Source organism: Pongo pygmaeus, chromosome 2 (genome assembly GCF_028885625.2).
Source record: "Pongo pygmaeus isolate AG05252 chromosome 2, NHGRI_mPonPyg2-v2.0_pri, whole genome shotgun sequence".
Taxonomy (NCBI): Eukaryota; Metazoa; Chordata; class Mammalia; order Primates; family Hominidae; genus Pongo; species Pongo pygmaeus.
The window spans coordinates 193,427,591-193,490,820 of NC_085930.1; the positions used below are offsets into that span (position 1 = coordinate 193,427,591).

The following is a 63,230-nucleotide window of genomic DNA, read 5'->3' on the forward strand; positions in this document are numbered from 1 at the left end:
GGATTATAGGCGTGGGCAATCACGCCCGGCCAGAACCCATTCTTTTTAACAGCAGCACAAAACTGCACAATATTTTCTGGTATGGATGCACCATCATTTATTCAATGGTTCTCTCTTTGGTGAACATTCAAGTTGTTGCCCTCTTTTTTTGCCCCTTCAGACAGGTTTGTATCTGTGACTATATTCCCTTACACAATAGTGCACTCATTTCTGTAAGACAGCTTCCCCAGTGTATTATGGAAGGATACATAAGAGATACCGATAGCACTAATTACTTCTAGGAGTGGGACAGAGAAGGGAAAGGGGGGTACTTTTTGCTTTCCACTGAATACCCATTAAGACTTTATATCTGGAATGTGAACTAATTTTACAATATTAAAAATAATTAAAGCACAACAATGTGAATGTACTTAGTGCCACAGAGGTGTGTACTTAAAAATGGTGAGAACAGTAAATTTTATGTTATGTATATTTTACCATTTAAAAATGAGTAAATGCCAGGTGCAGTGGCTCATGCCTGTAGTCCCAGTACTTTGGGAGGCTGAGGTGGGTGGATCACTTGAACGCAGGAGTTCGAGACCAGCCTAGACAACATGGCAAAACCAAAAAAAAAAAAAAAAAAAGAAAGAACTACAAGAAAGCTGGGCATGGTGGCGCACACCTGTAGTCCCAGTTACTCAGGAGGCTGAAGCAGGAAGATGTCTTGAGTCCTGGAGGTTGAGGCCACAGCAAGCAGAGATCATGCCACTGCTCTCTAGCCTGGGCAACAGAGCAAGACTCTGTCTCAAAAAATAGATATATATACACACACACACACAAACACACACACATATATACACACACACAGGTGCACACCTGTAGTTCCCAGCTACTCAGGAGACTGAGGCAGGAGGATCACTTCAACCCAGGAGTTCGAGGTTGCAGTGTGCTGTGATTGCGCCAGGTTGGGTGACAGAGTGAGGGTCTGTCTAAAAAAACAAAACAAAACAAAAATAACCCTCCACTAGTTTTCAAACAAATTTGAAAATCCTTATCAAGGTTCTAAGGCCCTGAGTAACCCAGCACCTCCTGACTTCTGCAGATTGTCTGGCCTCACTCTCCGCTTGCTTTCACATCAGCTTCCCTTCATCCCCTGTTAGGCTCCAAGCTTTCTCTCAACTCATGGCTTCTGCACACACAGGTCCTTGGGCCTGAAAACTTATCCTTCATCTTATTTGCTTTACTATTTTTTTTTTCTTTTTTTTGAGACGGAGTCTCGCTCTGTCGCCCAGGCTGGAGTGCAGTGGTGCGATCTCGGCTCACTGCAAGCTCCGCCTCCTGGGTTCATGCCATTCTCCTGCCTCAGCCTCCCGAGTAGCTGGGACTACAGGCGCCCGCCACCACGCCCGGCTAATTTTTTGTATTTTTAGTAGAGACGGGGTTTCACCGTGTTAGCCAGGATGGTCTCCATCTCCTGACCTCGTGATCCGCCCACCTCAGCCTCCCAAAGTGCTGGGATTACAGACGTGAGCCCCCGTGCCCGGCCTTTTTTTTTTTTTTTTTTTTTTGAGACGGGACCTCGCTCTGTTGCCCAGGCTGGAGTGCAGTGGCGGGATCATGGCTCACTGAAGCCTCAGCTTCCCAGGCTCAAGCAATCCTCCCACTTCAGTCTGCACCACCACATCCAGCTGATTTTTGTATTTTTTGTAGAGACGGGGTTTCACCATGTTGCCCAGGCTGGCCTCAAACTCCTGGCCTCAAGTAATCTGCCCACCTCGGCCTCCCAAAATGCTGGGATTACAGGCATGAGCCACCACGCCTGGCCAGCTGACTAATTTTCCTTTTTTAATTATTGTGGGTAAATAGCAGGTGTATATATCTACAGAACACATGAGATGTTTTTATATACCATGTTGCCCAGGCTGATCTCAAACTTCTGGTCTCAAGCATTCCTCCTGCCTCGGCCTCTCAAAGTGCTGAAATTACAGGTGGGAGCCACCGTGCCTGGCCTTTTCTTTTCTTTTTTTTTTGAGACAGAATTCCGCTCTTGTTGCCCAGACTGGAGTCCAATGGCACAATCTCAGCTCACCGCAACCTCTGTCTCCTGGGTTCAAGCGATTCTCCCGCCTCAGCCTCCTGAGTAGCTGGGATTACAGGCATGCACCACCATGCCCAGCTAATTTTGTATTTTTAGTAGAGATGGGATTTCTCCATGTTGGTCAGGCTGGTCTCGAACTCCTGACCTCAGGTGATCCGCCCTCCTCGGCCTCCCAAAGTGCTGGGATTACAGGAGTGAGCCACCGTGCCCTTGTCTTTTCAACAAGTGGTGCTGGAGCTATCGGATATCCATAGACAAAATTAACAAACAAAAACTTGACCTAAACCTCATACCTTATACAAAAGTTATTTCAAATGGGTCGAAGATTTAAATGTAAAACTATAAAACTTTTATAAGCTAACTAGAAGAAAATATCTTGGATGTAGGGCTTAGTGAAAAGCTATTAGACATGATACCAAAAGTATGATCTATAAAATAACAAAACAATAAATCGAGGTTTTGGCTGGGTGCGGTGGCTCACACCTGTAATCCCAGCATTTGGAAAGACTGAGGCAGGTGGATCACCTGAGGTCTGGAGTTCCAGACCAGCCTGGCCAACATGGTGAAACCCTGTCTCTACTAAAAATACAAAAGTAGCCAGGCGTGGTGACAGGCACCTGTAATCCCAGCTCCTCGGGAGGCTGCGGTGGGAGAGAATCACTTGAACCCAGGTGGCGGAGGTTGCAGTGAGCCGAGATCATGCCATTGCACTCCAGCTTGGGCAAAAAGAACGAAACTCCATCTCAAAAAATAAATAAATAAACTGAGGTTTGGATTTGTGTTGGCGAGGCTGTGGGGAAATAGAAACCCTTACACATTGCTGAGAGAAATGTAAAATTGTCCAACTGGTGTGGAAAACTTCAACAAGTTAAACACAAAATTATTCACTGAACTAGCAATTCTATTCCTGGGTGTACACCCAAAATAACTGAAAGCAGTTGTTCAAACAAAAACTTACATACCAGTGTTCATAGCAACATTATTCACAATAGCCAAAAGGTGGAAACAACCCAAACTTCTATTTACAGATAGATGGATAAATAAAATGTGGGATATCCATACAATGGAATATTATTTAGCCATAAAAAGGAATGAACTGGCCAGGCGCGGTGACTCCCGTCTGTCATTCCAGCAATTTGGGAGGCCAAGGTGGGCAGATCACCTGAGGTCAGGAGTTTGAGACCAGCCTGACCAACATGGAGAAACCCCGTCTTTACTAAAAATACAAAAAAATTAGCTGGGCGTGGTGACGCATGCCTGTAATCCCAGCTACTCGGGAGGCTGAGGTAGGCAAATTGCTTGAACCCAGGAGGCAGAGGTTGCAGTGAGCCGAGATCATGCCACTGCATTCCAACCTGGGCAACAAGAATGAAAGCCCATCTCAAAAAAAAAAGGAATAAACTGATTCATACTACAATGTGGATGAATGTTGAAAACACTATACTAAATGAAAGAAACCAGACACAAAAAGTCACATATTATAGGATTCCATTAATATGAAATATACAGAATAGGCAAAACTACAGAGACAGCCATATTGGTGGTTTTTAGGGACTGGGAAGAGGGGAAATAGAGAGTGACTGCTTAATGGATACAAGGCTTCCTTTTGGGGTGAGGAAAATGTTCTGGAGCTAGATAGTGGTGAATGAGTGCACAATATTGTGAATGGGGCCAGGAGTGGTGGCTCATGCCTGTAATTCCAGCACTTTGGGAGGCCAAAGCAGGCAGGTCGCCTGAGTTCAGGAGTTTGAGACCAGCCTGGCTAACATGGTGAAACCCCATTTCTAATAAAAATACAAAATTAGCCAGGTGTGGTGGCAGGTGCCTGTAATCCCAGCTACTTGGGAGGCTGAGGCTGGAGAATTGCTTGAACCCGGGAGGCAGAGGTTGCAGTGAGCCCAGATGGCTCCATTGCACTCCAGCCTGGGCAACAGTGTGAGACTCCATTTCAAAAAAAAAAAAAAAAAAAAAATCAATCAATCACTATTGCGAATGTGCTAAATATCACTAATGGCAAATTTTATGTTATGTATATTTTACCACAATAAAAAATAGTGCATTTTACTACATGTAAATTATACCTCAATAAAACTATGTAAAATATTATTTAGGTAATTAATGGATGCTAAAACTGGTGGGTGAAATTTTGATGACGATTAGAATAGTTACATACAATCAAATTGTCTCCCTACAAATGTACTTATTTAATTATAAAAAGAAAAATAGTAGCATTATAGTGGAGAAATCTGGCAAGCAACACCCGTGATGGTTAATTTTATGTGTCAACTTGAAGTGTTTTTGAATGAGATTAACACTGAAATTGGTGAATTTTGAGTAAGCACATTGCCCTCCAGAATGTGGGTGGGTGTATGAGTCACAATTCTCCAGAGAGACAGAACCAATAGGAGATAGATGATGGATGAATGGATGGGTGGATGGATGGATGGATGGACAGATAAATAGATAAATGGATGAAAGGGGATTTATTAGGCGAATTAGCTCACATGACTATGGAGGCTGAGAAATCCCACAACCAGCCCTCTGCAAGCTGGAGACCCTGGGATGTGGCAGTCCGAGTCCAAGTCCAAGTCCAAGTCCGAAGGCCTACAGCCAAGGAAGCCAATGGCGTAAGTCTCAGTTTGAGGCCATTGACAACCTGAGAACCTGGGAGGCCTCTGGTGTAAGTCCCAAGGCCAGAGAGCCTAGAGTTCTGATGTCCAAGGGCAGGAAATGGAGTGTCCCAGCTCCAGGAGAAGGAGACAGAGGAAATTCTTTTCTCTCCTTTTTTGTTCTCTCTGGGCCACCAGCAGATTGGATGGTGCCCTCCCACGTTGAGGGCAGATCTTCCCTACTCAGTCCACTTACTCACATGCCAGTCTCTTCTAGAAACACCCTCACAGATGCACCCAGAAGGAATGCTTTACCACTTCTCTAGTCTTCTTTTTTTTTCCAGACTATAGTCAGGCTTCTTTTTTTTGTTTTTTTTTTTGGTTTTTTTTTTTTTTTTTTGAGATGGAGTTTCATTCTGTCACCCAGGCTGGAGTGCAGTGGCGTGATCTCAGCTCATGGCAACCTCCGCCTCCCAGACTGAAGCAATTCTCCCACCTCAGCTGGGATTACAGTTGTAATTTTTTTTTTTAATTTTTAATAGAGACACCCGGCTAATTTTTGCATTTTTAATAGAGACAGGGTTTTGCCATGTTTGCCAGGCTGGTCTCAAACTCCTGACCTCAGGTGATCTGCCCACCTCGGCCTCCCAAAGTGCTGGGATTATAGACGTGAGCCACCGTGCCCGGCCCCGGCTTCTGAATGGGTCTTCCTTAATTTAGTCAAGCTAAGACCCAGAGTTAACCTTCACAATGTTCCTCATCTAATCACTTGAGGGCCTGAACAGAACAAAAAGATGGACCTCCATGAGAAAGAGGAAATTCTCCAGCACGCTGCCTCCAAATTTCATCTGCACCATCCGGTCTCCTGGGTCTTTAGCCTGCCAGCCCGCACTGGACTTGCCTGTACAAGCACACGAGCCAATTTCTTATTTTATATATACGTGTTCTCTCTCTCTGTCTCTCTCTGTTGGTTCTGTTTTCTCTGGAGAACCCTAACACACCACCTCATTGAAAGGATCAAAGTTAAAATCGCCAGTAACAGTAACTGACATGTACATCCTCCCAATGAGATATAGTGAGAAGGATACAACGTCACTTATGTGGTGTTCCTACAGAAAGTGCATATCCTGAATCTAATTATGAGGAAACAACAGACAAACTCAAACTGAGGGACATTCTACAAAACAACTGGCCAGTATTCTTCAAATGTGTCAGTATCACAAAAGACAAAAAGGAGAAACTACTCCCAGTAAAAGACTCTTAAAGGCTGAGAGCGGTGGCTCACGCCTATAATCCCAACACTTTGGGAGGCTGAGGCAGGCAGATCACTTGAGGTCAGGAGTTTGAGACCAGCCTGACCAACTTGGTGAAACCCTGTCTCTACTAAAAATACAAAAATTAGCTGGGCATGTTGGTGGGTGCCTGTATTCTCAGCTACTCGGGAGGCTGAGGCAGGAGAATCGCTTGAACTGGGAGGTGGAGGTTGCAGTGAGCTGAGATTGCGCACGCGCCACTGCACTCCAGCCTGGACGACGCAGTGAGATTCCATCTCAAAAAATAAAAATAAAAACAAAAACACAAAAATTAGCCAGGCATTCTGGCGTGCACATGTAGTCCCAGCTACTCTGGAGGTTGAGGCATGAGAATCACTTGAACCCAGGAGGTGGAGGTTGCAGTGAGCTGAGATTGAGCCATTGCACTCCAGCCTGGGCAAAACAGTGAGACTGTGTTTCAAAACAAACAAACAAACAAATTTTAAAAACTACCCACACACACACAAACTGGCTGGGCATGGTGGCTCACACCTGTAACCCCAGTACTTTGGGAAGCCAAGGAGAAAGGATCTTTTGAGCTCAAGAGTTCAAGACTGCAGTGAGCTATGATTGTGCCACTCCACTCCAGCCTGGGTGACAGTGAGACCCTGTCTCTGAAAAAAAAAAAAAGAAAGAAAAGAAAAGACAAACCGAAGTGTTTAGGGGTAAAGAGGTAGGATGTGTAAAACTTAATTTGAAATGGTTCAGAAAAAAATGCTTTATTTGCAACGTTTGTAGAAGTTTTGAAGTTATTTTGAAATACACAGTTTAAAAATTAATTGTTTAATTGTTTGACGTCTTTCTTGAGGTGAGGGGCCTACCACTGTCTTGTTTTCTGCTGCAGTTCCAGCTCTAGCACATCACAGGCTTCAACAAGAAATATTTCTTGAGTGAACAAATGAATGAACTAAACCATCTTCCAATTTGGGTTTCAGGCAGGGATTTTGGAAGTCAAGCTTTAGACAGCAAGAGGCAAAATTCCTCTTTTTCTCTAGGAATGTCTCTTCTGGAGCTCCAATCTGAGAGGGTAGATCATCTATAGTTTGGGGAAACAAGACCTCTGCCCTCCAAGGGCCGACAGGCAGCCCACAAGCAGGAGATAATTGAGTTGTGCTTTGCAACAAGAAGATCTGGCTGAGTGCCATTTTCTAAGTCGGTTCCCTCAGGTTCACCCTATTCCCCACATCACCACCACCCTTGGTTAAGACTTTTTTTTTATTATTTTTAATTGTTATGGAGACAGGGTCTCCCTATGTTGTCCAGGCTGGTCTCGAACTCCTGGGCTCAAGGGATCCTCCTGCCTTGGCCTCCCAAAGTGCTAGGATTACAGGCATGAGCCATCTTGCCAGGCCAGTTAAGATTTATTGATATGTTCTATCCCCAGTCTGGGCAGTGGCATCCTGGGAGCCGAGTTTGAATCTTCCCTCTTGGGCCAGATCAGAGGAAAAGCAGCACTCTGCAGGCCAGCATGGTGGTGGCTAAGGTGAGCAGATGTCTGGACAGGGACCTTGGTGGCCACAATACATTATAAATATATACAATATTTGTCAATTTAAAAATTAAAATGCCGGGCATGGTGGCTCACGCCTGTAATCCCAACACTTTGGGTGGCCGAGGTAGGCAGATCACCTGAGGTCAGGAGTTTGAGACTAACCTGACCAACATGGTGAAACCCCATATCTACTAAAAATACAAAATTAGCTGGGCGTGGTGGCAGGCGCCTGTAATCCCAGCTATTTGGGAGGCTGAGGCAGGAGAATCGCTTAAACCTGGGAGGCGGAGGTTGCAGTGAGCCGAGATTGCACCATTGCACTCCAGCCTGGGCAACAAGAGAGAGACTCTGTCTCAAAAAAATAATAATAATAAATTAAAAAAATTTTTAACACTTTTTTTGTTTTTGAGACAGGGTCTTGCTCTGTCACTCAGGCTGGAGTACAGTGGCTCAGTCACAGCTCACTGCAGCCTCAACCTCCTGGGCTCAATCAATCCTCCCACCTCAGCCTCCCAAGTAGCTGGGGCTACAGGCATGTGCCACCACACCCGGCTAAGTTTTAAATTTTTTGTAGAGATGGGATTTTGCCACGTTTCCCAGGCTGGTCTTGAACTCCTGGGCTCAAGTGATCCTCCTGCCCCAGCCTCCCAAGTTGTTGGGATTATAGGCATGAGCCACTATGCCAAGCCTTAATTAATTTTTTTTAGCAACAGAGTCTGGCTTTGTTGCCCAGGCTGGAGTGCAATGAAGTACAATCATAGGTCATTGTAACCTTGAACTCCTAAACTCAAGGGATCCTCTTGTCCCAGCCTCCCAAGTAGCTAGGACTACAGGCACACACCACCACATCTGGCTAATTTTTTATTTTCTTTTTATTTATTTATTTATTATTTTTTTTTTTTAGAGATGGGGGGTGGTCTCACTATGTTGCCTGGGCTGGTCTTGAACTCCTGGCCTCAAGGGATTCTCCTCCCTTAGGCTCCCGAAGTGCTGGCATTACAGGTGTGAGCCACCGCCAGCCAGTTAAAAGCTTTTATAACATCCATTACTCTTGTAATGCAGCACTTATCTCAAGCTACTGTAACTTCCTATTTGTCTGCCCCTTTCACTAAAGCGTGAGACTCTCCTAGGCAGAGGCTAAGTCTTTTCAGCTCAATATCCTCCTATGGGCCAGACGCGGTGGCTCACGCCTGTAATCCTAGCACTTTGGGAGGCTGAGGCAGGCAGATTGCCTGAGCTCAGGAGTTCAAGACCAGCCTGGACAACATGGTGAAACCCTTTCTCTACTAAAAATCCAAAAAATTACCCGGGGTGTGGTGGTGCTCGCCTGTAATCCCAGCTTCTCAGGAGGCTGAGGCAGGAGAATCACTTGAACCTGGGAGGCAGAGGTTGCATGCAGTGAGCCGAGATCGCTCCACTACAATCCAGCCTGGACGACAGGGCGAAACTCTGTTACAAAAAATATATCTATATATCTATATCTATATGTATATCATCTATATCATCTATTCTCCTATGACTTCCACGTAGCCCACCCCATGCTATCCCTCAGCCCGGCCTCGGATCTCCTCCTGGAACCTTGTTCCTGTGCTGTCCCCTTCTGCCCTTGGCTGTCATGCTGCTGCCTCACCACCAGAGGGCCTTCCAGCTGGACCTCAGAGACCCTTCTTACTACCCCAACCCAAGGTGCCAGGCAGCCAGCAGTGGCTCCCCACCCCCTGCTCCTCATCCTGCAGGGTGCCCTGTGCTTTTTGTGGAGCCATTCACCTGTCTCTCCCTCCATTTGCCTCAGCTAAGGCAGCCTTCCAAGCAAGATCTCAGGGCTGGTCCAGCTTTGCAGCAAAGTTTGGCTTCTGTCAATATGTGTGTCTGGTCTCTGATAGGGATGCTGTCTTCCTGGGAGGCTGTCTTACATCCAAGCTCTCCTCAGGACCAATCAGAAGGACCTCTTTTTCCATTTCCATGTGTCGGAGACCTCCCTAATGACTGCTATTTGCAAGCTCGTGTTTGTCCAAGGGCTACATGCAGCTCTTGGTTCATTTGTAGAAGAGGCAGAGCACAAGGTGCTTGTGGAAAGGTGGCCACTGCCTGGACCTTTGTGAGGCCCTCAGGGCCAGGGCTGTTCCTACCTGAGGCCCTGGATCACCTGGAGGGACCATCAGCCCATCCACTGTTTCTCCCTAGGCCTGAAAGAGGGACCCTCGTTCAGGATGAAGCTGAGAACAGACTCAGTAGAGAAAGGGGGAGAGAGGTGAATGGAACCATGGCCCAGGCAGTATGGAAAGAGGGCTAGGACCCAGCTGGAGCTCCCTGTGTGTTGGGTACGTGTGACTGTGTCTGTGCTCCCTGTATCATTCCTGTGCATTTCCACCCATGAAATTCCCTGGGAAAAGGTCAAGCTCCCTCCACCATGCTAAGTGGGGTGAGCAAAGGAGATGGTTGGGGTTGAGGACTCAGATGCTCAAGGAGGCAGGGATCCCCCCGGGGGATGATCACTGGTGATAGTGATTGAAATCAGAAGGAGAGAGTTAATGCGGAGGAGTGAGAACCATGGGCCCCACTCGAAAGCTCACTTCCTACTGGCTGTCCTCCACCCCCAGCTCTCCTCAAGCTCTCTCTGCAGAATCTCAGTATGGCATCTGCCAAAAAGCTTACATGGATGATCCCCAAACATGGTCATCTCCTCTCACTTCCCCAGGGCTCTCAGACTCTTCCTTGGGGGTCCTGGGAGAGGTTTTCCGGACCTTCCTACTTTTTGACAGCATAACACTGTCAAGCACATGCAAAGTCTGCCAATAACAAGGGGCCCTCCTGACAAGCAGAGATGTTTTCTCTTCAGGGCTGCGGTGATGGGTGGGGGTCACTGCTATGAGGGGACGGTCTGCAGCCATAAGAAGGCTCTTCAGGCTGGAAGTCTTCACTCCCAAGGCCCGCACAGCTGAAGAGACCAAGGGGTTATAGGCTGAGGGCGCCATCGTGCATACCCTCCCACCCCAGCAGAAGTGGGGGGTTGGCACTGCAGCGATGCCAAGGCCGGCTGCTTGGGGGTGGGAGGAGGTCGCTGCAGCGAAGAGGAATCCCTGCTTGGAGTGAGTGGTCACTGAAATGGCTGCATGAACTAAAAGTACCTGCAGGGATGGGGGAGGTTTTCTGCAGTGATGAAGAGCACTTTGCAAAGGAAAGGGGCCAGCTTCTTGGGGGAAGAGTCCTGTGGTGACGGTGATGGGGGGCTGGGGGGTTCGCTGCAGTCAGGAGGGAGGGTCTCTGCAGCGATGGGAAACCACCCAGGGCAGGGGGTGGGGTGGGCTGGGGAATGGGATGCCGTCGTGGTAATGGATAGCTGGGGTCGCGGCAGTGTCGGTGGCACTTGCAGGACGCCTGATTCCTGAAGAATGGAAAGGGTGGGGTCTCTGAGGCCTCGGTCCTGCAGTGACGGGGATCCGTGCGGCGGCAGGGACGCGGTCCCTGCACTGCGGTGCCCAGTCTGGCTCGGGCTGCCGCCGCTGGCGCGGAGGCGGTACCGCGCCCGAAGGAGGGGGGAGCGCCAGCCCCACCGCAGCAGCAGCAGGCGGGGCCACGGCAGGCTGGAGGGGCGGCCTCTCGGAACGGGGGCGGGACCACCGCCGGCAGGGCCCGCGCCCCTGCGGGGACTCAGAGCTGCTGCAGCCACAGTCGCGAGCTGGCGGCCGGCAGGTGCCGGGACCGAGGACCACCCGGGGCGCAGAGGCGGCACCACCCACACGGATCCCGTGGGCACCTAGAACTCCGCGGAGGACACGACGGTGAGGCTGAGACTGCCACAGGGAGGGGGGCGATCCCCAGAGCCAGCCCGCGGCATCCCCTGCGCGGGCCGCGGCGACTGCAGGTGCCCCCTCCTCCCACATCAGCTCTGCCGGGGTGGGGAGCGGTGCCCTGGCGGCGCCCACGGACTCTCCCTGGCCCGACACCTCTCCCGGGCTTGCCTCCCAAAGACCCCCTCTTTTCGCTTTCCCAGCTCGTTCTTCCCACCCTTAACCCCTCCACTCCGGCCAGCACCCCCGTCGGATGAGGCACCAGGGAAAGAAAGACCGAGGCCCTTTCGGCGCCCCATCCACCCTGCCCCCGCGATCCCTCGCCGGGCCGGGGGCCTCCGGGGGAATTCGGGCCCTTTAAACCTCCGCCTTCCCGGAGCATCTTCCATCTCCACCCGCGCCGCTTCCGACAGCTGGCGGCCGCGGGGAGCCCCGGGGGGCCGGCAGGTACGGGGGTGGCTGGGAGGTTGGGAGTGGGCGGTGGAACAGCTGTGACCGCCCCCACCCCCGGGGGAGCCGCGGCGGGACGGCTGGGCGCCCAAGCGCGCGTTAATCATTAACCCCCCGCGGCCCGGCTGCCAGGTAACGCGTGAGGATGCCCTCCTCGCCACCACGCCTGTCGCCCCCTTATCTCCCCCGCCACCTGTCGCCCTCAGGAGCTCCCGCTCGGCCTCGCGCCCCGGCAGGCCCCGTCCGGGTGCTGGAGTGAGACTCTCGCGCTGGCCTCTGGAGCGCGGGGTGGGCGTCCCGTCACCCTGCGCCCAGCTTCCCCGGCCGGTTCCCGCAGGGCCCGCCTCCCGGCGCCATGCCCGGCCTGTACTGCCCCTCCAGCTGGACGCCGCTGCCGCTCACGGACTCCTGGGTCCGGGCCTGCGCCAACGGCCCCTGCCTCAGCGTGCGGGCCCGGCTCACCTACCGCAACCCGCAGCCGCAGCCGGTGGACGGTGAGGCCCGGGTGGGGCGCGGGCGGGGCGGGGGGTGCGCCGGGCAGGGTCCGACGCCGCCTCCCGCCGTCCTCCCCAGGCGTGTTCGTGTACCCGCTGGCCGAGGCCGAGGTGGTGTCCGGCTTCGAGGCCGAGGCCGCCGGACGGCGCGTCTCCTTCCAGCTGCAGAGCCGGCGCCGCTCGCAGGCCGCCTGCTGCCGCGCTCTGGGCCCCGGGTTGGGGACCCCGACGCCCCGCCGCTGCGCGCAGGGTGAGTCCCGCGCGCCCGCACCCGCGCTCCTGAAGGCCGGGCGCAGCTCAGGCTCCCGCACCCGCTCGGCCTCCGCCCGTCCCCCGCCTTCCTCCGGGCACTGCCTTGCGCATTCATTGGCTCATCCTGGTATTCAACAGTCGTGGGCTGGGCACCTGACCTGCGCCAGGTGCTGGGAGAACATGGCCCGGAGGTTCACAGCCTGGGAGACAGACACGGCAGGCAGCACAGGGCTTGCGGGGGCGCCAGCAGCCCTTACAGCCCAGGAGACCGGTCTCTCTAGGGGGCTGCAAAGGGAGCCTTCTCCCCAGGTGGTCCCTCCGGCCCCTTACTTTTTTAGGCTGCACACCTCAGCCCGGCCTCGCGTGGGCCAGTGGATCAAGTGTAGACTCCTGTGCCTAGCAGCCAAGGCCCTCACTCTCACCCCATTCCATCCCTCTCCCCGCGACCCCATACACCAGGTACTACTGCTACTGGCCACACTGACTGTCAGGTCCCTTCCCACCTCTCTGCTCTGTCTTCCCATCTTCTATTGAGCAAATTCCTACTTGTCCTTTAAGATCCACTAAACGTCACTCCTAGGGAAACCCTCCCTGACTCCCCCACAAATAGCTGCACTGTTTCCTGGTTCCCCAGCCTTTTGTGCCCCCTCGTTATGGCACTTACAGGGGGAGTCATTGTCACAGATCTGCCTGTCTGTCTCCCCGCTGGAGCATCTCCGAATCCCAGCACCTCACACAGAACCTGGCATTATGAGGCCCGGCGAGTGCCCGGGGAAGGGACAGAAGCCCAGCCCTGTGCTGTGTGCTGTGCTTGCACCTGGTTCTTTCATTGATTCATTCATACATGCCTTTGATTCCTGCCCAGGGGATTTACAATCCAGGTAAGAAGAAGAGGAACAGAATCCAGTGGTGTTGAGAGCTGGCATAAGCCCAGCAGGTTAGAGACTTATGGTTAGAGGCTAGAGTGAGCTCTGGGCTGAGGCCCCAGGAATGTTCCAGAAGGAGGTAGAGCCAGCATTTGACTGCAAGAAAGTGTAGGACCCAGTTAAGTGGAAGGTAGGGGCAACAGTATAAGCAAATGCTTATAAGTAGGTTACAATGGGTAATGACAATAAAATATCTCATGTTTATAGTGATTTACAGTTTACAATTGCTAGTATCACCTCATTTGAATCCCAAGTAGTGGGTAATGCAGGCTTCTTCCTGTTATGGGAGACGGAAGGGGGATAATCCCCCTTCCTCCTGTTATGGGGGATGAAAGTCATAGCAGGTGCTTTGCATACATTGCCTCATTTGTTCCTCACCACAATCACAGAGTTATTATGATCCCTACTTTATGGATGAGGAAACAGGCTCCTCAGAACAACAGAGCTGCCAAAGGACTCAATTAGAGGTCTCCGAGCTGATATTTAAAACTTGATGCTGTGCTGTCTCCACTGTGTCAGCTGGCTGGGATGGAAGCCCCTTTCTTTCTTTCCTTCCATCTTTTTCTTCCCTTCAGTTATTCAGCAAGTATTTATTGAAAGGATGAACAATTGGTCGTTGTGAGGAAGTGAGGTACAGTAGGGCTGTGAAGGTGGGCTGGGGCCAGACCATGTCGGTGGTGTACACAGCTGCCACTGTACATGGCTGGTCATTATTCCTTTAGCAGCCCCACCAGTCCCCAAACAAACCTAGGAGCTAAAAAAAACAGTGTGTGCGGTGTGCAAATGGAGCTTTATGTCCTCCAGCCTGCTTCCTGCTTCTCTATTCCTCCTGCCCGGGAGGAGTAGAGAATTCTGGAGCCACCTTAGTGGGCAATGGGGGAGCTCCTGATGGTTCAGGAGCAGGAAATTTATGAGCAGAGTGGGGTCCCAGGCCACAGGGAGATGTCTGTCCACAAGGGATGGTGGCCAAGGGTTGAATGGAAAGAGGCAGGCAGGGGGAGAGGGGCGGAGGGTGTGGGTATTCCCAGGGCCTTGAGAGTGGAAATGGCCCCTTCTCCTCAGCCTTCCATTAGCAAGGATGTCACTGCGCACTTGCCTGATGACAGCCAGATCAGTTCACAGTTAGTCTGCCTCTCCTGCCATCATTCATCTCATGCCTCCATCCTGCGTCACCAATGCATTAGCCTAGTGCCAACACGCAAAGTCCCCCTTGCCCAGGCTCCCTGACCCAATGCCTGTTCCCACCTCTAGCTTCCTCCCTCTCCTCTGCTTCCAGAGTGCTCTGACCCCATTTCTCACCCATCATAGGTCATCTTGTCTTGGATCTGGCCCAGGCCCGGTCCACGTTGGTGCTGCCCACAGGCCTTATCGCCGCGGCTGGCACCATGACGGTGACCCTGCACAGCAGCCGGGAGCTGCCCTCAAGGCCTGACGGGGTGCTGCATGTGGCCCTGCCCACTGTGCTCACCCCGCTGGCCCCGCCAGGCCCGCCGGGGCCCCCCAGGCCTCCGGGGCTCTGTGACGACAGGTTGGGCCTATGGTGATTCTCTTCGTCCCTCCCTCGGCTTCTCTGGGTCTAGTGCGGGTGAGGGGGCACTGACAGGGTACCCAGGGATGGGAAGGGTGAGGAAGGGCTGGGGCCAGTCAGCCGGAGGGGTTAGGGGCCTTCACAGTGGCCCAGTGACCCTCCTCATGCTCCCTTCCAGCCCCACCAGCTGCTTCGGGGTGGGCAGCCCTCAGGAGGAAGGGCTGGCCTGGGAGGAGCCGGCTGCCCCTCAGGACGTGTTCTCAGGCCCTGCCCGCTGCCCTGCCCCATATACCTTCTCCTTCGAGATGCTGGTGACTGGGCCATGCCTGCTTGCAGGTGGGTGCATCTGGCTGGCCTGCCCTCTTTTCAGATGCCCACTCCGCCCAGTGTAGTGACTGGAAGGGAAATAAGGCTCAGGGATAGGAGGGACACAGGACAAAAAGACAGGGACCCAAGCCTCTGCAACATCCGGGTTAGCAGTGGGAGCACCCCCTGGTCACCTCTACCCAACACACACACCCCTAATTTTATCAAGGTAATTTATTTATATCTCATCCCACCCACCAGTGGGAAGAGAAATACTTACAATGGGACCAGTACCCGTGATGAAGTAGGTTTTCCTTACGCAAAAGTTGGGGGGCGGATGCTAAATCAGCACCTGGCTGATGCTTGACTCTTCGACCTGCCAGAAACCCCGCTGGAATCAACTTCCCAGTCCATGAAAGCAGGCACATCCTTCCTCGTCCATCTGACCCCCTAGAGATCAGACTCTGAGAGCTGACTGAATCAGCCATGACCCCTGCCAACAGTTGCTGTCCCTGGGAAGGTGTGATGGCTGCATCTCCCCTTCCTGCCTCTGTGTCCCTCAGGCCTGGAGAGCCCCTCTCATGCTCTGCGGGCAGATGCCCCCCCTCATGCCAGCTCTGCAGCCACCATCTGTGTCACACTGGCAGAGGGCCACCACTGTGACCGGGCCTTGGAGATCCTGCTGCACCCCAGTGGTGAGAGACTGGGACACACCGTGGGCCGGCTCTGACCTGCTTCTGTATGAATGGGGGATGCATTTCTTAAGTGCAGGTTTCTGGGCCCCAGCCAGATGGACGGAGTCATCTGTGAGGGCGGAGCCTGTGGTGCAGGAAGGCTGGACCTGCAGGCTCCTTCTAGACAGTGAAACTGGGCACTTGGGGTCCAGAGGCAGGGACTTCCTTGACAGAATTGTGTCCTCTCCTCTCAGAGCCCCATCAGCCACACCTGATGCTGGAGGGCGGCAGCCTGAGCTCAGCAGAATATGAGGCCCGGGTAAGGGCCCGCCGAGATTTCCAGAGGCTACAGCGAAGGGACAGTGATGGGGACCGGCAGGTACCGCCATAGGAGCCTGGCCTGGCCCCCAGCCTTGGCTGCGTTTGTGCACGAGGAGCAGGCAAGCAGGCTTACATTGGGATGGGTGCGGGGAGGCCTCTTTTCTCAGCAAGATCTCTCCGCAGCTGCCACCAACCATCGCAGAGGACAGATGAGTATTGTCATTGGAGGGAGGATGTGAATCTCTCTGGGGTGTGTCTCAGAGGATGGAGGCTAGGTCTGATATAAACAGAAGACAGCCACCTGCCTTTGCCCCTGCCTTTATTCGAATTACTACAAAAAGATGTCCCCTCTGGGTGGATCAGACAGAAAAAGGCCCCAGAGCCAATCCCACTGCCCACCCTCAACAAAGTAGCACTAAGCCTTGCGCAGGCTGACTTGGGACTCCCCTGCTCAGGTGTGGTTCCTGCAGCGACGCTTCCACAAGGACATCCTGCTGAACCCCGTGCTGGTGCTGAGCTTCTGCCCAGACCTGAGCTCCAAGCCCGGACACCTGGGGACAGCTACTCGGGAGCTACTCTTCCTTTTGGATGGCAGCAGCGCAGCACACAAGGCCTGTAGGGGTGTGGTGTAGGCAGGCCTGGGGGTTGGGTGGGGCAGTGGGTCTGAGGTGGGCTGAGGGCAGCCTCTCGAAGCCAGGAGTTACCTTGTTGCTTCAAACACCATCTTCCAAAGAGGAAGCAGATGGCAACTCCTCAGGGGATTCCCTTAGACAGCAGCCCTGCTCCAACCGCCAAACAGACACTGTCACGCTCTCTTGCTCGTATTCACACACACATGTCTCTCCAGGATTCCAAGAGCCTTTCACACATAGACTCGCACTCAGTCACAGGGAGTCACTCCAATCATAGGGAGACTCAAGTTTCATGTATACCCCCAGAGTCCCACACACAGTCATGTTTACCTCCAGAGTCCCACACACAGTCATGTGTACCTCCAGAGTCCCACACAGTCATGTGTACCTCCACAGTCCCCCACACAGTCATGTGTACCTCCACAGTCCCCCACACAGTCATGTGTACCTCCACAGTCCCACACACAGTCATGTGTACCTCCAGAGTCCCACACACAGTCATGTGTACCTCCAGAGTCCCACACACAGTCATGTGTACCTCCAGAGTCCCACACACAGTCATGTGTACCTCCAGAGTCCCACACACAGTCATGTGTACCTCCAGAGTCCCACACAGTCATGTGTACCTCCAGAGTCCCACACACAGTCATGTTTACCTCCAGAGTCCCCCACACAGTCATGTGTACCTCCAGAGTCCCACACGCAGTCATGTGTACCTCCAGAGTCCCACACAGTCATGTGTACCTCCACAGTCCCCCACACAGTCATGTTTACCTCCAGAGTCCCCCACACAGTCATGTGTACCTCCAGAGTCCCACACACAGTCATGTGTACCTCCAGAGTCCCACACACAGTCATGTGTACCTCCAGAGTCCCACACACAGTCATGTGTACCTCCAGAGTCCCACACAGTCTCTCACGCACACTTGAGGGCTCACTGGCACAGTCTTTCCCTCACACCCAGGGCCTCTCCCAGGTTACCACAGCCTCTCACTTGAATAACAGCCTGGATAAGGCAGTGATCTGGCTTCCCTTGCTCTGTATCAGGGCCCATGGGGCCGGCCTCACACCGCCCTCCCTGGCCCTCCACAGGATGCCATTGTTTTGGCTGTGAAGTCCCTCCCGCCCCAGACGCTTATCAACCTGGCCGTGTTTGGGACGTTGGTGCAGCCACTCTTCCCAGAGAGCCGGCCTTGCAGTGATGTGAGTGTGATCCAGGGATCTGGGGGCCTTACAGAGAGGTTTCAGCCCAGTGCGTCCCAGCCTGTGCCTTCTCTCTCCAGGATGCTGTGCAGCTGATCTGCGAGAGCATTGAGACCCTGCAGGCTCCGAGTGGGCCCCCAGACGTGCTGGCTGCTCTGGACTGGGCCATGGGGCAGCCCCAGCACAGGGCCTACCCTCGGCAGCTGTTCCTGCTCACTGCTGCCTCACCCATGCCTGCCACTACCCACCAAACCCTGGAGCTCATGAGGTGGCACAGGGGGACAGCCAGGTATGGGATGGGCAGAGCCAGATGCCTAAGATTGAGCCCCCACAAAGGGCTCCTGAAGATCACAGCTGTTTCCTTTCCTTCATCAGATGCTTCTCCTTTGGGCTGGGGCCCACCTGCCACCAGCTGCTCCAGGGTTTATCTGCCCTCAGCAGAGGTCAGGCCTACTTCCTGAGGCCTGGGCAGAGGCTGCAGCCCATGGTGAGCTTGAGCCTGGGCCCTGTTCCCTACACCTGGAAGTTTTTCTCCCAAGTTACACATCAAGTCTGAAACAGAACTCAGGCAGGCCATGGGGGCTCCTGGCACCCTCACCAGGCCTTCTCCCCACTCCAATCAGGGGAAGAGCTGTTGGTGCTGTGATGGCCAGAGGTGTCAGGACACTGTCTCTGACCACGCTCCGAATCTCATTGAGTCCTGGAACGGAGCCTCGTCCTCACAGTCTTGCCCCATCCATGTGGCAAAGCTCAGGCCAGGAGACAGACCAAATCCTGAGGGCTGAGCACTCAGCCCCCTGCTTGCTCCTACCCTCATTCCTTCTCCTGACCCCAGCCTGGCCCTGTGCCTCACCAGCTCAGGGGCTGGGCAGATGGCATCAGGGGAAGGGCAGCCTTCCCGCTCTGTCTGGCCGTATGACACCTCTTTCCCTCCCGTGTCTTCCCTGTGGCCGCTCCCCACAGCTGGTGCAGGCTCTGCGGAAGGCACTGGAACCTGCTTTGAGTGACGTCTCTGTGGACTGGTTTGTGCCGGACACTGTGGAGGCACTGCTCACCCCCCGGGAGATCCCAGCACTCTACCCTGGGGACCAGCTGCTCGGTTACTGCTCACTCTTCAGGGTGGATGGCTTCCGGTCCCGCCCACCAGGGGTAGGCCTGGGCTGGGGTGTGGTAGGGGGGCTAGGGTGAGGTTGGGGGGCCTGGGATGGCTGAAGTCCCCGCATCTCTTCCAAACCCTTTTTCCATTCTCTGTGCCTCTGTCTACCAAGCTCCTGTACTATCCCCCAGAGCTCCACAGAGATCACACTGGGCCCCTCAAGATGACCACACCCTGCCCCCTTCATGGAGTCTTCCACTGAGTTGTCCTGCAAAGTGTTACCCCTGAGTTTTTACCCAAGATCACTAAAGCACACAGCCATGGAAAACAGCACCCGCATTTGCTATGAGGTTTCCGTCAAGGCTTGCTCATGGCTTCACATAGTTCCCTACAGAAAGCACCAGCCAACGTATTTTCTGGGACACTCAGTGATGGATGAGCATAACCTAGGCGCAATCTCTAATCCCAGCTCTGTCACTTACCAGCCATTTGATTTGAGCAAGTCACTTCACCTCACTGACCCGTTTCCTCATATGGAAATGATGTTTTTCACAGGTGGTTGTCATCAGGGGTCATAAAGTGAATACTCTTGGCAGAACACTTGACACAGTAGGAGCTGGGGACATGGTAGTTATTTTTGAATGAAAAGCCTTATCTCTTTGGAAGAACTACGCATGCTTCCTCCTTTTTGATCATGAGAGCTGTATAACAGACTTTTTTTTGCCTGGCTGCCAGGGAGCTCAGGGCCAAACTTAAAGCTCAGCTTCCCAGCAGCTCTATTAACCCTTACGGTGAACGTGTTTGCTTCCTCCTTCTTTAGTACTTGTCTTTTGTTTTTGGTTTATTAGCTTTGTTGCCTCTTGCTGTGAGCCATCTAAAAATGTTTGGAAAGAGGTAGCACATAACTGCAGTTAATTTTTTCCCCAATAATATTCTCTCTAGGGCCAAGAGCCTGGCTGGCAGAGCTTGGGTGGGTCCGTGTTTCCATCCCCAGAAGAGGCCCCATCTGTTGCCAGCCCTGGCACTGAGCCCACTGGCACCTCAGAGCCACTGGGAACAGGCACTGTATCAGCAGAACTGTCCAGCCCATGGGCTGCCAGGGACTCGGAGCGGAGTGAGTGCCCAGGTGTATGTGTGTGGCTGTATTGGAGTGGGCACTGGGAGGGGTCAGGGCTAGGGTCCATTCTACTGCCTCCCAGCAGGTACTGATGCTCTGACAGACCCAGTCACGGATCCTGGACCCAACCCCTCTGACACAGCCATATGGCGCCGCATCTTTCAGTCCTCGTACATTCGGGAGCAGTATGTGCTCACCCACTGCTCTGCCAGCCCCGAGCCAGGCCCAGGCTCCACAGGCAGCAGTGAGTCCCCAGGCTCACAGGGCCCTGGCTCCCTCGAAGGTAGTGCTCCCTTGGAGCCCCCTTCTCAGCAGGGCTGCCGCAGTCTGGCCTGGGGAGAACCTGCAGGCTCCCGCTCCTGTCCCCTGCCTGCACCCACACCAGCTCCATTCAAGGTGAGATCCAACCCACATTCATTCGCCTTGTATCCAGCAAATATTTATTTACCACCTGCTGTGTGCCAGACATTATGTAGAGTTTACTATTAAGTCTAGCTAGAGAGAAAGGTGGGTAAATCCCCAACAATAATACCATGTAACAACCAGTGATGAGCACAAGGACATGTATTATGGGGGCTTAAAGTCAGGGTGACTAATTCTGCCTGAGAGAGTCAGGAAAGTCAGAGCCATATCTGGAAGAATAAGCACGAGTTAGCCATGCAGAGAGGGAGAAGACATAAACGAAAATACAGAGACAAGCAACAACCACAAGTGGGAAATAGGGAGTGGAGTGGGATGATGCTGGGAAGGGGCCAAGGCCAGAGGTTACTGTAGGCCATAAGGAACTTGGCCTTCCTCCTCAAGCTGGTGAGCAGCCACCCAGGGTTTCAGACAAGGGGCATGGGCCAGCTGTGCACCCATGTATGATGGTCAGGGGTTCTGCATTCCTTGACCAGTGGCCCCCATATCTCACATGCAGGTGGGGGCCTTGAGTACTGAGGTGCTGGGCCGTCAGCACAGAGCGGCTCTGGCTGGCCGAAGCCTCTCATCCCCTCCAGGCCGGGCAAACCAAGTCCCCGGCCGACCCCGGAAACCCTCTTTGGGTGCAATACTAGATGGCCCAAGTCCTGAGCCAGGCCAACAATTGGGACAAGGCCTGGATGACTCAGGTAAGTGTTGGATGGGGAGCTGGTTTCCCAGACACCAAGGAGGCCTTGGGGAGGTAAAGCCCAGAGGACCACTCTGCCCATGCCCCTGCTGTCTTGCCTCCCCAGGAAACCTGCTCTCCCCAGCCCCCATGGACTGGGACATGCTGATGGAACCACCCTTCTTATTCACGGCTGTGCCTCCTAGTGGGGAGGCCCCTCCAGCAGTGCCTCCCCAGGCTCCACGCTGCCATGTGGTGATCCGGGGCCTGTGTGGGGAGCAGCCTATGTGCTGGGAGGTGGGTGTTGGGCTGGAGACACTGTGGGGACCTGGAGATGGCTCACAGCCTCCCTCACCTCCTGTAAGAGAAGATGCTTGGGACCAAGCACTCCATCGGCTGACGGCAGCCTCTGTGGTCCGGGACAATGAGCAGCTGGCCCTCAGAGGAGGGGCAGAGACCACAGCTGACCGGGGTGAGTTGCTCATGGGTCCAGTCAGGGCCCAAAGGCATGGGCTAAAAACAGCAAAGGTAGAGGTCTGTGTGTTTGATCACTCTCTATACCTCGCTTTGATCACAAAGGATTTGAGGCTCATCACAGACAAGATAAAAAATTAAGCGGGACAATGGGAAAAAGTAAAAATAAAAGGAAACTGAGAATGAGGTTATATTAAAGGTGCATGCTGTGAGGTTATATACTCTTACAAGGATCAGATCCAGAACTGACAAGCTTCCTAGCAGCCAGCACAGAGGGCAATGTGATCCTGTCATGATTCACAGCACCCACAGCGTAAAAACAAATCTTTGTCATTTAGGAAAATACTTGAAGTTCATTTCCTCAGTTGCACTAGCCACAGCTGAAGTACTCAATAGTCACATGTGACTAGTGGCTACCACATTGGATCATGAAGAGCGAGAACATTTCCAAGTTTTATTAGTGCAGAAGCAGGTGGAGGAAAATGTGCCAGTTAATGCTTCCTCTGGGTGGTGTCCAGAGTGCTGAATTTCTGGGCAGCCAGGAGGCCTTTGCTCTGCTATGGGTTGAAGATTCAGCCTGATCACTTCTTGTCAAAGTTGGGGAGTCTGAGCTGGTTCTGGGCCTAGCAAGGCAATCTACTCTGTTAAAGTCGATAGAGGGAGAAGCTGGGGAGAACACTGCAATTTTTTTCTATGAGCCCTCTGTAGAGGATGGGTGGCGGGGCCTCCACAGACCGTTCCTTGGTTCCACAGGCCATGCCCGGAGGTGCTGGCTTCGAGCCCTTCAGACAAGTAAGGTCAGCTCTGCCCCCTCCTGCTTCACTTGCCCTGTAGCTGTGGATGCTACTACTAGGGAGGTCCTGCCTGGGGCCCTGCAGGTGCGCAGCTCAGGTAGGGGCCTCTTCTGGTGAACCCTCAGGTGCAGCTCTCACCTCACTGGCCACTGTCCTGGACAAACCTGACTCCTGTCCCCTGTGCCCCTGCAGAGCCCGCTGAGCCCCCAGGTACCCCTCCTGCCTCTCACAGCCATCTAGATGCAGCTCCTCTGCCCACTGTTGTCTACTCTAAAGGTAACACCCAAAGGTAGGGAAAGGGTAGGGGCACCTGGGCTTAGAGACCGCCCCCTGGCACTGATGATCCCCACTGCAGGACTTCAGAGAGGCTCTCCAGCAGGCGCCTGGGACTTGGACCAAAATGGCAGCTCCAAGTGTGCTTTGGGGGACCCTGCCACTCCCACGGAAGGTCCTCACCGCCCACCTCTCCGTCCTCCCTGTCGGCTCAACATGGGCCGCCGTCACAAACTCTGTAGCCCTGACCCTGGCCAGGCCAACAACAGTGAAGGCAGCGACCATGACTACCTGCCCTTGGTGAGGACTCGGGAGGTGGAGGGTGGCGCCGCCGGGGCCGGGCGCTGTCTCAGCTCGCTTCTCCCCCCACCTCCTCTCTCCTCAGGTGCGGCTGCAGGAGGCACCAGGCTCCTTCCGCCTGGACGCGCCCTTCTGTGCCGCTGTGCGCATCTCGCAGGAGCGCCTCTGCCGCGCCTCGCCCTTTGCCGTGCACCGCGCCAGCCTCAGCCCCACCTCGGCCTCATTGCCCTGGGCACTTCTGGGCCCTGGTGTTGGCCAGGGTGACAGTGCCACGGCCTCCTGCAGCCCGTCCCCCAGCTCGGGCTCCGAGGGGCCAGGCCAGGTGGACAGTGGGCGGGGCTCAGACACCGAGGCCTCCGAGGGGGCGGAAGGGCTGGGCGGCACCGACCTGCGGGGCCGGACCTGGGCCACTGCCGTGGCACTCGCCTGGCTGGAGCACCGATGCGCCGCTGCCTTCGGCGAGTGGGAACTGACAGCGGCCAAGGCTGATTGCTGGCTGCGGGCCCAGCACTTGCCTGACGGCCTTGACCTGGCCGCCCTCAAGGCCGCAGCCCGGGGGCTCTTCCTGCTCCTGCGCCACTGGGACCAAAACCTGCAGCTACACCTGCTGTGCTACAGCCCAGCGAACGTGTGAAGGCCGCCCGCTGCTGCTTGGGCTGGCGCCCCACCCAACACACTCAAGTCACTGCCGCCCAGGGCTGGCCTCTTGGTGCTGGGAAAGTGTAGGCTGGTGCCAGCCTGTCCCCCACTGCTTCTTACTCCCTCCCTAGAGCCCTCTTGCCCCCACAAAAAGTGCCTGCCTGTGCTCTCTCCCGCTCCTCCCACCCCACTCACACTCCCCTCCATCCTCTGAGCTCCCTGCAGCCCAGTGGAAGGGTAGAGAGCCACAGTCCCCAAATCCTATGCAATAAAGTGCCTCTTAAGACTGCTTGAGTGAATTCTTTATCTGCTCCATACGTGTCCCTCACAGCCTGGACCAGGCATCAGCTGCCCCCACCCCCATGTAGGTTGCACAGAGTTGGACTTAGCAAGGTTTATTTGGAAGGGCACAGAGTCCATCCCACCTCAGGTCCTGAGGGTGGACTGGAGCGAAAGGGGTGGACTTCAGTGGGCTTTCTTGCTGTGTTGGGTGCTCTTGGGGAAAGGCTGCGGGCCCAGCCAGAGCTGCAGCAGGATGACGGCATGGCATACGTGCAGGGCAGCAGAGCTGCAGGATGTGGAAGGGTATGTGTTCCAGGAGAGCTCGATGAGCCCCAGCACCAACAACCTGGAGATGAGAAACAGGTTCCACGTTTCATCCAGTTTCAAGGCCTGCAGACCTGCAGCTCCTCATGCCCTAGTCATAAACCCCCAACAGGAACTCCCTATCCCTTCCCACTCCCCCAGGTTGTCCCAGCTGGTACCTGAGCAGGTGTGTGAGCCAGCGTGCAGGCGTGGCCCACAGGAGGTAGGGCAGTGTGTGGAAATACCAGACGTAGAACTGGTAGTGGAGGGAGCGGCTGAAGCAGATGCCAATGAAGTTGGAGGTGAAGAGGGTAGAAACGATCTGTATGCGGTGGTCAAGGCCAAGGGCAGGAGTGTGTGTGGGGGGCTATCCCAAAATAGAAAGGCAATAGTTTTTAGGTCACATAGCCCCCTGGCTCTGCCATTCCTTGATGCATGCCTTTGGGCAAGTTTATTAACCTCTCTGGACCTGCTCCTCAACCGAATATGGAATATGGAGAGAGTAATACCTAGGGCCATAAGGTCTTGTGGGGTTGAACCCCTAACTTACTGGCTGTGTGACCTTGGTAAGTTACTTAACCTCATGAAGTCTTAATTTTTCCATCTGTAAAATGAGAACAGTAAATGTAAGTGTACCTCCCTGTCTTGGGGTCTCTTGTGAGCTTTCAATATTAGAACATATGTAAATCTCTTATGATAGTAGCAGGGAGAGGTACTCATAAGAGTAGCTCGTATTTAGAATTAAGAATCAAATATACTTCAATATGTGAAGTGCTCACCACAGTGGTGCGGAATACGACTTCTATGATTGGGGTCCCCTTTCCTCACCCAGGTCACCAGCTGTCAGGGGATACCTGACCAGGACTCTGTCAGCACCTAGAGAGGGCAAGACTTACCTTCCCACAATTTAAAGGATATGGTTGGGTGTAAGGGGCTGGGGTGGAACCTTCCTTTTGGAGGGATCCCTCAGCAGCGACAAGATACTTTCCCCTGTCCTGGGGAAAAGCCATTCAGACAGTTATCAAGCCCCTTTTGTGAGTCAGACTCTGGACTCACCCCATGAGCTTAACCGACACTTGCCCCAAGCAGCCCCTAAGGCTTAGGCCCTTCACTCCTTCCCCCAACTCTGCCCACAGCACTACGGCCTTTTCTCACCTGTGCCACCTGCAGAGGGCAAACAGCAGGAGCAGGGTGAGGTGGGCAGTCAACAGGGCCAGGTGGAAGGCTCGATGCAGGAAGAGAGCCTCTGGGAGGAAGCGCCAGTTCACTGTCCAGCGGAACAGAAACTGGCGGCCAAGGTCAAAGGAGCGGGACAGGTAGCCGATGGGGTTCTCCAGCAGGAAGGGCAGCCCCAGCACCACCTGAGGATCGGTGTGATGTCAGCAGAGCTGCCAAGGCTCGTTCCCAATGACTAGCCTTCATGCTACTCATTGAGGGGTGTGGGACTGGGATGTAGGCCGCAGAGGCTCCCCAATTCCCACTAGAAATAGCAGGAAAACCATGCCCCCCACCCCCACCCCAGGCCAGTGCCTGGGGCCAAAGAAGCTCAGGAGGCAGGTCATAACAATGCTTTAAGGCGTGGATTCACCAAGTCATAAATGGGCAGAGCAAGGAAGGCTCTCAGAAGCCAGGCAGGGTGGCTCATGCCCGAAATCCTAGCACTTTGGGAGGCCAAGGCAGGAGGATTGCTTGAGCACAGGAGTTTGAGACCAGCCTGGGCAACGAAGCAAGAGCCCATCTCAAAACTTAAAATTAAAAAAAGTAAAAAGGCTCTCAGAGACCATCAAATTTAATACCCTATTTTACAGCTGTGGAAACTACAGCCTAGAGATAGTGGCTTCCTAGCTCAGAATCAACTCCAAAACCCTCTCTCTTGGCTTTGAGGGAGTCTCAGGGATAGAGCCCCTCAATCAAGACAAGTGGCTTCTCCTTGATTAGAAAGAGGAAGGGTGAGGTGGGGGTACCTGAAGGCCAGCACAGATGCCCAGCTTGGGGAGGGCCCCACGGAAGCCAAACTGTGTGAGGAGAAGAAACAGTAACCCAGGGGCGAAGAGCAGCACATTCATCTTCACAGAGACTGCCAGGCTGGGGTGAGCAGGGGAGAGGAAGGGTGGAGATCAGCTTCAGGGCCGTGCACACAACACCCAAAGACATACCTCCCACCATCACCACAGCAACCTCCCCCTGCCGCCACGCCAGCAAACTCCAGGATGGGACCTACACTCACAACTGTTGGAGGGAAGAGCCTGGAGTAGGCAGGAGGCAGATGCATAGTCTCTATGCCTACTATATGCGAATGAGCATATACTGAGTATTTAGAATGTGAAGGACTAATTCCAACAAGGAATGCTGTCTGGGAGGAAGACAGGATGGAAAGAGGGCATGTGTGTATGTTGGGGGATGGCAGGGCAGAAACTTTCTATAGATCCTGGACTCGCTTTGTGGAGCCCTGAGTGACCCACGCTGTCTTGGCTACTCCTTTACTCCATCTGCTGCAGGAAATTGGGAAGAGATGGAAATGCAGAAAACGAGAGGGGGCCAGAAGGAAGAGGTGTTGACCTGAAAAAGCAGCAGCCCCAGCCCCAGCGCTGGGCCAGCAGGAGGTTGATACTGAGGAAGAGCAGCACCATAGCCACTGGGTCATTGAAGAGCCGCAGCACAAAGATGGAGTGGACACGGTAAGAGGCGCAGCACATGAAGAAAAAGACGAAGGGAGGTACCTAAAGGGAGAACACAGTAAGGTACAAGGTCAGCTCAGCAAGCCTGAGCCATCCCCACCACCCAGCCCTCCCAGGCTGGGGCCCTCTAGCCCTGGTAGCATGGACTCACCTTGCAGGTCTGGTGATAGATCAAGAAGACAAGCAGCAAGGTAGCCAGGTAGAGCACAGCAAAGATGTTCTGGGCCATGCGGATGTCAGTGCCTCGGCTGGTGGCATAGTACAACCCCATAAAGATGTACACGAAACCAGCTGGGTACCTGGAAGACGAGATAAAATGTGAGCCTGGGTCAGGTCACACAGACTAGTACCTAACCAGCCCCTCACATCCTCCCTGAACTTCCTGTCCCCACTCACACAAGTGGTCCGGTGTCACCCCGCAGTTGGGTATAGTCATAGGTACCATTGATGACGCCTTCTACCTCGGCCATGTAGGCCTTCCAGTCAATCTCTGTGTCTGGAAGAAGACAAGATCATCTGGTTACTTCTGAGTCTAGAACTTGTCTGCCACCCTCCCCAAGACTCCAGACCATCAAAACACAGACTTTCAGCCAATTCCCAGGGCTTCACTACCTCTTAATCTAACTCTTTATCTGACATTCTCGGGGTGAGCCCAGGCATCTCAAACTCAACATTTCTATAAGTGAATTTGTGATCCTTCTTCCCATTCCAATCTACTCCCTTTCCTGGGTTCTGCAAATGGCACCACCGACCTCTTAGCTACCAGGTCACGAACCTGAGTAACATCTTTGATACTCCCTCCTCTCTCATTTGCAACCCTTCGTCAACAAGTTCTGCCTGTTCCTCACCGTAAATATCTCTATCTCATCCTTCTCTGCTACTACATACTCAAATTTGAGCCTAAAGTAATCTCTAGCCCCAATGATTATACACTAGCCTGCTAATTAGGCTCCTGACTTCTACTTTCACCCTACTACAATATATTTTCCACCTCGTACACCAAAGAGCTCTTCCTAAATACAAATCGTTAACAGGCCTCTGCTTAAAACCTCTCAATGATTCCCCAAGACCCTTAAGATAAACAAAACTCTGTATTATTCCCATTTTTAGAAGGGGAGCCTAAGAATTAATTAGGTTAAGTGACTGGCTTAAGATAATTGAGCTAGGATGGTGGAGTTGGGATTGAAGCTTGCAGGGTCCCAAGTTCTTAATTATCATGCTATCTTCTTAACAAAGCTTTCAAATTCCTTCATGATCTGGCCTCAATTTCTGCATTCCCATCTCTTACTACTCCCCTCACTTGATTTCTACACTCTAGCTCTAAAAAAATTATTTCAGTTCCTCAAAGGAACCAGGCTGTCTTTTTTTTTTTTTGAGACAGAGTCTTACTCTGTCACCCAGACTGGAGTGCAGTGGCACGATCTCAGCTCACTGCAACCTCCGCCTCCCGGGTTCAAGTGATTCTCCTGCCTCAGTCTCCCAAGTAGCTGGGACTACAGGTGTGTGCCACCATGCTTGGCTAATTTTTTAAGTTTTGTATTTTTAGTAGAGATGGGGTTTCACCGTGTTGGCCAGGCTGGTTTGTTTGTTTGTTTTTCTTTTGAGACAGGGTCTCGCTCAGCCACCCAGGCTGGAGTGCAGTGGTGCGATCTCAGCTCACTGCAACCACCGTCTCCCCGGTTCAAGCCATTTTCCTGTCTCAGCCTCCCAAGTAGCTGGGATTACAGGCACTTGCCATCATGCCCAGCTAATTTTTCTATTTTAGTAGAGACAGGGTGTCAACATGTTGGCCAGGCTGGTCTTGAACTCCTGACCTCAAGTGATCTGCCCGCCTCGGGCTCCCAAAGTGCTAGGATTACAGGCATAAGCCACTGTGCCCACCCAGGCTGGTCTTTAACTCCTGCCCCCAAGTGATCCGTCCACCTCAGCCTCCCAAAGTGCTGGGATTACAGGCATGAGCCACCGTGCCCAGTCTAACTGAAGTTTTTTTTTTTTTTTTTTGACACGGAGCTTGCTCTGTCACCCAGGCTGGAGTACAGTGGTGCAATCTCGGCTCACTGCAACCTCCACCTCCCGGGTTCAAGCAATTCTCCTGTCTCAGCCTCCCAAGTAGCTGGGATTACAGGCATGTGCCACCACGCCCGGCTAATTTTTGTATTTTTAGTAGAGATGGAGTTTCACCATGTTGGCCAGGCTGGTCTCAAACTCCTGACCTCAGGAGATCCACCCACCTAGGCCTACCAAAGTGCTGCGATTACAGGCGTGTGCCGCAGCACCCGGCCTAGCTGGAGATTTTTAATAGAGGATCCTCTGTCCAGAGCACGCCTTTCCCTCACCTTTTTCTTCTTTCCTTCAATAGCTAATTCCTACCTTCCAAGGGTGGCTCTATGAAGCCTTTGCTGACTCCTCCATCCTGGTTTAAGTGACTTTCTATGCCCTTTATGGCATCCTGTGTTACTACTACCATGATTATGATGCATTATAATTGCCTGCTAACTTACTGTCCAGGCCCGAGTTAGAAATGCATCTTTTTTTTTTTGAGACGGATTCTTGCTCTGTCGCCCAGGCTGGAGTGCAGTGGCGTGATCTCAGCTCACTGAAAGCTCTGCCTCCCGGGTTCACGCAATTCTCCTGCCTCAGCCTCCCGAGTAGCTGGGACTACAGGTGCCCGCCACCACGCCCGGCTAAATTCTTTTGTATTTTTTTTAGTAGAGACGGGGTTTCACCGTGTTAGGCAGGATGGCCTCGATCTCCTGACCTCGTGATCCGCCCGCCTCGGCCTCCCAAAGTGCTGGGATTACAGGCGTGCGCCACCGCACCCGGCAGAAATGCATCTCTTATTCACCACTGTACCTCTCTCTGGTAACCAGCATAATGCTAGGCATATAATAAGCACTAAATAAAAATTTGTTGAATTAAGAGTCTTTAGCAAGAAAGCCAAGTGCCTTATGCCTAGAGTATAGTTTCAGCCTGGAAAGGAGTAGCCAATAATGCCTAATGGACTCAAGTGGTCACAAGATGCCATCATTGAGAAGGACGTTCAAAGATCACAGAACTGAACACATGGAAAAAGCTGAGATCCAGGAGGAGACCTGAGGTGTCCAAAGCCACAGAGAAATGCAGCAGCCGCAGCAGTACAACAATTTTGGCTCAAATCTGACTTCTAAGCTGGTTTGCAGGCTGTAAGTTCAGTGCAGAAGGCCAATCTCTAGGGTATCCTCCTCTGCCATGCGGGCAGATTAAGATCCGGTTTTCTGTAGAGCAGGCTTGGCGCTCAGGTAAGGGATATGGATGGGTTCGCAATTGATGAGTGAGTGGATACAGAGTCTGGTTTGGAGTTCCAGGTCTGAGATCCAGTTTGGGTCGCGGGTTCAGGTGTCCCTCCCTCCCCTCCCCTCCCCCTCGGCGCACTCACATGCCACCCTGTGAATGACCCAGAAGGTGATGCCCACCTCCGCCAGGCAGAGGCAGGCGGCCACCAGCAGCGTGTAGCGCGGCTCCCGCAGCAGCAGGCGCCGATCTTGCCAGGCGCGCTGCAGCCATTGATTGCAGAGTCCCGCTGCCTGGGCCGCGGAACCGGACCGGCCGCGTTTCCGCAGCCCAGCCGCCATCTTAACGGTGCGCCGCTTGTGTGCACCCACCACCCCCGGAAACCCGAACCTTCGACACTTAGGTTCCGCTTCCCGCGCCTGGCGTCCCACCAGGCTAAGCGCCGATCCGAGTAGCCAGTCTTCATTTATTCCACTAAAATGTAATTTTTCTGCATTTGTCTCCTCTGATGCACTCCACGCTCCATAGGAGCAGGGACAATGTCTTACTCCTTAGTTTATACCCAGCCCTGGGTACACAGGCGCTAATTTAGAACGAATGTCCAGAAAGGCAACATTCCTGCCTACCTCCCCCATAACGCCTGAAGCCAGCATTCTACTTCGCCTGCGCTGGGAACATCTGTGTTCATGCTGTCTCTCAAGGAGGGCAAAGCCCCTGTTCGCGCCCCTCCTGGCTGCCCTTAGAGCCTTCCGGATGCTGAGAAAAATGAACCTTTCACTAATTTTCAGATTTCCTAATAAAAGTCATTCACATTGAAAATATGAGAGGACGCAGTGATGAGCCCACGTGAGTCTGACACCATGAGTGCGGCCCTAGGAAATGAGTTAGCAGTACAGCTGGAGGATTCAGGGTCTGGACGATGGTTTTCCCAGCCGGAGGATTTTTCGAAGAGCGCTTAGTAAAGGACGGAAGTTCCACGTGTTTGTGTTGAGCAACTGCAGATGGTGGGCGGAGACACCAGGGCCCCGCCTTCTGCATCCTGCCTTCCGTATTGGCTGAAGGGCCGGCGGCTCTGGCTGCCCGGCGGTTGAGAGCATGGCCTCTCCTGGGGCCGGTAGGGCGCCTCCGGAGTTACCTGAGCGGAACTGCGGGTACCGCGAAGTCGAGTACTGGGATCAGCGCTACCAAGGCGCAGCCGATTCTGCCCCCTACGATTGGTTCGGGGACTTCTCCTCCTTCCGTGCCCTCCTAGAGCCGGAGCTGCGGCCCGAGGACCGTATCCTTGTGCTAGGTGGGTAATCCCGGCGCGGCCCCGCCAGGTAGAGCTGGCAGGACCGGCGCCGCGTGGGCTTGGCCCGGTCCGCTTTCCTCCCGCCTGTCTACCCCTCTTGGAGGACGCCTGAGTTGGGACGCGAGATCCAGCTCCTTCAGAGTCCCGGCTGTATTTAGTCAAGGCAAACAGGAGTAAGAGATTGTTGGTCCCGGGGCCCTCTGGAGAAAGGCAGTCCCTCAGAGTTTGAGCATGGGGGGTACCCAAGACCCTGTCCGGACCCTCGGGAGTCAGGCAGCCTTGGGGACCGGATTGCTCAGAGGACCTAGTTCAAGTCCTAGCGCTAATAGACTTGTATAACTTAGGACAAGTCATGAACCCGTTCTGAGCTTTAGATTCAGTTCTAGAAATGGGACTGCGAGTTCACATCGGAGGCGGCACGCGCAGGCACCTCGAGAATAACGCCCAGCGCTTTTCTTTTTGCCCCTGGGCACTGGGAGCCAGAGCCACCTAGAGAGAGTCCTATCTGAAACTTGGTCCTATGCCTTAGAGCGTGAGAACAGCACCCTCTAGGGGTGGAGGGGAGATTGCCGCCCAGGGTGATACGATTCCCCAAAGGGAAGACGTGCCGGAGGAAAGGTAGGGCTCTGGGGTGTTCGGCTGACCTCTTGAGGTTCTCTCCTACTGTCAACCTTGGAGGCGCTAGTAAAGTTTGAATGAGCAACAGGTTTTCTTCCAATTGTCGTTTTTACTTTGCTCTTTGTAAAAGCCTTTGTATGTTTAAGTGAAGTCTTTAATAAATAAAAAAGGCATATGTAATAGATATGTAAGGTATAAATAACAAATCTAATGTGTGTGTCTATTCCACTCAGTTTGAGAAATAGAACATTACTAGGGATAGAAAAAAAAGTATAATTTAGTGGTTAATAACTTGGCTGGGGGCGGTGGCTCACGCCATTAATCCCAGCACTTTGGGAGGCCAAGGCGGGCGGATCACCTGAGGTCGGGAGTTCAAGATCAGCCTGACCAACACGGAGAAACCCCATCTCTACTAAAAATACAAAAAATTAGTCGGGTGTGGTGGCGCATGCCTATAATCCCAACTACTTGGGAGGCTGAGGCAGGAAAATCGCCTGAACCAGGGAGGTGGAGGTTGCGGTGAGCCAAGATCATGCCATTGCACTCCAGCCTGTGCAAGAAGAGCAAAACTCTGTCTCAAAAAAAAAAAAAAAAAAAGAAAGAACTTGGACTCTGGGCTGGGCTCATGATTCACGCTCATAATCCCAGCACTTTGGGAGGCCAAGGTGGAAGGATCACTTGATCGCAGGAGCTCAAGACCAGCCTGGGCAACATAGTGAGATCCCATCTCTACAAAAAATGTAGGCCAGAGCAGTGGCTTATGCTTGTAATCACAACACTTTGGGAGACCAAGGCGGATGGATCATTTGAGGTCAGGAGTTCAAGACAAGCCTGGCCAACATGGTGAAACCCCGTCTCTACTAAAAATACAAAAATCATCCAGGTGTGGTGGCACGTGCCTGTAATCCCAGGTACTTGGGAGGCTGAGGCAGGAGAATCACTTGAGCCCAGGAGGTGGAGGTTGCAGTGAGCTGAGATTGCACCACTCCACTCCAGCCTGGGCGACAGAGTAAGACCCTGTCTCAAAAAAAAAAAAAAAAAAAACTTAGCTGGGAATGGTGGCCTGTGCCCATAGTCTGAGCTACTCAAGAGGCTGAGGCAGGAGGATCATTTGAGCCAGGAGATCCAGGCTGCAGTGAGCTGTGATGGCTCCCCTGGGCTCCAGCCTAGGCGACAGAATGAGACCCTGTCTCAAAACAAAGCAAAACAAAAAACAAACAAACAAAAAACCACCTTGGACTCTAGAGGCAGTGAATTATGTTGGAATCTTGGCTCGGCTTATACTGGCTGTGTAATCCTGGACAAAATACTTGAATTTCAGTGCTTCCATTTTCTCAACCTTAAAAACATAAGCATATTTATTAATTGGGCTTTAAGATGATTAAGTGAGCATGAAGGATACCTAGAACAATGCCTGGCAAAATGAAAAGTATATTCAAGGTTCTCTGTGTGGTCCTCCTAAAACCCCTTCTCCCCACAAGTAAACACTTTCTTGAATCTGTGATTTTAAACCATTGCACTTATTTATAGATTTATCTTAGATCTATGTTTTCACAAGCTTTAGTGTGTATCAAAATTACCTGGAGAGCTAGACTGCATTGTGAGATTCTAATTCCAGGGATGGTCTAATGTGGGTCTCAGGAATCTGTATGTTCAACAAGCTTCACAGCAGATTCTTATGCTGGTGATTGGCAGAGTGACACTGCCTTAAAATCTGCTTGACTGGTTTTTCACCAAACTGATGCTTTAAAAAAAATCTGCTTGACTGGGAACTATCCTTTTCTGGATAGGAGGGGCAAGAAGTCTAAAAACCAAAAGGGGAATTTCTAGAATCCCCAAGATGTAAGAACAGGACCCACAACTTGGGGAATACTCTACGTTACATTCCACATCAACAGACTTAAGTTGAGTGCCTGATAAGAGCCAGAGAATGTGCTGGGCCCTTTCTAACTTACTTAATCCTTATGACAACCCCTAAAGGCAAGTCAAAAGTATTAAGAGACTTACTCCAGGTTAGGGGTCTGTAAACTTTGTTTGAAAACGGCCAAACAAGTAAATTTTTTAGGCTTTGCAGGCTACACCGTCTCTTTTACAATGACTCGGTTCCGCTATTGTAGTGGAAAAGCAGCTACAGACAATACAAAAGTGAATGAAGGCTGGGCGGGGTGGCTTACGCCTGTAATCCCACCAATTTGGGAGGCCGAGGCAGGCGGGTCACCTGAGGTCAGGAGTTCGAGAGCAGCCTGGCCAGCATGGTGAAACCCCATCTCTACTAAAAATATAAAAATCAGCCGGGTGTGGTGGCAGGCACCTGTAATCCCAGCTACTCCAGAGGCTGAGGCAAGAGAATTAATTGCATGAACCAGGGAGGCGGAGGTTGCAGTGAGCCGAGATTGCACCACTGCACTCCACCCTGGGTGACAGGGTGAAACTCCATCTCAAAAAAAAAAAAAAAAAAAAAAAGTGAATGAGAATAGCCATGTTTCAATATAACTTTATCTAGCAAAACAGGTGGCAAGCTGCATTTGGCAATCCCTGCACTCATTGTCTTAGATTGAGTTCCCCAGAAGCAAATCCTGAGATGAGGATTCATGTCCAAGTTATTTGTCAGGAATGTGCTCCCAGGAGGATTGGTAAGAGCTAGAGGGAACAGAGAAAGGGAAGAAGCAAAGTTTCCCTGAAGGTAGTTTCAGCCTGAAGAGTCACAGATGTACACCATTAGAAGCAAACACACACCAAAACCTAGGCATATAAAAATAAAAATCGGTAAAAAGACTCCCAGGACATCTGGTCAGAACACTGACAGTGTCCACTACTGTCATGCAGCAGGGAAGTGGTGAAGTAAGGGTGCTTTGTGACACCACACAGATGGGAGTAGGGAGGCATCTGGAACTCTTAAAACTGGTGAAATGACTACATTGTGAATTATAGCCTAATGGTCATATTGATATAGCTAACAATGGACTGTCACGACTGAAGGTGAGTGGGCCTCTTGAAAACTGGGAGGCAGTTGAACACACTGGTTTAAGAGCTCTGGCTCTGGAGCGACAGAGGCCTGGGTCCAAATTCTGGTTCTTCCACTGACTATGTGACCTCGAGAAAGTTTCTTACCACTTTCCTCAATTTTTCCATGTAGAAAATGGGAATGGTAATAATAGTATCTTTTTTTTTTTTTTTTTTTAAGACAGAGTCTCTTTCTGTTGCCCAGGCTGGACTGCAGTGGTGCAATCTCGGCTCACTGCAACCTCCACCTCCTGGGTTCAAGCGATTCTCCTGCCTCAGCCTCCCGAGTAGCTGGGATTACAGGCGCCCACAACCACACCCAGCTAATTTTTGTATTTTTAGTAGAGACAGGGTTTCACCAGTTGGCCAAGCTGGTCTCCAACTCCTGACCTCAAGTGATCTGCCTGCCTCAGCCTCCAGAAGTGCTGGGATTACAGGCATGAGCCACCATGCCCAGCCAATAGTATCCTTTATATGGCTCTACTGTGAAAGTAAACTGAAATAATTCTTATAAATGCTTAACATAGTACCTGGTGTTCAATGACTGTTAGCTATTATTATTTTTATTGAAAATGGGAATCAGAGAGGCAGTTTATCCAGGACTGTTCAGAGAACAGAGTACCTTGTTGGAAGACTCGTGTATCTGGTCCCTATGGCTGAAACATCCTCATAGCAGATGAATGTACATGGATGGCTGGCCCCACTTTGCTGTTATTGAGCTTCTCTGATTTGCTATGCTTGCTTGACTTCACACTCTGTAGGAATCTTCTTGTTTTTTTAGAGACAGGGTATTGCTCTGTCCCCAGTCTGGAGTGCAGTGGTGTGATCTTGGCCCACTGCAGCCTCTTGAACTCGTATGCTTAAGTAATTCTTTGGAATCTTTTGATCATAATCAAAAATTAATTTGGAAGCGGCCGGGCGCGGTGGCTCACGCCTGTAATTCCAGCACTTCGAGAGGCTGAGGCGGGCGGATCACAAGGTCAGGAGATCGAGACCATCCTGGCTAACACGGTGAAACCCCGTCTCTACTAAAAAAAATACAAAAGAAATTAGCCGGGCGTGGTGGCGGGCGCCTGTAGTCCCAGCTACTCGGGAGGCTGAGGCAGGAGAATGCTGTGAACCTGGGAGGTGGAGCTTGCAGTGAGCCGAGATCGAGACTCCTTCTCAAAAAAAAAAAAAAAAAAAAAAAAAAAATTAATCTGGAATCAATTTGACTTCCAATTTAGATTTCCTATAAAGAGAAAAGGGACTGGCCAGAGGATTCAACTCCAGTCCCCATGATGGCTATTTTTCTTGTTATAAATTAGTAAATTGGCATTCTGGCTTATATTTCAATCTCTTGGTGTTGAGTTAGGATCCACTCAGCTCTAGGCCTCATGTGATGTATTCCTGGATATGGATCAATTCTCCAAGGCTCTACTTCCCTCAGGCTCCACTTTGGAAGGCAGTGGCTTTCCCAAGCCCCTTCTTAGTTGCTGGCCCCAAATCTCTGAGTCAATAGAATCAAAAGTCACTGCTTGTAAGCATGACTGCCCCAGTGGCCAGCTTTTGTTTCCCCTTCACCTTTGGTAAAGTTCTCTTGGAAGATGCCATCCTGTACTAAGGAGAACAAAGGAAGGAAATCTGGATTTGTCCACGGTTTGGCAGAGCTCTACAGGTATATGAGGTCAGGTGTGGGGGTAATGAAGGGATTGTGGGTCAGCAAACCCAGTGGGATTTCAACCTGGAACTAAGTCAGGTTCTGCCACCCTTACCCCCATCCCATGTGCTGTATCTATAGTGGCTTTTTGTGGCTTCAACTTTGGGAAGCACGTGTTGGGTTTTCCTAGGCAAGATAGTTTTCCTTGAGCCCCAGGGCTTGAAGAAGAACATGGGAAAGGGCAGCTGGGGAGCAAGCAGCCAGCTGCCTCTGGGTACATTGTCCAGGTGCCAAACTCTGATAGATTAGGGCTATCCCAACTGCTGATCCCGTGATCCTCTTAGGGAGGCAAGTGGGGATTAAAGGAAATCTAATCCCAAGAGCTGAAGATCCCCAGTGGGGCTGTCAAGAGCTGTCACCCAGCCCCATTGTCAAGCTGGGACTGGCCATAGGAGGGCCTGGAAGAGGCCACTGGATCTTCTAAGGAAGTCATGCCCATTGGACCTATAGATCCACATCCACTCCTCTCACCTCTATCCCTTCTCCATCCTGACCCTATCCCCTTTGGGACTGCTTTCCAGGCACTTCCTACCAGAGTGTTGGGAAGTTGTCAAGACTCTGTTTTTCAAGACTTTGCTTGGTTGTCAGCTCCCCGGAAACTCTTGGCTGACTCACCTGAGGTGAGGTCCAGACCTTCCTGTGTGCTCTCACAGCCTGTCTCTATTGAAACACTCATCATGTTTTGCAGCAACTGTCTGATGACACATTTGTTCCTCCTACTGGAGCATGAGCTCCTTGAGGGCAGGGACTTTTATTCATGGGCAGAGCCTAATATGTAGTGCTCAATACATACGTTAAGAATTGCGGTCAGGTGTGGTGGCTCATGCCTATAATTCCAGCACTTTGGGAGGCCAAGGCAGGTGGATCACCTGAGGTCAGGACCAGCCTGACCAACATGGTGAAACCCCGTCTCTATTAAAATACAAAATTAGCTGGGCATGGTGGTGTGTGCCTGTAGTCCCAGCTACTCGAGGTTGAGGCAGGAGAATTGCTTGAACCCAGGAGGCGGAGGTTGCAGTGAGCCGAGATCACTCCTCTGCACTCCAGCCTGGACAACAAGAGTGAAACTCCATCTCAAAAAAAAAAAAAAAGAAAAGAAAAAAAGAATTGCAAGGAATTAGCTCCACTGTGTGTCCCCACCTAGTTTCCCCTTCACTTGTTAATTCTGTTTTGGAAAACAAAGTAGAATAACCCCTAACATGAGGCCTTCCCAGGGTTGATATCTTCTAAGGTTTTCGAAGAGGTTGGGGATTAGGATAATACTAATTTATATCATTATTATGCTACTAATAATATTATGGTCCTAATGATACCAGTATTATCCCCATTTTGAATTTGAGGAAACTGAGGCTCAAAGAGTTGAATGATTTGCCGTGGCTGTGTGACTAGGAATATCAGAACCCAAATCTCTGAACTCCTAACTTTAGAGCTCCTTTAGCTACTCTACAGTTCTTAGTTCTTTTTTTTTTTTCTTTTTTTGAGACGGAGTTTCACTCTTGTCACCCAGGCTAGAGTGCAATGGCACGATCTCGGCTCACTGCAACCTCCGCCTCCTGGGTTCAAGCAATTCTCCTGCCTCAGCCTCCCAAGTAGCTGGGATTACAGGCATGTGCTACACGCCTGGCTAATTTTGTATTTTTAGTAGAGATGGGGTTTCTCCATGTTGGTCAGGCTGGTCTTGAACTCCTGACCTCAGGTGACCTGCCCTCCTCGGCCTCCCAAAGTGCTGGGATTACAGGCGTGAACCACCACGCCCGGCGCCTAGCTTAGTTCTTAAGTTTAATGCATCACATCCTGTATATGGCCTACTTATTATTATCTTCATTTTTCTGAATAGGAAATCCAAGTTTTAGCCAGGCATGGGGTGGCACGCGCCTGTAATCCCAGCTCCTCAGAAGGCTGAGGCAGGAGAATCGCTTGAACCCGGGAGGCGGAGGTTGCAGTGAGCCGAGATTGCACCACTGTACTCCAGCCTGGGCGACCGAGTGAGAATTCATCTCAAAAAAAAAAAAAAAAAATCCATGTTTCTAGTATTTAAACAACTTGTCCCAGCCCACACAGCTAGGAGTGATAGAGCCAGGGTTTGCACCCAGGCCTGTGCGATTCCAAGGCTTGTGCTTTTTCTGCACTCTGCCACCTCCTCTCAGTACTGGAGGGTTTGGATTGAGAGAAAACGGGGCCAAGAGTGGATGGATATTCAGGGGGAGGTGAGAACCAAAGCTAACGTAGCTCTTTTGCCATCCATCCCCTCCCACCCCAGGTTGCGGGAACAGTGCCCTGAGCTACGAGCTGTTCCTCGGAGGCTTCCCTGATGTGACTAGTGTGGACTACTCGTCTGTCGTGGTGGCTGCCATGCAGGCTCGCTATGCCCATGTGCCGCAGCTGCGCTGGGAGACCATGGATGTGCGGAAGCTGGAGTTCCCCAGTGCTTCTTTCGATGTGGTGCTCGAGAAGGGCACGCTAGATGCCCTGCTGGCTGGGGAACGAGATCCCTGGACCGTGTCCTCTGAAGGTGTCCACACTGTGGACCAGGTGTTGAGTGAGGTGAGGGAGCAACAAGAGACGAAGGCAGATCAATAGGTAGGGCTGCGGGGTTGAGGTTTCAGGGGACTGGAAGAAATCAGAAGCCAGAAGAAGCATGTTTTGGAGTAAGTAGTGGGTCGCCCTCAGGAGTGTGGCTCTCTGAAGGAAGGGAAGGGTTAAGCAGGGTCGAGATTTATAGAGGCAGCTGGAATAGTCAGGCTCACAAAGGCTGATGTGTGGTTACTGGGTTGCCACAGGGATGAGGTAGCAGCCAGGTTCCTGACAGGTGACAGAGACTGCCAAGGTGAGCAGTTACAGGAAAGTGGTGCCCCTATACCTGATATCACTCCTATACCCCTCCCTGAATAGAATATAGCCCTAATTCCAAGGAATGGCCAGGGGCAGAGAAAGTGGCTCACTCTTTGCCATGGAAAGCCTGAGCTACAGATGTGGGATGGTTCCTGAGGTTTGACTGGGAGGGCATCTGGAGCAGTACTGACCTTTGAGAACCTGAAGATCCACTTCTCACCAATGGCTTCTCTGTCTGCCTTGCAGGTGAGCCGCGTGCTGGTCCCTGGAGGCCGGTTCATCTCAATGACTTCTGCTGCCCCCCACTTTCGGACCAGACACTATGCCCAAGCCTGTTATGGCTGGTCCCTGAGGCATGCTACCTATGGCAGCGGTTTCCACTTCCATCTCTACCTCATGCACAAGGGCGGGGAGCTCAGTGTGGCCCAGCTGGCTCTGGGGGCCCAAATCCTTTCTCCCCCTAGACCTCCCACCTCACCTTGCTTCCTTCAGGACTCAGATCATGAGGACTTCCTTAGTGCCATTCAGCTCTGAGGCCAGAGCATGGTCCTCCACCCTTCCTGCCATTCTGCCCTGGGCTCCTCAGGTAGTTGGAATTCCTGACTCAGGACTTGGGGTTGGGTCCAAGGTGCTTACATCCCAGGGGCCTCATGCCTAAGATAGAGGGTGGGAGCGAACCCACATGAACCAATACAGCCCAGCTCCAACTATCCAGATTCCAGGTTTCTTGCTTCTTTCTTGGGTTCCTCAGTTCTCTCCTGGGTTCCCCAACCTCCTCTGCCACCACACCAAACCACCAGTGATGCATCCCCTGGGGCAAAGCTCAGCATAACCCCTCTGCACACTAGCCAGCCTGGAGACCGTTGTCCCTGGGGCCTGTTACTGATCCTCATCTAGCCTTGATTTATCCACAGGAGACTGCAGGCTTTGAACCCAGATTGCTTTATGTTTCTCACCCTAGCTCCATCCCCAACACTGGTGACCAGTCACGCCTGAGTTGTATCTCTACCCAAGGAGGCCACATCATAATGATGTTCCCAGGCCAGGCTGGCCTGTCTGTCTTACTTGGCAACCGTCCCTCACCAGCAACATGCACCTGAGATTCCCAAGTACCTGCCGCCCCTCCCATTTTGGCCTGGCTCCTGAGACCTAAGCAGCGGCCACACACACACAGGGAGGTCTGTGTTTATTCACACACTCCTGGTACAGTGAGGATGGAGGAACATTTACAAAGGGCACCCCTGGGTTGAGAACATCTCCGGGGCCACAGATGTCATCCAAAGGTGCAGAGCAGTCCCCATTTGGGTTCCCAGGGGCAAGACGCAGGGGTCCAAGGTAAAATCGGATCTGGGCCCTTGGAAGGTGATGATACCTTGGGGAGAAGGGGTCTGCCAGAAAGCCTCCTGGGGTCAGGCCTGGGCAGACTGGCCATGTGGTTGGTAACCGTGTCGGGGGCTTGTCTCACCCCAGCCTCAACACCCATCCTATCTGCCAGGCGCAGAAGAGCGTGGCCGAGACTGAGGGGAGGGCAGGAACCATGAGCAGAGCCAGTAAACAAAGAGTCGGATATAAAAATACAAATGTGCTGAGGAAGTCCCTTAGAAAGAGGCTGAGGCTGGGGTCACGCCAGACAGGGGTGGGGGTGAGGAACGGCCCGGAGGACTGGGCTCAGGTGGGTGGAAAGCTCATGCAAGTACGCAGCCAAACATCCCTGGCCGCGCGCGGTCCGACACCGGCGGCCGCCTGGTCTGCAGACCAGACTGGCCGGAGGGGGGCGGGGCAGGGGAGCCGTGCGGGAGGGGGCGGGCCGGGGGCTGGGGGCCGCGGGTCTCCGTGTCCGTTCCGGTGTGCGGGGTGGGGCTGCGGCCCGAGGTTTTAAAGTGCATGAGCGCGGCGGCGGGTTCCGGGCGGGTCCGCGCCGCCGCTACCGCGGCCGCCGTGGTGCTGAAGCGGACAGCTCCGGAGTGCCTGGCGGCGGCGGCTGCACGGCCCTGCAGCCCCCGCCCGCGGGCGCCTGGGCCGGGGAGGGGGGGCGCCGGCAGCCGCATCGCCGGCCCGCGCTCCTGGCCGCTGCGAGGCTGGGCCCGGAGCCCGCCGCCCAAGCCGGCGCGTCTACACTCCGGACGGCGGCTTCTCCCCCATCCCCTTCAGCACGTCGTCTATCCGGTCATCCTCGATCACCACTGCGCAGGGAGAAAGCGCGTCAGCCGCGCGGCCTCGGGGGGCGGCGGCGATGAGAATGAGCCCCGCGTCCCAGCGTCCCGCGCAGCTACTGCCCGTGGCCCAGCGACGCCCCTCGGAACCCTGTGCCGCCGTGTCCTCCCCGTCCGAACTCTTCTGGAGACCCAACCCGCCGCCAAGCCTAGACCCCCTCCCCTCCCGATGGCGGAACGCCCCTCTTCCAAAGGCTCCAGCTATTCTCCCTCCCAGTGCGAGCCCTCCTGCCACCGGAGCCTTCCTCCCTCTGAGTTGATCAGAAACCTCTTGCTCATGGAATCCCCCTCTTCAACCCGCACTTCAACAGATCCCCCTCCTCAAATGGGGCTCAAACCGAGTATCCAGCTGGTCCAGCCCTCTCCTCAACCTGAGCCCTCTCGCCGCTGGAACCCCTCTTCCGATCCTGGCACCAACAGAGCTCCCCTCCCCATGCAAACAACCAAGACAAGCGGACCCCCGGCCTCCTGCCCTGTCTTGTTAGACGCCCCTCTCGACCCGAAGGTTCTTCGTATTGTCCACCGACTCAGTATTTGATCCCAAAGAATCAGCCCGTTACCCCGTGTTCCCACTTCCGTGCAGCCCCAAATGCCCCGACCGGCCCCTCCCCCTCGCCCGGGTGCCAGGGCTCTGCTTCCAGAGGTGGCGAGCATCGAATCCGGGGCACCGTGTTCCCGGGAGAAAGGAAGAGGGGGACACGCACTGCAGCGGGGACCCCCCCCTCCAGCCCGGGCCGGAGAGCGGCTGGTGCGCTGGTCTGCGGCAAGAGCTGCGGGCACTCGGCGGGGAACGGCAGCCGGGGGGCGCCCGGCGGAGGGTTTCTGGGTCAGGCGGCGACTCCGGGCCCGGGCCGCGTACCTCGCTTGGCTCGGCCGATCTGGCCCAGCTTGGGGGGTCGCTTGGCCTGGTTGCCCGCGAAGAAGGAGTTGGTGTCCTGCAGGCGGCAGCTGAAGGAGAGGTCGGAGCCCTCGGGGTCTGCGCCGAAGCGGCCCATCTTGTCTTCGCTGTAGGGCAGGATCTCGGACATGGCGGGCGCGGGGTGGGCGCGGGGCGGGAGCGGGACTGCGGCGGGGCGCGGGCGGCGGGCTTGCTGCCGGACCGGCCCTACCTCAGCAGGGGAGCCGGCGGAAGGATGAAGTCATGCAGCATCCGGGGCTGAGGAGCCAAGCGGGGCCTCCTCCCCCGCGCCTCCGCCTCCCGGGCCGCTGGGCAGGCGGCGGCGGCGGCGGTGGCGGGGACCGGGCGGGGGCGGGGGTGGGGGGCGGGGGTGGCGGCGGCGGCGGCAAGAGCGGAATGACGATGAGCGCCCGACTGCGGCAGAGCACGGCGGGCGGGGCGCGGTGGAGGCGGGGCGGGCACTGGCCAGGGGAAAGAGGCGGGGCCGGGGGCAGCAGCGCGCCCAGCTACCCCGGGAACAGAGGCAGCTGGAGTGGGAGGTTCCCGCACTGTGGCGGGGAATGGCCAGCACGTGGGTCTTGGGGAATAGTACCAGCCAACCCGGCCGGGACCTCGCGGGGAGGGGCGGGACCGAAGGGAGGTGGGATCGAGCCTGGTACTGGAGGAGCTTGGGGGAGGGTCTGACCCCTAGGCTGGGAGAGGCGTGCAAGGGGGACTGGGAGCAGGGGGGCAAAAGCTGGCCGGGCGCGTTGGGGCGGGAAGGCGGCCGCAGGGCTGGCAATGGAAAGCGGGGAGCGGGAAATGCGCGGGGAGGAGACTCAGGTACAGGGTGACTGGGGAAGGCACGAACCCACAGCGCGGGAAGAGCTCGGGCCAGTGGGATGGTGCCCTTGCCGCTGACGCGCTCTTGTACTAGTTGCTCTGCTGGTCTTAAGTAGATCATCAGGTCCGTGCGTCTCTGACTGCCCGTCTGTGTCTCTGTCTCCGCCTTTGTGTGTGTCAGTCCATCTCTAAGTGTCTGTATCTCTCTGTCTCTGTGCCCCGTATCTCTTTCGCTGTGTTATGGCCTTTGTCTATGCCTGTCCCTTAAGTGTCTTTGCCTTTCTCTCTCTATCTCCATTCTTGACTCCTGTGTCTACGTGCCACAATGTCTCCGTCTCCTGAATCTGGGTATTTCAGTCTCTCCTGGAAGGGGTCTATAGTAACTGGGCCGACGCGCGCGCACCAGGGCAGACACCCCCAGCCCTAGTCCGGTGGCTGGAGCCGAAATGCGGACTCGAAGAGCCCGTCGCGCCCTGCGGCTCCCCCGGCTCTGGAGTGGTGCGTTCGCAGTGTAGGAGGAATGAATGGCGGCGTCGCGGGGGGCGCCCTGGCTGCGGGTGACGCGGGGAAGCTCGGAGCACCTGAGGACGCGGAGCGCGCAAGTGTGTGCCCCGAGGGAGTGCGGGAGAGATGGAGGGTGCCCCCCGCCCTCGTTGCTTTGGACCACGGGTGAGTTCTCGCCTCACCGACGGGAACATGCCCTCTTCTCCTCTTGCCTCCCGCCCCCACAACCCCCGCCCTGGCTGGCCGTCACCCGCGGCGTCACCTGCTTGCCAGCGCGCAGGAGCTCTGGCGCAATCACTGGCCTTGGGGAGGAGGGGGTGTCTCACATGCGGCGACAGTGACGGCAGCGCTGATAAGGGTAATGATCACCCTATACGTTCATTCCACACTCCAGGCGGACGCGCTTTCCTTCCTTAATCTGGCCAAATCACCAAATCACACAGCTGGTGAGGCTGCCTTGTAGTGGGTCTCCTTCCAACACTTCCTCGCCAGGTGTTAATACCGGAGACACAGGGACAAACGCAATGGTGGCTGCCCAGGGAACTGGATGGGGTGGGGGGCGGTATGCCACAGGATGCCTTGATGCCAGCCTCACTCAAGGGCCCAGGCCTGGGGGCCCATCATCACTATGAAGCCCTCCTCTGCTCTGTCCTAGTCTCTGGGATGAGGGCCACAGCTGGAGGTGGAGGCCCAGCCTGGAGTGAGAGGAGCCCTGAAACTGGAAGGACAATAAAGGCGGAAGACTGGGGTCACTGGAAGAGAGTCCAGAAAATTCCACATCCACTGGAAGTTGTCCAGTAATGGGTTCCAATCCTGACTCCCACTTTCTCAGTGTCCTTGAACTGAAGGACCCATAATCATGGTTTTAAAAAATTAATTCGTTTGTACTTAAAACATTTTAGGAGGCCGGGAGCAGTGGCTCACGCCTGCAATCCCAGCACTTTGGGAGGCCGAGGTGGGTGGATCACCTGAGGTCAGAAGTTCGAGACCAGCCTGATCAACATGGCGAAACCCCATCTCTACTAAAAATACAAAAAAAAAATTAGCCAGGTGTGGCACACACCTGCAGTCCCAGCTACTTGGGAGGCTGAGGCACAAGAACCGCTTGACCTAGGGTGGCAAAGCTGGCAGTTGGTGGACATTGGGCCATTGCACTCCAGCCTGGGTGACAGAGCAAGGTGAGAGTCCGTCTCAACAAAAGAAAGAAAGAGAGAGAGAGAGAGAGAAAGGAAGGAAGGAAAAAAATTTTAGGAAAATTAAGAAAATCACATAACATCTTTTTTTTTTTTTTTTTTTTTTGACACGGAGTCTCGCTCCATTGCCCAGGCTGGAGTGCAATGGCGCCATCTCGGCTCACCATAACCTCTACCTCCCAGGTTCAAGCGATTCTCCTGCCTCAGCCTCCCGAGTAGCTGGGACTACAGGCACACGCCACCATGCCCAGCTTTTTTTTTTTTTTTTTTTGAGACGAAGTCTCACTCTGTCACCAGGCTGGAGTGCAGTCGCACCATCTCAACTCACTGCAACCTCCTCCTCCTGGGTTCAAGCGATTCTCCTGCCTCAGCCTCCTGGGTAGCTGGGACTACAGCTACCACCACTACAGCATGCCACCACTCCCAGCTAATTTTTGTATTTTTAGCAGAGACAGCGTTTCACCATGTTGGCCAGGATGGTCTCGATCTCTTGACCTCGTGATCTGCCCACTGGCCTCCCAAAGTGTTGGGATTACAGGTGTGAGCCACTGCGCCCTGCCAATCTTTGTATTTTTAGTAGAGATGGGTTTTCACTCTGTTGGCCAGGCTGGTCTTAAACTCCTGACCTTGTGATCCGCCTGCCTCGGCCTCCCAAAGTGCTGGGATTATAGGCATGAGCCACCACACCCGGCCTTATAACTATATATATATATATCCTTCTAGTCTTTTCACCATGTGTCTGCATGATATGATACCTCTCTAAGCCCCATGTTCTAGTCTGAAGCTTGGGGATGATAAAACCTACTTATTAAGGAAAGTTTTGCTGGGCAATATTCATGGCTCACACCTGTGAATTCCGCCACTCAGAAGGCTAAAGCAGAAGGATCACTTGAAGCCAGGAGTTGGAGACCAGGCTGGACAACATAACTAGGCCCCATCTCTAAATGAATAAGTAAATAAATAAGCAAGCCGGGTATGGTGGTACACACCTGTGGTCCCAGCTACTTGCAAGGCTGTGGTAGAAGGATCACTTGAGCACAGGAGTTTGAGGCTGCAGTGAGCCATAATGGTGCCACTGCACTCTGGCCTGGGTGACAGAGCAAGACCCTGACTCAAAAAAGAAAGAAAAGGACAGTTTTGTAGATGAAACTGTCCTGGGGTAAAGTGGGTTGTCTCAGGAGGTAGTGAGCTGCCCCTCACCTAAAGTGCCAAAGCAGAGGCATGAAGGTTCTTGCCAAGGATGAGATAAGAGCATTGTGTGAGGAATTGAAACAATTCTCCTTTCTCTCTGCACAATGAGGGAGATTGGAAAAATGACAGTTTAATCCAGAATTCATTTGGTTACCTCCTTCTTAAATAATTATATTCCCGTCCCTGCTGTGCCTGCTGGATCATGGTTAAAGCAAAAGTCCTAAGTACAAACCTGTGGACTATTACGATATATAAGCTTCAGCTATGTTGTAAAAATGTGGGGATTTCTTTAAATTCTGCTCCTCTCTTTAAAATTCTGATATTCTGCTTCCTTCCCATGAGAGGAAAATACATTTTCACACTAAAATGAAATAAAGCTTGTATAGAGTTGCGTGATAGTGCATTGAGTCTCTCAATTGGAAGTCCCTCAAACCTAGTATACTTGCTCCACGTGCTCTACACAGATAACATGCCTTTTGACAATTGAGTATTAGTGACACTTTTAGTCAAGTGGAAACTGTAGACCCCTGTAGTGGATTGAATAGGGACTCCCACAACAATTCAGTGTTCACCTGTAAGCTCAAAGTGTGACCCAGGGCCAGGTGCAGTGGTTCATGCCTGTAATCCCAGCACTTTGGGAGGCCAAGGTGGGAGGATGACTTGAGCCTAGGAGTTCAAAACCAGCCTGGGCAATATAGTGAGACGCCATCTCTACTAAAAAAGAAAAAATTAGTTAGGCATGGTGGTGCATGCCTGTAGTCCCAGCTACTTGGGAGGCTGAGGTAGGAGGATAACTTGAGCCAGGAGCTAGTTGACAGTGAGCTATGATTGTACCACACTGCACTCTAGCCTGGGTGACAGAGCAAGACCCTGTCTAAAAAAAAAAAAAAAAAGTGTGACCTTATTTGGAAATAGGGCTTTTGCAGATACAATTAGTTAAGATAAGATACAGTCAGTCGAGGTGGCTCATGCCTGTAATCCCAGCACTTTGGGAGGCCCAGGCGGGTGGATCACCTGAGGTCAGGAGTTCAAGACCAGCCTGGCCAAGATGGAGAAACCCCATCTCTACTAAAAATAGCCCAGATTGTGCCACTGCTCTCCAGCCTCTGTGACAGAGTGAGGTCCTGTCTCAAAAAATAAAATAAAATATAGGCCAGGTGTGGTGGCTCATGCCTGTAATCCTAGCACTTTGGGAGGCCAAGGCAGGAAGATCCCATGAGCCCAGGAGTTGAAGACCAGCCTGGGCAACATAGGGAGACCCTGTCTTATATAGAAAGAAAAAAATAAAAATAAAAAATAAATTAAGATGGGGTTATACTGGATTATGGTGGGCCCTAAATCCCATCACTGATGTGTTTATAAGAAGAGGACAGACACACAGGGAAAAAGGCCACATGAAAGATGCAGAGATAGAAGTGAGGGAACTACAAGGTAAGGAAAACCAAGAATTGTTGGGAACCACCAGCAGCTGAAAGAGGCAAGGAAGAATTCTTTCCTAGAGTCTTCCAAAGGAGCTTGACCCTGCCAACACCTTGATTTTGGACTTCTGGCCTCCAGAACTGTGAGAGAATAAGTTTCTGTTGTTTTAAGCCCCCAGTTTGTGGTACTTTGTTACAGCGGCCCTAAGAAACAAATACAAGCTGTTAGAAATATTTTGGGGTAAGCCAGGTATGGTGGCTCCCACCTGTAATCCCAGCACTCTGAGAGGCTGAGGTGGGTGGATCACCTGAGGTCAGGAGTTCAAGACCAGCCTGGCCATTATGGCGAAACCCCATCTCTACTAAAAGTACAAAAATTAGCTGGGCATGGTGGTAGGCACCTGTAATCCCAGCTACTGGGGAGGCTGAGGCAGGAGGATTGCTTGAACCCAGGAGGCAGAGGTAGCAGTGAGCCAAGATCAGCCACTGCACTCCAGCCTGGGTGGCAGAACAAGACTCCATCTCAAAAAATATAGGCTGGGTGTGGCGGCTTACACCTGTAATCCCAGAACTTTGGGAGGCCGAGGCGGGTGGATCATGAGATCAGGAGATTGAGACCATCCTGGCTAACACGGTGAAATCTCGTCTCTACTAAAAATACAAAAAATTAGCTGGGCGTGGTGGCAGGCTCCTGTAGTCCCAGCTACTCAGGAGGCTGAGGCAGGAGAATGGCGTGAACTCGGGAGGCAGAGCTTGCAGTGAGCTGAGATTGCGCCACTGCACTCCAGCCTGGGTGACAGAGTGAGACTCCATCTCAAAAAAAAAAAAAAAAAATACGTATGTATATATTTTTTTGGGGGGGTAGTATTTTTACTATCATTTCTCATGATAATGTTTCTCCTTCCCTAGACTCTCTCTGGGCCCTTTGATCCTACCCTATCCACCTGATGGAAGCCCACACCATGAGGGTATTTCTAGGGCCCATTCTATTTAAAAGAAACTGATAAATTACTGTATCAGTCTGTTTTCACACTACTGATAAATACATACCTGAGACTGGGTAATCTATACAGGAAAAAGAGTTTAATGGACTTACAGTTCCACATGAGTGGGGAGGCCTCACAATCATGGCAGAGGGCAAGGAGGAGCAAGTCATGTCTTACACGGATGGCAGCAGGCAAAGCGAGAGAGCTTGTGCAGGGAAACTTGCTCTTATAGAATCATCAGATCTCATGAGACCCGCCCACTATCACAAGAACAGCACAGGAAAGACCTGCCCCCATGATTCAATCACCTCCCATCAGGTCCCTCCCACAACACATGGGAAGTCAAGATGAGATTTGGGTGGGGACACAGCCAAACTATATCAATTACCAAAAAAAGAATGAGAAAGATCTACGTGAACAGACATGGTAAAATCCTCAAGAACTGCCAAAATGTCACCAAATAACAAGTTTAGAGTAGAATTTTACATATGTGGGAAAAGTACACATACACACATATGTATACACACCTACATTCACATATATACATACAGTATATGTAGGAACCTAAATGCACATAAAAGAAAGATCTGGGCAGGCTCAGTAGCTCACACCTTTAATCCCAGCACTTTGGGAGGCTGAGGCAGGTAGATTGCTTGGGCTCAGGAGTTTGAGACCAGCCTGGGCAACATGGCAAAACCCCATCTTTATTAAAAACACAAAAATTAGCCAAGCATGGTGGTGAGCACATATATTTTCAGATACTCAGGAGGCGGGAGGATTGCTTAAGCCCAGGATGTAGACGTTGCAGTGAGCTGAGATTGCGCCACTGCACTCTAGCCTGGGTGACAGAGTGAGAACATGTCTCAAAAAAAAAAAAGAAAGAAAGAAAGAAAGATTTGGAAAGATACATATCAAACTGCAAATGATAGTTATCTCTGAGGATGGTACCAGGATCCCAACAGAATGAATTTCATCTTTTATTCAGTATAATTCTAGAGTATATTACATTTGCAATAAAAAGGTTTAAATATATTTTACATTTTATTATTTAATTTTCTTTATTATTATTATTATTTTTGAGACAAGGTCTCAGTTCCATCACCCAAATTGGAGTGCAGTAGCATGATCTTGGTTCACTGCAGCCTCAACTTCCATGGCTTAGGTGATCCTCCACCACACCTGGCTAATCTCTGTGTATTTTTAGTAGAGACGGGGTTTCACCATGTTGCCCAGGCTGGTCCTAAACTCCTAGGCTCAAGCAAACCTCCAGTCTTGGCCTCCCAAAATGCTAGGATTATAGGCATGAGCCACTGAGCCCAGCCTTAAGCCTTAATATATTTTTTTAAAGGCTTAAAACCAGTGATATAGCACATTTATCAAACATTATACTCTAGCCCCAGACAAATTAGTTGCCTTTGAAAGGAAAATAGTGGGCCGGGTGCAGTGGCTCACACCTGTAATCCCAGCACTTTGGGAGGCTGAGGCTGGTGGATCACCTGAGGTCAGGAGTTCAAGACCAGCCTGGCCAACATGGTGAATCCCCATCTCTACTAAAAATACAAAAATTAGCCGGGTGTGGTGGTGGGCACTTGTAATCCCAGCTACTCTGGAGGCTGAGGCAGAAGAATCGCTTGAGCCCAGGAGGTGGAGGTTGTAGTGAGCCAAGATGGTGCCATTGCATTCCAGCCTGGGTGACAAGAGTGAAACTCCATCTCAAAAAAAAAAAAAGGAAAATAGTGTAGCAGTTAAGAACATGAAGCTTAGATTCAAATCCAGGCTCTGCTCTCTACCTGCTTGTAACTTTGGACAAGTTATTAAGCTTCTCTGTGTCTTAGGTTCCTCATCTCTAAAATATTAAAATATGGACAATGATATTGGTAGAACCCATCTTATAGGCTATCACAAGGATTAAATAAGTTAACATATATATAAACTGCTCAGGTAAATGTTGGACTATAGAAATGTTATTATTATACAGAAAAACATAAAGAAAAAATAATGCCATCACTAGATATATTTATTATTAATATTTTGTTGTATGTACTCCTAATCTTTTCTGCTTTTTTTGTTTGGTTGGTTTGTTTTTCTTGTTTTCTTTTCTTTTTTTTTTTTTGAGACGGAATCTCGCTGTGTTGCCCAGGCTGGAGTACAGTGGCATGATCTCGGCTCACTGCAACCTCTGCCTCCCGGGTTCACGCCATTCTCCTGCCTCAGCCTCCCGAGTAGCTAGGATTACAGGTGCCTGCCACCACGCCCGGCTAATTTTTTGTATTTTTAGTAGAGACGGGGTTTCACTATGTGGGCCAGGCTGGTCTCGAGCTCCTGACCTCGTGATCTGCCCGCCTTGGCTTCCCAAAGTGCTGAGACTACAGGCATGAGCCACCACGCCCGGCCTTGTTTGATTTTTGAGATAGGGTCTCACTCTGTCATCCCTTCTGGAGTGCGGCAGCACAATCATAGCTCACTGCACCCTCAATTTTCCAGGCTAAAGGGATCCTCCCTCCTTAGCCCCCTGAGTAGCTGGGACTACAGGCGCATGCCACCATGCCCGGCTAATTTTTTTTTATTTTTAATAGAGATGAGGTCTCACTATGTTGCCCAGGTCTCGAGCTCCTGAGCTCAAGCAATCCTCCCGCTTTGGCCTCCCAAAGTGCTGGTATTACAGACACGAGCCACTGTGCCTGGCAATTCCAATTTTTTTTTAACCTATGCTTTTATACCTTCTGCTTAACAAAAATGAGATTTTGTAACCCTTTTTCTCCTCCACTTAACTGTATGTGGGGAACATTTTCCCACAGCATAAACTCTTCTTGTCTATCATTTGTAAATGTTGCATAGCATCTCATTGTATGGATGTTTAATTCAACAAGCCCTCTACTCCTGAACATTGAATTCCCTCCTAATTTTTGGTTTGTTATTATAAATAGTGCTGTGATGAACAAATGTGGTAGGAAAAAAATGGCCACATTATTTTGTACCTCCTCCAATCAAGAAGTAGCATCTATTTCTCCAACCCTGAATGGGCTTCATCATGGGACTTGCTTTGCCCAATGTGGACGTTGGTAAATGTGTTGCAAGCAGAGTCTTGAAAAAAGTGTTTATGGCCAGGCACGTTGGCTCACCCCTGTAATCCCAGCACTTTAGGAGGCCAAGGCGGGTGGATCACCTGAGGTCAGGAGTTCGAGACCAGCCTGGCCAACATGGACAAACCCTGTCTCTACTAAAAATACAAAATTAGGCATGGTAGCACATGCCTGTAATCCCAGCTACTCGAGAGGCTGACATAGGACAATCACTTGAACCCAGGAGGCAGAGGTTGCGGTGAGCCAAGATCACACCATTGCACTCCAGCCTGGGCAAGAAGAGCGAAACTCTGTGTCAAAAAAAAAAAATGTTTATGGCTGGGCGCAGTGGCTCACGCCTGTAATCCCAGCACTTTGGGAGGCCGAGGCGGGCAGATCACGAGGTCAGGGGATCAAGACCATCCTAGCTAACACGGTGAAACCCCATCTCTACTAAAAATACAAAAAATTAGCAGGGTGTGGTGGCAGGCGCCTGTAGTCCTAGCTACTCGGGAGGCGGAGGCAGAAGAATGGCATGAACCCAGGAGGCGGAGCTTGCAGTGAGCCGAGATCGCGCCAATGCACTCCAGCCTGGGTGACAGAGCGAGACTCCATCTCAAAAAAAAAAAAAAAGTGTTTATGTACTGGGGCTTGCCCCTTCTTTGTTGCTGAGAATCCTAAGGCCACCATATGAAGAAGCCTGGGCAAGCCTACTGGAAGAGGAGATAATACACAGAGACACTGTTCAGGCATCCCAGCTGAAGCCCAGAAATGTAAATGAAGCCATTCTAGACCATGCTAAACCATACAGCTCCTGCTGAGCTGGACAATCCCAAAGAATCACAGAACATGAGAAATAATCAATGTTTGTTATTTTAATCCAGTTTGAGATGATTTGTTACACAACAAAAGCTAATTGATAAAAATATCCCATGGATAATGATTATTTCCTGGAACAATTTCCTAGAAGTAAATTTTCTGGGTCAAAGAGTGTGCACACTTTTATATCTTTTGATTCATATTGCCAAAAAGGTTGTATCAACTTCTAAGCTAACAGCAATGTATGAGTGTTGATATCTTCCATCTTTATCTATACTGGACTTTGATGTTTCTTTTGTTTTTGAGACAGAGTCTTGCTCTATCGCCCATGCTGCAGTGCAGTGGCGCCATCTTAGCTCACTGCAACCTCCATCTCCCAGATTCAAGCAATTCTTCTGTCTCAGCCTCTGGCGTAGCTGGGATTACAGGCACCTGTCACCACGCCCAGCTAATTTTTGTATTTTTAGTAGAGACTGGGTTTCACCATGTTGGCCAGGCTAGTCTCGAACTCCTGACCTCAGGTGATCCACTCAACTTAGCCTCCCAAAGTGCTGGGATTACAGGCATGAGCCACCACACTGGGCCTCACCGATGTTTCTTGTTATCTTCAGGACTACATTGTGTTTGTAAATTTAACACACAAGCCATTGTCCATTCCCTCTCAATTCACAATCAACTTAGACCAAAAAAAAAAAAAAAAAAAAAAAAAAGATTATCCGTGTAGGAAAAATGACCAAAAAAAGATTATCTATGTAGGAAAAAAGATCAAAAAAAGATTATCCATGTAGGAAAGGAACAATGAAAAGAGAGAGAGAAAATAGGAGAATAAGAGAGAAACAGAGTCAAAGATGAAAAATACAGAGAAAGAAAATAGAAATATAAAATAGAGCAACGTCCAAGACTCTTATACATAGGGTATTTAACATGTAGTCAGAAATAATTATGGGGGGCTGGGCGTGGTGGCTCAGGCCTACAGCACTTTGGGAGGCCAACGCAGGAGGATTACTTGAGCTCAGGAGTTTGATACCAACCTGGGCAACATAGTGAGACCTCATCTGTATGAAAAAAAAAAAAGAAAAAAAAAAGGCCAGGTGTGATGGGATGCACCTGTAGTCCCAGCTACTTGGGAGGCTGAGGTGGGAGGATCGCTTGAGCATAGGAGGTTGAGGCTGCAGGGAGCTCTGATAATGCCAGCCTGGGTGATAGAGCAGACCCTGTCTCTAAAAATTTGAAGGAAGGAAGGAAGGAAAGGGGAAGGGAGGGAAGGGGAGGGGAGGGGAGGGGAGGGGGGGATAGTTATGGGTCTAAAAATAATTTGGGTCATGAAAGAGACTTGAAAAGAAAATGTCCATTTAGGCCAAGCCTAGTGCATCTGAGAGCACTGTAAAAATAGGTAACAGGCTCTATCATATGTGGTTGCATTTAATTCTCACAGCAACTCTGAGACAGGGGTGATTATTCCCATTTTATAGATGAGAAAAATTAGCAGTCAGAGCTTTCAAGTAACTTGATAAAGATGATACAGCTGATAAAAAATTGAGCCCAGATTTGAGCCCAAGTCCGCCTGTCTTGGAAATTTATGTATTTCCACTTATTCTTCCTAGAAGGGCTGTAGCAAAACACTAGCAACTAATGCAGGGAGGAAGTGTAGCCACCTTTTGATTCATATTGCTAAACTGCTCTCCAGAAAGGAACCATACTCCCTGGGTTTGAATCCCAGCTCTGCCACTTACAAGCTGTATAACTCTTAGTGTTTCTATGTCTCGGTTTCCTCATCTGTAGAATGGCTTCATAAGTGTCATGAGTGCATAAGATGTAAACCACTTAGAGCAGTGGCTGCCACATATTAAAGTGCTGTCTAAACTTGCTATTTGTAGTATGCTGTTGCAGTGACCCTGGGAATATTTCTAATGATCCTGTTGCCAGGTGGCCCATACATAGTAGCTTTCACTATGCAATCATGCACCACATAACAACCTTTATGTCAATGATGGACTGCATGTATAATAACAGTGGTTTCATAAGATTATAATGCTGTAAGCCAGGCACAGTGGCTCACATCTGTAATCCCAGCACTTTGGGAAGCCAAGGTGAGTGGATCACTTGAGGTCAGGCATTCAAGACCAGCCTGGCCAACATGGTGAAATCCCGTCTCTACTAAAAATACAAAAATTAGCTGGGTGTAGTGGTGCGTGCCTGTAGTCCCAGCTACTTGGGAGGCTGAGGCAGGAGAATCACTTGAAACCAGGAGGTGGAGGTTGCAGTGAGCCAAAATCACGCCACTGCACTCCAGCTTGGCGACAAAGCGAGACTCCGTCTCAAAAAAAAAAAAAAAAAAAAATTGCCCATTGTGTGTCATGCACTGTCCCATATACTTTACAAGTACTATTTCATTTAATTCTCACAACTAGCCTTTGAAGTAGGTATTAGTTTTTTTTTGAGACAGAGTTTTGCTCTTGTTGCCCAGGCTGGAGTGCAGTGGCACGATATTGGCTCACTGCAACCTCCACCTCCTGGGTTCAAGCGATTCTCCTGTCTCAGCCTCCCAAGTAGCTGGGATTACAGGCATGTGCCACCACACCCAGCTAATTTTTTGTATTTTTAGTGGAGACAGGGTTTCATCATGTTGGCCCAGCTGGTCTTGACCTCCTGACTTCAGGTGATCCACCCGCCTCGGCCTCCCAAAGTGCTGGGATTACAGGCGTGAGCCACTGTGTGTGTCCTGAAGTAGGTATTCTCATTTCCATTTTACAAATGAGGAAACTGAGTCTGGATCCAGAATCTTTTATCCTTACTCTACTGTACTGTCTCCTGTTTGGGAATCATGCAATTTTGGGGTGAAAAATGCCAACAAAAGCAATGCAACACTTCTCAGCCTGCTTCATTCATTATCTACTCTTTCTCAGCCGCAAGAACATTCTGCATTAGATCCACTGCAGCAAGTTGTCTGAGAACTGAGGTGAGCGTCAATAAATGGATTATGGGCCAGGCATGGTGACTCAGGCCTGTAATCCCAGCACACTGGGATGCCGAGGTGGGAGAATTGCTTAAGGCCTGGAGTTCAAGACCAGCCTGGGCAAGACGGTGAGACCCCGTTTCTATAAAAAATTTTTAAAAATTAGGCAGGCACAGTGGCATGTGTCTGTAGACCCAGCTGCTAGGGAGGCTCAGGTGGGAGGATTGCTTGAGCCTAGGAATTTGAGGCTGCAGTGAGTTATGACCATGCCACTGCACTCCAGCCCGAGCAACGAAGTGAGACACCCTTCTCTTATTTTATTTATTTATTTTTTGAGACCAAGTTTTGCTCTTTGTTGCCCAGGCTGGAGTGCAGTGGCATGATCTCAGCTCATTGCAACCTCCACCCCCCTGGGTTCAAGCGATTCTTGCCTCAGCCTCCCAAGTAGCTGGGATTACAGGCGCCTGCCACCATGCCTGGCTAATTTTTGTATTTTTAGTAGAGACGGGGTTTCACCATTTTGGCCAGGCTGGTCTCAAACCCCTGACCTCATGATCCACCTGCCTCGGCCTCCCAAAATGCTGGAATTACAGGCGTGAGCCACTGCGCCCGGCTGACACCCTTCCTGAGAGAAAGATGAAAGAAAGAAAGAAAAAGAAAGAAAGAAAGAAAGAAAGAAAGAAAGAAAGAAAGAAAGAAAGAAAGAAAGAAAGAAAGGAAGGAAGGAAGGAAGGAAGGAAGAGAGGAAGAGAGAAAGAGAGAGAGAAAGAAAGAAAGGAAGAGAGAGAGAAAGAAAGAAAGGAAGAGAGAGAGAAAGAAAGAAAGAGAGAAAGAGAAAGAAATGGATTATGTGTTTGCTACCCATTCAAGCCTTCTCAGGTCAAATTCTTGTACTCTCTCAGTGGGGGTGGAGGATGGGGAGAGGAAGATGAAGCACACTCTCTTTTCCTTTTTTTTTTTTTTGAATTGTAAAACACTAGGCACTTTTCAGTGCAGCAGACTGCAATAACACCAGGCCTGATTAAGGAATGACAATATGGAAGGCAGATGGCAGATGCATGGGTGCCACACTATTGCTTTTCAGTTAAATATTGCTTGGTGTTAGTTTTTTTCTCCTTGTAAATCTCCCAAATAAAACGGTTTGCTTTTCCCCAAGTTAGAAGTGTTAGCACGTCTTTTCTTTAAATATCTGTGCATGGCTGTTTTTTTCCCTGCCAATTTGTCACCATCTGTAACCCTCCCTTTATGAGACGATCTGATGACAGCAGTTATCTTGGAGAGTAGAAGTGTGGTCTTGAAGCGCCGTGGAAGAGTAGAGTCAGTGTAGGCTGTGTGTGTGTGGAGTGTATGCTCCCCCTGCACTTGGTGTGTGTACATACAGAAACACAGTGTGCGTGTGTGTTGGCTCTGGGTGTGTTGTGCGTGTGTACACTGTGTGTGAGTATGCAGTGTGTGTACATTCCGTGGGCATCTCATGTGCGTGTGCGGACTGTGTGCTGGGCGTCGTGCCTGCCCGTGTCCTTGGCGTCTATGTGCTCTCTGCACATAGGTAGGTACCACAGGTAGGTACCACGTGCACACCCTGAATGTGAGTGAACTGCCTGTGTGCTCTGTATTTGCCGGCTGAAGAGGGGCTGTGTGGACTACTGCGGGAAGACATAATTTCTCTAAAGTGCTTAAAGGGGATGGAGAGAGCCTGTAATTTGGGGGAAGCAGGCCAAGGAGTATTAGCAACGTCTGGGCCTGGTTGAATTTCATTACTTTTCTTAGGAAAGTAAATTATGGGTGGCTTGAAGGAGGGTGCTGCTGAGATGGGGGGCGGACCATGAAGCGTGGAGGGGTCTCCGGTGTTGCTGGAGGGCAGCTGGAGCCCGCGGAGAGCCTCGGCGCGCTCCTCCCTCTCCCCCACCCTCCCCCCACCCCGGGCGGGGCGCCGCGTGGGGCGGGGGACTCGGGCGGGCGGGGGCCTCCGCGGCCGAGCGGGGGTGCTAAGCGGCGGCCGTGATGGCTGGTGGCGGCGGGGCCGGGCAGGGGACCGGGGCCGCGGCCCGGGAGAGGGCCAGCTGCCGGGAGCCCTGAATCACCGCCTGGCCCGACTCCACCATGAACGTCGCGCTGCAGGAGCTGGGAGCTGGCAGCAACGTGAGTGGGGGCCCTGGGCTCCACGGGAGGGGAGCGGGTGGAGGGGGACGAGGCAGAGGGGTCGGCCGCGGAGGGGCAGGCGGTGCCCGGCTCGCGGAGGTAGGGCTGCGTCCCGGGCCTGGTGGAGCGGTGATAGACAGACCCCAGGCCCGAGAGCAGGGCAGGTGGGAAGGGAAGGGCCCTCTTCGCAGTGGGGAGGGGTCCGCGAGGCAGGGAGCACTGGGGCAGGGTCGTGGGCAAATAGCCCTCTCTGCCTGACCTCAGTTGGCAACCCCGACTGTCTGGCAGATGGTGGAGTACAAACGGGCCACGCTTCGGGATGAAGACGCACCCGAGACCCCCGTAGAGGGCGGGGCCTCCCCGGACGCCATGGAGGTGGGCAAGGGGGCTTCCCCTTTCTCACCAGGCCCCAGCCCTGGCATGACGCCTGGCACACCCAGGAGCTCTGGGCTGTTCTGGAGGGTCACCTGCCCCCATCTCCGCTCCATCTCTGGCCTCTGCTCTCGGACTATGGTGAGGCGATGCTAAGCCATGACGTTGCACAAAACAGACTCAGGGCTCAACTCACCGGCCGGCCTCATTGCCCCCGGGCCCAAAGTTAACCCTGTGGCTCTGAAAACTGCCCGTGGCTTCACCCTCTGGTGATCTTGGACCCCTGCCCTGCAGCTCAGTCACTCTCTGTCCCCGTGTTCCCCAGGTGGGATTCCAGAAGGGGACAAGACAGCTGTTAGGCTCACGCACGCAGCTGGAGCTGGTCTTAGCAGGTGTCTCTCTACTGCTGGCTGCACTGCTTCTGGGCTGCCTTGTGGCCCTAGGGGTCCAGTACCACAGAGGTAGGTGGGCCCACACTCTTCATCGGTGTTCATAACTAGGGGTTCTGGAGGCCTAAGGGCCTCTAAGATTTTCATTTGTGAGGACCAAGCCTTCCCTGCAGAAAGCCCCCGGCTTTGCTTTCTCTTCCCAACCTTCCTGCTGTCATGGCCCTTGCAAAGAGTTTGCCTCTTCCAGACAGACAGACTGACAGTCTCCCACCCTCTGGCTGTGTTCCCTACCACAGACCCATCCCACAGCACCTGCCTTACAGAGGCCTGCATTCGAGTGGCTGGAAAAATCCTGGAGTCCCTGGACCGAGGGGTGAGCCCCTGTGAGGACTTTTACCAGTTCTCCTGTGGGGGCTGGATTCAGAGGAACCCCCTGCCTGATGGGCGTTCTCGCTGGAACACCTTCAACAGCCTCTGGGACCAAAACCAGGCCATACTGAAGCACCTGCTTGGTGAGTGGGGCTGTTAGGGAGGCCTTGGGCCACCTATGTGCCTTGTGCCCAGCACAGGGCCTGGCACTTAGCAGATAGTTAATGTCCATGAATGAGGAAGTGGATGGCTCTGTGAACACTCCAGAGGGTGGGGAGGCAGAGAGCAGGGGACTCTTGAGAAGTGTGGATGGGTTTGATGGGGGCAGAAGTCTTGGTATGATGGAGGGCCGCTTCTCTGTACTCTGTTTGGAGCACTGTCGTGGTGTGGTAGACACCAGGGAGCCTGTACTGCTTAGATATCCTTGGGTCTCCATGGACAGGGAGAGGAAGCCACGGCTTGCTGTTTCAGACACTCTTCCTGGGTCTGCATTAGGAGGACTGCTCATTGACAAGGCAAGGAGAGAAACCGAGCAAGGGCCAGGGACTCCCCCTCAGCAGTTAACGTAATTGCCACCTGGATCCTGTGTTCTGCCCCACAGAAAACACCACCTTCAACTCCAGCAGTGAAGCTGAGCGGAAGACACAGCGCTTCTACCTATCTTGCCTACAGGTGGAGCGCATTGAGGAGCTGGGAGCCCAGCCACTGAGAGACCTCATTGACAAGGTAGGGCCACTGAGCCCGCTGAGGGCAGGGGAGCGAGAGGGGCCTTGAGAGAGGAGATGGCCCAGGAATGCTTTGGGAGCTCCTGTGCTAATCATTCCGCTTATGGTCACTACATAGATTGGTGGTTGGAACATTACGGGGCCCTGGGACCAGGACAACTTTATGGAGGTGTTGAAGGCAGTAGCAGGGACCTACAGGGCCACCCCATTCTTCACCGTCTACATCAGTGCCGACTCTAAGAGTTCCAACAGCAATGTCATCCAGGTGATGAGCTGGGAAAGGGTGGGGAGAGACTTAGGGGACCCTTTGCTGAGCCCAGACTTCCCTCTCCTGTGACAGGCAGGCTGGGCTGACCCCCTGCCCCCACCCCGACCCCTGCTCGGGAATTCAGGTTCCCATGGTGGGGAAAGTGAGGGGCTCACCTCCTTTCCTTGACATTGCAGGTGGACCAGTCTGGGCTCTTTCTGCCCTCTCGGGATTACTACTTAAACAGAACTGCCAATGAGAAAGTAAGGAACATCTTCCGAACCCCCATCCCTACCCCTTGCTGAGCTGGGCTGATCCCTGTTGACTTTTCCCTTTGCCAAGGGTCAGAGCAGGGAAGGTGAGCCTATCCTGTCACCTAGTGAACCAACTGTCCCTCCTTTCTTCCTTCTTTTCTTCCTCCCTCCCTCCCTCCCTCCCTTTTTTCCCCTTTTCCTTCCTTCCTTCCTCTTATTCTTCTAGTAGGTTTCATAGACACCTACTATGTGCCAGGTCCAGTGGGGGAATTCTGAGATATAAGTTTCCGAGCCATCGCCACAGGAAGCGTTCAGTGTCGGTGGGTTCATGGACCTAGATAGCTGAGAACAAAGCTCACCAGAGGGTCCTGAGGATTCAGGAGAGACTTAGGGAGCCAGCAAAGTCTTCCTGAAGAGATTGCATTTGAGCCAGGCCCTGCAGAATACGTAGGAGTGGATGAGGGCATGCTGCGTAGAAAGAAGTTTAGGCCAGGTGCGGTGGCTTATGCCTGTAGTCCCAGCACTTTGGGAGGCCGAGGTGGGTGGATCGCCTGAGGTCAGGAGTTTGAAACCAGCCTGACCAACAAGGTGAAACCCCATCTCTACTATATATACAAAAATTAGCCAGTCGTGGTGGCAGGCGCCTGTAGTCCCAGCTACTCGGGAGGCTGAAACAGGAGAATTGCCTGAACCTGGGAGGCGGAGGTTGCAGTGAGCCAAGATCGTGCCACCGCACTCCAGCCTGGGTGATGGAGCGAGACTCCAACTCAAAAAAAAAAAAAGAAAAAGAAAGAAAGAACAGTTTAAACAAAAGTGTTGATGAGGCCGAGCACAGTGGCTCACACCTGTAATCCCTGCACTTTGGGAGGCTGAGGCCGGCGGATCACTTGAGGTTAGGAGTTCGAGACCAGGCTGGCCTACATGGTGAAAACCCGTCTCTACTAAAAATACAAAAATTAGCCAGGCATGGTGGCGTGCGCCTGTAATCTCAGCTACCTGGGAGGCTGAGGCAAAGAGAATTGCTTGAATCCAGGAGGCAGAGGTTGCAGTGAGCCAAGATGGCAGTACTGCACTCCAGCCTGGGCAACACAACGAGACTTCATCTCAAAAAAAAAAAAAAAGTGTTGACAAGGGAAAGGCTAGGTGTGCCTGGACCATGGCAAGGGGTCCACTGTGGTAAAATATAGAACTCAAGGCAGATGAGAGGCTGGAGAAGTGGGCAGGAATGGGTTATGGAGGGGACCTTGAATAGCACACTACGGAGTTTATTCTGTAGCTCTCGGAGAGCCATTGCATGCTCCAAAGTAGGGAGGGAGCGCAGTGTTTTGGGAAGTCAGTTTGTTTGGGGTGTGAAAAGTAGATGTGAGAAAGAAAGCCTGGAGATGAATTAAGAGCGTCTGCGGTACTCCGTGCTCTGAGTCAGGAAGGTCCCAAATGAAAGAGGTGGCAGAAGGAATGGTAGGAAGGGAAGGATGTAAGCGATATCATCAAGTCAGAATCATGAGTTCTTGGTGCCTGGATGTTAGAGGAGGGAAGAGGTGAAGATGGCTGAAGCTGTACACTTTCGTGATGGTGGAATGGAGGGGTCCCTTGGGAATTAGGGGTGTCTGTAGGAAGAGCCAGCTTAGGGTACATTGAGAAAGAGGAGACAGTGCAACGTCACAGGACTAGGAGAGACTTTGGAGTCAGACCTGGATTTCAGTCCCAGCTCTGCTGCTTGGTGCAAGTTGATTAATCTCTCTGAGGCTGTTCCCTCATCCGTAAACGGGATCATAGCATCAACCTCATACGGTGTTTGGAGTAGGTTAGAGGTACAAACTTATGCTCCTGCATGTGGCAGATGCTCAGGGTGTGGGAGCTGCTCCTTTTAGACATGTGAGTTTGATGGGACCTGGGCACCTTACATACAGAGAGGTCAGCAGGCAGCTGGGAAAGCTATGTGGAGTCCTGAAGAGAGAATAAGCCTGAAAGGATCCAGAGGCCTGAGGGGCATCTCCTTAGAAACCTAACCAGGCCAGGCAGGGTGGCTGTAATCCAAACACTTTGGGAGGCCGAGGCGGCCTGATTTCTTGAGGTCAGGAGTTTGAGACCAGCTGGCCAACATGGTGAAACCCCATCTCTACTAAAAATACAAAAATTGGGCCAGGTGTGGTGGCTCTCGCCTGTAATCCCAGCACTTTGGGAGGCCAAGGCAGGTGGATCACTCGAGGTCAGGAGGTTGAAACCAGCCTGACCAACATGGTGAAACCCCATCTCTACTAAAAATACAAAAATTAGCCTGACGTGGTGGCGGGTGCCTGTAATCCCAGCTACTTGGAAGGCTGAGGCAGGAGAATCGCTTGAACCCGGGAGGTGGAAGTTGCAGTGAGCCAAGATGGCACCGCTGCACTCCAGCCTGGGCAACAGAGCAAGACTCTGTCTCAAAAAAAAAGAAAGAAAAGAAAAAAGAAACCTAAACAAAGACTTTGAAGAGGTGAGACAGGAGGACAGAGAAAGGACAGAAGGAGATCCTTGTATTTCAAGGGCAGTGGGAGAGTCAGCAAAAGAGATTGCTGTGGAGTAGGACAACCATTTGTCCTTCTGTCATTCATTCAGAAACATCTGCTGAGCATCCCTTGGCCAGACCCTCCTCTAGGCATATGGTGATCAAGACACTTCCACTACCCTCTGAGTGGGGGAGAAGGCATAAAACAGTTCACTACACAATTGTCCTGTTTCCAGTTGTTGGGACTATTATAAAGGAGAAGCATAGGGTTCTGAGAGCAAGTGTGACCAGGAACCTGCCTAGTTCCAGGGTGCAGATAGGCTGCAATGAAGGGAGAGGGCTCTGCAAAGGCAATAGGTTA

General features: G+C 52.1%; 5 protein-coding genes across 19 annotated transcripts in view; 3 read left to right on the forward strand and 2 right to left on the reverse strand.

The window, feature by feature from the left end:
* The first annotated feature begins 11,144 nt into the window (after nucleotides 1–11,144).
* Nucleotides 11,145–24,134, forward strand: VWA5B2 (von Willebrand factor A domain containing 5B2). Of its 10 annotated transcripts, none has more exons than XM_054481366.2 (20): nucleotides 11,145–11,273; nucleotides 11,939–12,226; nucleotides 12,306–12,476; nucleotides 14,713–14,944; nucleotides 15,111–15,268; nucleotides 15,802–15,933; nucleotides 16,167–16,291; nucleotides 16,689–16,844; nucleotides 17,958–18,068; nucleotides 18,149–18,357; nucleotides 18,444–18,555; nucleotides 19,032–19,217; nucleotides 20,107–20,278; nucleotides 20,364–20,677; nucleotides 21,201–21,390; nucleotides 21,496–21,840; nucleotides 22,596–22,733; nucleotides 22,829–22,912; nucleotides 22,992–23,209; nucleotides 23,295–24,134. In XM_054481366.2, the coding sequence occupies exons 2-20, from the start codon at nucleotides 12,088–12,090 to the stop codon at nucleotides 23,841–23,843; spliced, it is 3,741 nt and encodes a 1,246-aa protein (XP_054337341.1). In that variant the 5' UTR covers nucleotides 11,145–11,273; nucleotides 11,939–12,087; the 3' UTR covers nucleotides 23,844–24,134. The 10 variants fall into 10 exon arrangements, with proteins under 10 accessions (XP_054337341.1, XP_054337347.1, XP_054337349.1 ...); XM_054481372.2 differs by having other exon boundaries at nucleotides 20,367–20,677; XM_054481374.2 differs by having other exon boundaries at nucleotides 14,713–14,932.
* A 93-nt stretch (nucleotides 24,135–24,227) lies between these two features.
* ALG3 (ALG3 alpha-1,3- mannosyltransferase) lies at nucleotides 24,228–31,262 on the reverse strand. Of its 4 annotated transcripts, none has more exons than XM_054481380.2 (9): nucleotides 30,564–30,759; nucleotides 27,508–27,607; nucleotides 27,263–27,410; nucleotides 26,993–27,153; nucleotides 26,398–26,518; nucleotides 25,589–25,794; nucleotides 25,351–25,428; nucleotides 24,613–24,756; nucleotides 24,228–24,476 (listed from the first exon to the last, which is right to left on the reverse strand). In XM_054481380.2, the coding sequence occupies exons 1-9, from the start codon at nucleotides 30,652–30,654 to the stop codon at nucleotides 24,314–24,316; spliced, it is 1,212 nt and encodes a 403-aa protein (XP_054337355.1). In that variant the 5' UTR covers nucleotides 30,655–30,759; the 3' UTR covers nucleotides 24,228–24,313. The 4 variants fall into 4 exon arrangements, with proteins under 4 accessions (XP_054337355.1, XP_054337353.1, XP_054337352.1 ...); XM_054481378.2 differs by having other exon boundaries at nucleotides 30,527–30,759; XM_054481377.2 differs by lacking the exon at nucleotides 25,351–25,428 and having other exon boundaries at nucleotides 24,613–24,800; nucleotides 30,527–31,262.
* A 72-nt stretch (nucleotides 31,263–31,334) lies between these two features.
* Nucleotides 31,335–40,538, forward strand: EEF1AKMT4 (EEF1A lysine methyltransferase 4). The gene is made up of 3 exons (XM_054481384.2): nucleotides 31,335–31,672; nucleotides 39,253–39,536; nucleotides 40,071–40,538. The coding sequence occupies exons 1-3, from the start codon at nucleotides 31,477–31,479 to the stop codon at nucleotides 40,356–40,358; spliced, it is 768 nt and encodes a 255-aa protein (XP_054337359.1). The 5' UTR covers nucleotides 31,335–31,476; the 3' UTR covers nucleotides 40,359–40,538.
* Nucleotides 40,539–40,993: 455 nt separating this feature from the next.
* On the reverse strand, nucleotides 40,994–43,334 carry CAMK2N2 (calcium/calmodulin dependent protein kinase II inhibitor 2). Its single transcript, XM_054481386.2, has 2 exons — nucleotides 42,897–43,334; nucleotides 40,994–42,007 (listed from the first exon to the last, which is right to left on the reverse strand). Exons 1-2 carry the CDS (start codon nucleotides 43,063–43,065, stop codon nucleotides 41,937–41,939), a joined length of 240 nt encoding a protein of 79 aa, XP_054337361.1. The 5' UTR covers nucleotides 43,066–43,334; the 3' UTR covers nucleotides 40,994–41,936.
* Nucleotides 43,335–57,857: 14,523 nt separating this feature from the next.
* Nucleotides 57,858–63,230, forward strand: part of ECE2 (endothelin converting enzyme 2) — a 16,984-nt gene continuing 11,611 nt past the window's right edge. The window contains exons 1-7 of one of the 3 annotated variants that reach the window (XM_054481381.1): nucleotides 57,858–58,028; nucleotides 58,317–58,541; nucleotides 58,726–58,861; nucleotides 59,086–59,301; nucleotides 59,760–59,884; nucleotides 60,002–60,148; nucleotides 60,328–60,393. In XM_054481381.1, coding sequence (XP_054337356.1) covers nucleotides 57,990–58,028; nucleotides 58,317–58,541; nucleotides 58,726–58,861; nucleotides 59,086–59,301; nucleotides 59,760–59,884; nucleotides 60,002–60,148; nucleotides 60,328–60,393 — 954 coding nt within the window. In that variant the 5' untranslated portion in view covers nucleotides 57,858–57,989. The remainder of the gene's footprint in view (nucleotides 58,029–58,316; nucleotides 58,542–58,725; nucleotides 58,862–59,085; nucleotides 59,302–59,759; nucleotides 59,885–60,001; nucleotides 60,149–60,327; nucleotides 60,394–63,230) is intronic. The other 2 variants (XM_054481382.1, XM_054481383.1) reach the window with 2 other exon arrangements.

Excerpts from the sequence above, each read along its gene's own strand:
- VWA5B2 (XM_054481366.2), top strand. The coding sequence starts at position 12,088 with ATGCCCGGCCTGTACTGCCCCTCCAGCTGGACGCCGCTGCCGCTCACG. Across the intron at positions 20,678-21,200 it reads CCACACCAGCTCCATTCAAG|GTGGGGGCCTTGAGTACTGA; the intron begins GTGAGATCCAAC and ends TCTCACATGCAG. Across the intron at positions 22,913-22,991 it reads CACTGTTGTCTACTCTAAAG|GACTTCAGAGAGGCTCTCCA; the intron begins GTAACACCCAAA and ends TCCCCACTGCAG.
- CAMK2N2 (XM_054481386.2), bottom strand. The coding sequence starts at position 43,065 with ATGTCCGAGATCCTGCCCTACAGCGAAGACAAGATGGGCCGCTTCGGC. Across the intron at positions 42,008-42,896 it reads GATCGGCCGAGCCAAGCGAG|TGGTGATCGAGGATGACCGG; the intron begins GTACGCGGCCCG and ends CTCCCTGCGCAG.
- EEF1AKMT4 (XM_054481384.2), top strand. The coding sequence starts at position 31,477 with ATGGCCTCTCCTGGGGCCGGTAGGGCGCCTCCGGAGTTACCTGAGCGG. Across the intron at positions 31,673-39,252 it reads GGACCGTATCCTTGTGCTAG|GTTGCGGGAACAGTGCCCTG; the intron begins GTGGGTAATCCC and ends CTCCCACCCCAG. Across the intron at positions 39,537-40,070 it reads TGGACCAGGTGTTGAGTGAG|GTGAGCCGCGTGCTGGTCCC; the intron begins GTGAGGGAGCAA and ends TCTGCCTTGCAG.
- ALG3 (XM_054481377.2), bottom strand. The coding sequence starts at position 30,722 with ATGGCGGCTGGGCTGCGGAAACGCGGCCGGTCCGGTTCCGCGGCCCAG. Across the intron at positions 27,154-27,262 it reads TCTATCACCAGACCTGCAAG|GTACCTCCCTTCGTCTTTTT; the intron begins GTGAGTCCATGC and ends TTCTCCCTTTAG. Across the intron at positions 25,795-26,397 it reads GCATCTGTGCTGGCCTTCAG|GTGGTGCTGGGGCTGCCCTT; the intron begins GTACCCCCACCT and ends ACCGATCCTCAG.